The sequence below is a fragment of the Molossus molossus genome, unplaced genomic scaffold, assembly GCF_014108415.1.
Source record: "Molossus molossus isolate mMolMol1 unplaced genomic scaffold, mMolMol1.p scaffold_m16_p_15, whole genome shotgun sequence".
Lineage (NCBI taxonomy): Eukaryota > Metazoa > Chordata > Mammalia > Chiroptera > Molossidae > Molossus > Molossus molossus.
Genome location: NW_023425350.1, coordinates 16,197,562 through 16,248,377, shown reverse-complemented (window position 1 = coordinate 16,248,377; position 50,816 = coordinate 16,197,562). Strand labels below are relative to the sequence as shown.

At 48.5% G+C, this 50,816-nt stretch overlaps 2 protein-coding genes across 3 annotated transcripts; both read right to left on the bottom strand.

Moving 5' to 3' along the window:
* Positions 1-15,373: 15,373 nt before the first annotated feature.
* CENPA (centromere protein A) lies at positions 15,374-25,675 on the bottom strand. The gene is made up of 6 exons (XM_036263099.1): positions 25,507-25,675; positions 18,428-18,537; positions 17,322-17,399; positions 16,863-17,012; positions 16,296-16,516; positions 15,374-16,138 (listed from the first exon to the last, which is right to left on the bottom strand). Exons 1-4 carry the CDS (start codon positions 25,673-25,675, stop codon positions 16,878-16,880), a joined length of 492 nt encoding a protein of 163 aa, XP_036118992.1. The 3' UTR covers positions 15,374-16,138; positions 16,296-16,516; positions 16,863-16,877.
* A 1,256-nt stretch (positions 25,676-26,931) lies between these two features.
* SLC35F6 (solute carrier family 35 member F6) lies at positions 26,932-42,777 on the bottom strand. 2 transcript variants are annotated; one of them, XM_036263376.1, is made up of 6 exons: positions 37,281-37,363; positions 32,794-32,866; positions 31,918-32,089; positions 31,450-31,662; positions 30,605-30,715; positions 26,932-29,348 (listed from the first exon to the last, which is right to left on the bottom strand). In XM_036263376.1, the coding sequence occupies exons 3-6, from the start codon at positions 32,078-32,080 to the stop codon at positions 28,879-28,881; spliced, it is 957 nt and encodes a 318-aa protein (XP_036119269.1). In that variant the 5' UTR covers positions 32,081-32,089; positions 32,794-32,866; positions 37,281-37,363; the 3' UTR covers positions 26,932-28,878. The 2 variants fall into 2 exon arrangements, with proteins under 2 accessions (XP_036119269.1, XP_036119268.1); XM_036263375.1 differs by lacking the exon at positions 37,281-37,363 and adding an exon at positions 42,597-42,777 and having other exon boundaries at positions 28,526-29,348.
* Between the last annotated feature and the right edge of the window lie 8,039 nt (positions 42,778-50,816).

Genomic DNA, 50,816 nt, shown 5'->3' with positions numbered 1-50,816 from the left:
TTTCCTCATCTCCTGGAAGGAAGATTTACTTTTCTGCCCTCCCCCACCCCTCACGCAATCATGAGTTTATACAGGGGCCCCCAATTGAGTCTAGCGCCCACCCCATAGCACCCCCAACCCAGGGGAGCCTGGGATGTGGCTGTGAAAATTGGAGAGGAGTGGCTCATCCTTTCCCCACTGCTCCAGGTTGGGGCACTTTGCTATGGATTCCTCCAGGAGCTGGCCAAACTCTGCGCTGATCCAGGGATTTAAGCAAAATGGATTAAAGCTCGGGAAGGCGAAGTGGAGCCCAGGTCCGCCTCACCGCCAGCAGCTGCGTCCCTGCCATGCTGCACTTTTTGCCTTAGGGGAAGGAGCCCTCTAGTGGCAATAAACGTGTTCTGCAACATTTAGTGGACCTCATTTGGACTCTTTCTCTTATGCTTTCTTGGGCTGATCTCTGGTCAGAAAAGAACTGCCTTGACTCACCTGTCGACCTAGGACATTGATGAAAGTCGCACCCAAATCTGAGGTTGAAAATGTCCCCAGTAGATAATTTTAGCTATGTATGTATGTATAATCTAGGCTCTCTGTCCTGGAAAATAGAACACAGAGCTTGGTGTCATTCATTCCCTAGATTGGAATTCTTGTGCTACTTTCTGGACACTTGACCTTGGAGAGTTAGTTCATCCATCTGAACTTGAGCTCCTTCACAGGTCGTGGTGATTATAATACATTCTTTTAACCTTGCTATAATAATTACATGAGGAAATGCATATAAAGGGCATAGCATACTACTTGGCATATTAGCATGCACTCAACAAGTGTAGCTATTATTATTCATGTATTCAATAACAAATGGTTATTAAACAGAGTGAGGGATATAAGAATATGACACTCCTGTTATAACAAACACAAAAGACAATATGTTGTGACTTTTATTATAAAGCTCCTATGAACAGTTTACATAAGGTGGAATAGGAATTCAGATGCGAGAGATCAGTTCTGAGCAGATCATCAGGGAGTGGAAGAGCTGAATTTGGATTTCACCTGGATATTGATTTTCTGGTTGGTTCTGAGATTTCAGGATAAAGGAGTAAAAACTTGTGGATGGGTAAGCTGATGAGTGTTTGGAAGACAGCTGAAGAACCACCATGGCTTGAAAGTCAAGTCCATATGGGGGTGTGGGAAGAAAAAGAGGACGGTAAGGTAGGCTGGTGTTGGGACAAGACTTCGTGAAGTTCAGGGCTACTGGCTTTTATGAGTAAATGTGTTTGGGGTTCCACATTGCCATAACAACAAGCTTCTGAATAATGGGCAAGTTCTGAAGGGTTACCATTAAAGGGGGAGGGAGGAAAGACTAGTAGGTATTTTTAGACCATGCCATTTAATCCTTACCACTCCACATAGCAGGTAGCATTACTCATTTTTTGTTTTGTTTTGTTTTGGTTTGGTTTTGGTATGTGACCCTAGCAGGAACTGAACCTGGGACTCTCTAGTCCGCAGGCCAATGTTTTTGTTTTTTGTTGTTGTTGTTGTATGTTCATTTCTTACAGATGAGGAGATCAAACTTAGAGAAGCTGAGTGACTTGACCAAAAAAGTCACACAGCTATAAGTAACAGAACCAGAATTCCAAAGCCCATCTGTCCGATGCAAAGCTGAGCCCTCCCTGCACCAGCATGCCTTCCCCCACACGTCCTCCAGAAGGCTGACAGACTGTGGGGACCATGAATGACTCCCAAGGAGAGCCTATGCCAAGTCGTGGCACCCAGATGGTCCTTCCTCTGCAGTTCCAACCTGTTCCTCCTCGAGGTGCCCTCTGAAAAAGAGTTCAACATCCCGAGGAACTTGAAGTCTACTTAGCCATATAAAAAAACTGTGAGCCAGCAGTCAAATCCCAATATTCAGGTTATTGCCACATGGTAGGAGTCAAAAAGGAGTCTGGAAAACCTGAGCGAGGGTGACAGTGGCAGAGCAGGGAAGGCACTGACTTCAGAATCAGACTGTTGTGAGCTTAAACCAGACATGTACCGTGAGCCTCTGTTGCCTCATCTATTACCTGGGATTACAGTATCTGTCCCTTAAGGTCGTTGTAAGGGTAGATGGCACAATGCCTGCAGCAGTGGGCTCTTCAATGCGTGGTAGTTATTATTATTTGGGCGATTGAGAAGGATGCTTGGTGAGCAGTTGCAGTAAAGGGTGAAGGTAAAAGTGTGTAGGCTCAGCAACCACAGTGGGTAATCCAGGGCAAGCTTGTCAGGGAGAGGACAGGTTGGGGGACAGGGGTATTTTGTTGTAACGTGTCAGCTGTCAGCGAGGTAACCAGAGATGCATAACCGAATTGTAAAGGAGCATTTTATTACACCTATTACACTCATCTGCTTTAAAGACGGAAGCCCCATTCCCTTTTGCTCCCCTCAGGGGACTGGTACAATAGTGGGAGTGACAGGCAATTTCAGAAGTCAAAATTAGCATTCATCACTGGGTTTATGATTTTCAGTTTCCAACACTTGGAAACTGCAAGATACCTTCCAACACTTAGGGCAACCATAACCTTAGGCATAATTCCTTTACTTCTAGGTGTAATTAACTTATTACTGAAGAAGGTCCATTGATGATAAATATGGAGTCATTTAGTCGCCTTAGCCTCGGGGCTCAGGTCAAGCTAAGAGGAGGGGCTGCAGGGTTGGGGGAAGGTTTTTCTAGCTTTGAGGACAAGGCCATGTTTATTTACGAGGAGAAATGTCCCATGAAGAGCAAGAGGCTGAATGCAAAGGGGACATAGATGTGTAGGTGGATCCAAAAAGGCGAGTCCTGGGGAAAGAAGAGGGGAGGAGGTTGGGAACACAGGAGGAACTTAGGGGCACCCTGGGAAGGAGACAATAGCAAACATGGCAATTCACAGAGGACCCCTCCCAGCCTGAAACTTGCTGGAGTCCCAGAGCCTGCAGCCGGTGAGCCCTGGCCCTGCTCAGCACTGCCGCAGGCTGCTTCCACTGTTCCCATTGTATTAAGGCACCCCTTCTTTGAGATTCAGAGAAGGGGCATTGGGGGCATTGTCATGAGCTGCTTGATTCAAAGGCTCCCCAGGGACCTGGTTCTGCTGTGGGGTCTGTGTGGAATTTGACACCTGGTGGGAAATACCAATGTGCAGTGTGATGGGGAAGTCCTCACTTGGGAAAGGCACTAAGCTCCCTGGGTTCCCATTTACTCATCTGTAAAATGGGGTCAATCCCACCTGTCTTCTTCCCAGAGTGCCACTGAGGCTATGTGCAAAATAGTGAGAAAATGTCAAAGATGGTGTCTGATGTTAAGCGTAGCTCATAGATGAAATGGGTTTTTCCCCACTGGCTTCTTAGAAAAATTTAGGGGGAATTATATTGAAGTGCTTTGATCTTCTTAGCAGAAAAGCACCAAATAAATTTGAGATGTCATGGTATATTAGTTCCTCTGCTTTGGGACTAGGGTGACCAATTTTGTTCAAAGCTGGTGGCAACCTTTGAGGATCTCTTAAAACCCCTGAGCCCCACCAAGTCCTCACCCTCTGAGCCATCCTCATGCAATCACCCTGAAATAGGGCCTGGGGCTCCTTGTGAAGGTGATTGGGAGGCCAATACCCTGTCTGTGTGGCTGTGCTCCTTGCTTGGTACCAGGGTGTCCATTCCTGGCAGTCATTCCTGTGACTTGTCCGGTGTTCAAGCCCTGCCTCTGCCACATGGCCACTCAGCCTCCCTGAAGGCATTGCCGCAGGACCGTAACTGTAATTGTGGCTACCATTTGTAGGGTGCCAGGAACTTTCTCAGCATCACCAAGTTCAATCCTCCCAATATCTCATTGGGGAGGTTCTCCCATCCCATCTGCCAGACCCCAGGGTCTATGCTGGACTCTGTAGCTGGGGCTTCGAGGGAATGAGCAACTTGCCCAGGTCACCGAGCTACAGTCAGAACTGGGGTTCAAACTTGGAGCTGTGACATGGAAGGAAGACCCAGGCTTCTTTCTATTATTATTCTGTCACCTCCCGTGGAAGGTGGGAGCCCAGCCAGAAAGCAAGAGTGGCTGAGTGGACTCTGGGAGGAAGGTCATGAGTGAGATGGTAAGATATTGACCGTTTCCTGAAGGGCGGGTACTAATCCCATGAAGGAGATGAGACATAGCTCTCAAACTACTTGAACAACAGTATTCAAAGTAGATCTACAAGTATGAGCAAACTCACAGGACTCCACAGGTTGCACATGGGGGTGGTGTGGAGGTGGGGGAGGTTAGGAAAACTTCATTGAGGCAGTAAGTGGGGCAGTGAGGAACAGTGACTATGAGCATGCCTTTGGATGTCCAGGAACACTCAACAGTATTTCTCTCTTCCACACGTCTGGGACCCTCTGCAATTTTTTTTTTTTTTTGTCAGATGTCTTGCTTGGCATTAGAATCAAGAAGTAAGCATTGTCACCCGGCCAGTGTGGCTCAGTGGTTCAGTGTTGACCCATACACCAAGAGGTCGCTGGTTCAATTCCTGGTCAGGGCACATGCCCAGGTTGTGGACCCAATCCCCAGTGGGGGGCATGCAGGAGGCGGCCAATCGATGTTCTCTCTCATTGATATTTCTATCTCTCTCTCCCTCTGATTTCCTTGCTCTCTAAAATCAATAAATATAAAAACAATTTTTTTTTAAAAAGTAAGCATTGTCTACACTCATCTCTGTAGTTCCCTCTTGGTTGCTTTGAGTTCTAGATATAATTTAGACACAAGTTTGTCTAGTTCTAACCTCTTGGACTTTGCAGGTTTCCAGAGGCTGACAAATGCAAAAACTAGTGGTACCTCAAAATCTCTGATGTCTGTAGTATAATATGGGTTCCGGCCACAGCTCATTCATTTGTTCATTGAATAAGTAGTTATTCTAAGCTGAGAATTGGGCTGGGAATTGGAAACAATTCAAAGTGCTCAGTCCAGCAAGGTTGCTCACAAACCAACTCTGTGACTGAAGGGAACCTCTTTTATTCCTCTCTGGGGCTCAGTTTCTTCATTTTTAATACAGAGTCTGCATAGGATGGTCTCTAAGTTCCAATTGTTAAGATTCTAAAATTCTGCATTTAGTGAATTTAGACTCCAGGGTACAGTTGCTATCTAGCTCTCTTGGTGAATAAGGAGCAAAGGCGGTCCTTTTGTCATGTAACTGTGACTGTCTCCATCTTAGGACCATGAAATGGGGTGGTGCTTGGTGGGCATACCTGAACGCTTACTCCACAACTGCAGACAACTGACAATTGGTGTTTGCTCAGTGGAACCAGACACACCTCATCTGTCTGCAGCAGCCAGGCTCCCTTCCCAGCTCCTCAGATGCATTGCGCCCTCTGCTGGGTGGAGACTCAGGATTCATGTTTACCATAAAGGCAAGCTCCTGGATGATATTTGAAGTGTTTTTAAAAAAATTTTTTTATTATGGCAAAATACACATAACATGGTGGGAATGCAGACTGATGCAGCCACTATGGAAAACAATATGGTGTTACCTCAAAAAATTAAAAATTGAACTTCCATTTGACCCAGTGATCCCACTTCTAGGAATATATTCTAAGAACCCTGAAACACCAATCAGAAAAAATATATGTACTCCCATGTTCATAGCAGCACTATTTACAATAGCTAAGATCTGGAAACAGCCCAAATGTCCATCAGTAAATAAATGGATAAAAAAGCAGTGGTACATATACACAATGGAGTACTATGCAGCTGTAAAAAAGAAAGAGCTCTTATCCTTTGAGACGACATGGAGGTACCTGGAAAGTATTATCCTAAGCGAAACAAGCCAAGCAGAGAAAGACAAGTATCATATGATCTCACTTATTTGTGGAATATAATGAACATAACAGTCTGAGGAATGGGGTAGTCCCAGAGATGTGGAAGTGGGGTACAGACTGACAATCCCCAGAAGAGGGGGAGGTGGGGGAGAGATAAACCACAGAACTTATATGCATGTATGCATGAACAATGGACATGGACATCAAAGCTGGGGAAAGGGCAGGGAGGAAGGGGGAGGGGGAATCAGTAGGGGAAAAAGGAGAAATATCTGTCACAAAAATAAATAAATTAATTAAAAAATACACATAACATTTACTCTCTTAACCATTTTAAGTGTACAGTTCAGTGTATTTAGTACATTCATATTGTTGGTCAACTATCACCATCATCCATCTCCAGAACTCTTGATCTTGCAAAATTTTAACACTGTACCTATTAAATAATAACTTCCCTTCCCTCCCCTCCCCTCCCCTCCCCTTCCCACCCCCAGCCCCTGCCAATCACCATTCTACTGTCTCTATGACCTTGACTGCTCTAGGTATCTCATACTGACTTATTTTATTTAGCACAGCATCCTCAAGGTTCATGTTGTAGCATATGTAAGAATTTCCTTCCTTTTTTAAAAAAATCCTCACCTGAGGATATATTTTACTGATTTTTTTTTTTTATCCTCACCCGAGGACATTTTTTGTTCAGATAGAGTGGGAGGGAGAGAAAGGAAGAGAGAGAGAGAGAGAGAAACATCGACGTGAAAGGGACACATTGAGTGGCTGCCACCTGCACGACCAACCAGGGCCAGGGACAAACTGCAACCGAGGCACATGCCCTTAGCGGGAACTGAACCCGGGTCTCTTGGGACCGCAGGCCGACACTCTAACCGCTGAGCCAAACCGGCCAGGGCTGATTTTTTTTTTTTAAAGAGGGTGAAGGGAGAGAGAGAGAGAGAGAAAGAGAAAGAGAGAAAGAAAGAGAGAGAGAGAGAAAGAGAAAGAGAGAGAAAGAAAGAGAAAGAGAAAGAGAAAGAGAAAGAGAAAGAGAAAGAGAAAGAGAAAGAGAAAGAGAAAGAGAAAGAGAAAGAGAAAGAAAGAAAAAGAGAAAACAACCTAGGTATGTGCCTTGACCAGGAATGGAACCGGCAACCTTTCAGTGCATGGGACAAAACTCTGACCAACTGAGCCACACTGACCAGGGCATTCTTTCCTTTTTAAGGCTGAATAATATTCCATTGAATGTATGTATCACATTTTGCTTATCCATTCATCTATCAATGGACACAGTTGCTTCCACATTTTAGCCATTGTGAATAATGCTGCAACAAACATGAGTGTACAAATGTGTCTTTGAGATCTTTCAATTCTTTTGGCTATGTACCCAGAAGTGGAATTGCTGGACCATGTGGTAAATCTATTTTTAATTTTTTAGGAACTGCCATTTGGTTTTTCATAATGACTGCATGATTTTACATTCCCATCAACAGTGCACAAGGGGTTCTGATTTCTCCACATCCTGCCAGCACTTTTTAGTCATTTTAATGGGTATGACGTGGTTTTAATGTGCATTTCCCTAATGATTAGGGATGTTGAGCATCTTTTCATGGGCTTATTGGCCATTTGTTTATCTTCACTGGAGAAATGTTTATTCAAGTCCTTTGCCCATTTTTGAATCAAGTTATTTTGTTGTTGAGTTTTAGTTTTAGTTGATATTAATCCCTTATCAGATATGATTTGCAAATATTTTCTTTCTATGGTTTGCCTTTTCCCTATTGATATTTTCCTTTGATACACAAAAGTTAATTTTCATTAAGTCCAATCCATTTTTTTCTTTTGTTACCTGTGCCTTTGGTGTCATATCCAAATTATTGCCTAATCCAATGTTGTGAAACTTTTGCCCTGTTTTCTTCTAAGAGTTTTATAATTGTCATTCTTATCTTTAGGTGTTTGGTCCATTTTGTGGTGTTAGAGAATTCATTCTTTTGCATGGGGATATTCAATTTTTCCAGCAACATTTGTTGAAAAGACTGCCTTTTCCCCACTAAATGGTCTTGGCGTCCTTGTTGAAAATCATTTGACTCCATTTATAAGGATTTTTTTCTGGGCTCTCTACTCTATTCTATTCCATTGGTTAGTCTGTCTTTATACCAGTGGTCATTCAAACCACTCTCCTACTGAAGACAACTAAAAAAGTTGACAAAATTTTTTTTCTTAAAGGCATGAAACTACTAACAAGATAGTGATTACTTGTTAGTACTTAGTGATCAAAGATCAAAGAGAGGATGGAAGTCTACAGATGAGCAGATTAGGCCTAACACTTTCTCATAGGGATGTTTGCCAGAACTAAAAAAAGAATGAACTTTGCTTTTGTCAGCCTTAAGGGGTTCGGGAGACGAAGGCTGAAGAACGGACCTCCCAAGGGAAGCATAAACTGACCTTGGAGGACTGGTTGTATCTTAGCAATAAGGTGAATGAGAAGAAACTCAGACCTGACACAGACTTGACCGTACCTTGGGTTTGTCTCAATCATCTGGGCGGCTCATAAAATATCAAGTATTAAAGTTAAATTATGGTGGTTCTGGATTTTTTTTCCTCCAGGCACCTGGTAGAAAAAAAAAATCATCTCTAGGGGAAGATATCATCCCAGGCCTCAAATTATTTCCTCATATAGTTGTGTCAGGTATACTATGAAGCACCAAACAGAAAAAGCATGAGCAAGAATCAACAGAAATCACAAACAGAAAGATATCCTTAGATATTAGAGTTATCAGACACAGTCTATGCTAAAGGAAATAAATCAACTTGGAGAAAAGAGGACTATGCAGCAAAAAGAAAATAAAAACCAGTAACAAAAAATTATAAGAAATATCCTTAAAATGGTATGAAACAAGACTGGGATGTGTGCAGATTATTTCTACAGGCTCTCAGCTCCATTCTCACCCTTTCAAATTCTCTGTAACATAGAGGGGTCAGAAGGCAGTCAGTTATATTCCCAGACTCCCTTGCAGCTGCTTCTGATTAGGTTCTGCCACTGGAAAATGTTGGTGGGGTCTCAAAGGTGGGAGAAGAAAGGAGACATTTTTCCTGTATGGTTTGGTAGTGCCTTTGGCCGCTCAAGCAGTGGTGGATGAAAGGGCTTCCTCCGCATCCTGGTTGGTCAGCAGCATGGAGTGGAGTGGAGGCTCCTCTCCCGAGTTCCTGCGCAGTAGAACGAGTGGGATTCTCACAGCGCTGGCAGGGGCCGAGTTTCCAGAACAGCGACGAATTGGGTTCAAGCACCGGCAGCTTCCTGATCTTTGAGTAGCATACTCTTCCCTTTTGCTCTTCCAGCCCTCCTGACATTATTGTAACCAAATCCTTTCCAGTAAATTTCTTTGCTTGAAATATCTAGATTGATCCCTGTTTTTTGAGTAAACACTGACTGACTGGGATGCTATAAAAAAGAAATGTAAAAAAAGGAAGTACTGCCCTGACCGGTTTTGCTCAATGGTTCGAGTGTTGGCCCATGGACCAAAGAGTTCTGAGTTTGATTCCGGTCAAGGGCAGGTACCTTGGTTGCGATTTGGTCCTCAACCCTGGTCGGGGTAGTGTGGGAGGCAACCAATCAATGTGTCTCTCTCACATGGATGTTTCTCTCTCTTTCTCTGTCTCTCTCTTTCCCCCTCTCCCAGCTCTTTCTGAAAATAGATGGAAAAATATCCTTGGGTGAGGATTAAAAAAAAGAAAAAAGGGAGTTCTTAGATACTAAAAATGTGAAAGCAGAAACAAAAAATTGAATGGAAAGGTTAGAAGGTAATGTTGGTGGAATCACCCAGAAAGTAGGGATTAAACAAAAACAATAATGTAAGTGCTCAAACTTGACAGTGAGTTGTAACAATATTCTACAACATTGTCATGAGGTAAATGACTTATTCTCATGTTACTGGACAAATATCACATGGTGCTGAGAACACACATTTCCTGCCTGGCATTTGAATGTGACATGTGGACATGAGTTGGTTGTAGTAGTGTCCTGAATAGGACAATTTGAAGAAAACTAAAGGAAGACGATAATCTTCTTTTAAAAAATTATTATTTTTTTAATTTTTTATTTAATTAATGTATTTTTGTTACAGATGTTTCTCCTTTCCCCCCATTGACACCCTCCTCCTGTTTCCGCCCCCCTCGGCATTGTTGTCTATGTCCATTGGTTATGCTTTTATGCGTAAGTTCTTTGGTTTATCTCATCCCTCCCCCACGCCCCCTCGTTTGAAGTTTGTCAGTCTGAACCCTACTTCTATGTCTTGGTCTATTTTGTTCATCATCTTATTTTGTTCATTATATTCTATAAATAAGTAAGATCATGTGATACCTGTCTTTCTCTGACTGGCTTATTTCGCTTAGCATAACACTCTCCAGGTCCCTCCATGTCATTTCAAAGGATAAGAGATCTTTCTTTCTTACAGCTGCATAGTATTTCATTGTGTATATGTACCACAGCTTTTTTTTTTTTTATCCTCACCTGAGGACATTTTCCCATTTTTTGTTCAGATAGAGTGGGAGGAAGAGAGAGAAAGAGAGAAACATTGACGTGAAAGGGACACATCGAGTGGTTGCCACCCATGCGACCCAACCAGGGCCGGGGACAAACTGCAACTGAGGTACATGCTCTTAGCGGGAACCAAACCCGGGTCTGTCTGGACTGCAGGGCAACACTCTAACTGCTGAGGCAAACCGGCCAGGGCACCAGAGCTTTTTTTATCCACTCATCTATTGATGGACACTTGGGCTGTTTCCAGATCTTAGCAATTGTAAATAGTGCTGCTATGAATATAGGGGTACATGTATTCTTTCTAATTGGAGTTTCAGGCTTCTTTGGATATATTCCTAGAAGTGGGATCACTGGGTCAAATGGTAGTTCAATTTTTAATTTTTTGAGGAAACACTATATTGTTTTCCATAGTGGCTGCACTAGTCTGCATTCCCACCAGCAGTGTACTGGAGTCCCCTTTTCTCTACACCCTCGCCAACACTTGTTTGATGATTTGTTGATGGCAGCCATTCTGACAGGTGTGAGGTGATACCTCATAGTCATTTTAATTTGCATCTCTCTGATGATTAGTGATGTTGAACATTTTTTCATGTATCTCTTAGCCATTTGTATGTTCTGTTTGGAGAGGTATCTATTTAGGTCCTCTGCCCCCCACCCCCTTTTTAAAACCTATTTTTTAAAAAACATTTTTTCTTTTTATTGATTTTAGAGAGAGAGGAAGGGAGGAGAGAGAGAGAGACATCGATGAGAGAGAACATCAATTGGCCGCCTTCTGCATGCCCCCCACTGGGGATTTGGTCCACAACTTGGGCATGTGCCCTGACCAGGAATCAAACTGGTGACCCCTTGGTGCTTGGGTTGATGCTCAACTACTGAGCCACACCAGCCAGGCCTCTGCCCCCTTTTTTTTAAATTTCTCACCTGAGGAATTTTTCCATTTATCATCAGACAGAGTGGGAGGGAAGGAGAGAGAGAGAAACATCCATGTGATAGAGCCACCTTGACTGGTTGCCTCCCTCACGACCCGACCAGGGCCAGGGATGAACTGCAACTAAGGTATGTGCCCTTGACTGGAATCGAACCTGTGACTCATTGATCCACAGACTGATGCTCTAACCGCTGAGCCAAGCCAGCCAGGGCTCTGCCCATTTTAAAATTGAATTCTTTGTCTTCCTTTTGTTGAGTTGTATGAGTACTCTATATATTTTGGAAATTAACCCCTTATCTGATGTATCATTGGCAATTATGCTCTTCCATATAGTGGGTTCCCTTTCCACTTTGATGCTTGTTTCTTTTGTTGGCATATATTTGTTCATAGTATTTTGTTACAATCCTTTGTATTTCTGTGGTGTCTGTTGTTACTTCACCTCTTTCATTTCTGATTTTATTAATTTGGGTTTCTCTCTTTGTTTCTTGATGAGTCTGGCTAAAGGTTGATCAACTTTGTTTATCTTTTCAAAGAACCAGCTCTTGGTTTCATTGATCTTTTGTATTTTTTTTTTTTTTAATGGTATGTGGCCATAGTGGGAACCAAAACCGGGACTCTGGTCTGCAGGCCAACACTCAACTGCTGAGCCAAACTGGCCAGGGCTGTATTGTTGTTGTTGTTTTTTTAGGCTCTATGTCATTTATTTCTGCTCTGATTTTTATTGTTTCCTTCCTTCCACTAACTCTGGGTTTTTCTTTTTGTTCTCTTTCTAAAATTTTAAATTGTTGGGTTAGATAGTTTATTAGAAATTTGTCTTCTTTCTTGAGGTAGGCTTGTATTGCTATGAACTTCCCTCTCAAGCCTGCTTTGGCTGTGTCCCATAAATTTTGTATTGTTTGTGCTCAATTGGTAACCCATTTGTTGTTTAATAATATGCTATTTAGCCCCCATGTGTTTGAAAGTTTTTGAGTGTTTTTATTGTAATTGATTTCTAGTTTCATGCCGTTGTGATCTGAGAAGATGCTTGACATGATTTCAATCTTCTTGATTTGTAGAGACTTACTTTGTGTCCTAACATGTGGTCTATCTTTGAGAATGTCCCATGTGCACTTGAGAAGAATGTATATTCTGCAGTTTTTGGGTAAAATGTTCTGTAAATATCAATTAAGTCCAATTGACCTAGGACTTTGTTTCCTTGGTAATTTTTTGTCTAGAAGATCTATCCAGTGGTGTCAGTGGGGTGTTAAAGTCACCGACTATGAATGTATTGCTACTGATCTCTCCCTTGAAGTCCTCCAGAAGTTTTGTAATATATTTTAGTGCTCCTGTATTTGGTGCATATATGTTTACAAGGGTTATATCTTCTTGTTGGATTGATCCCTTTAATATTATGTAGTGATCTTCTTAGTCTCTTATTATGGCCCTTGTTTTGAAGTCTCTTATCAAATATAAGTATTGCTACACCAATTTTTTTTTTCATTTCCATTTGCCTGAAATTTTTTTTTCCATCCTGTCACTTTCATTTTGTGTGAGTCTTTTGCTCTGAGGTGAGTCTCTTGTAGACATGTTTTAAGACAAATTTTTTTTTTCTTTATTGATTTTTAGAGAGAGGAAGGGAGAAGGAGAGATAGAAACATCAATAAGAGAGCACATCGATTGGCTGCCTCCTGCATGCCCCCCACTGGGGATTGGGTCCACAACCTGGGCATGTGCTCTGACTGGGAATCGAACCAGTGACCTCTTGGTGCATGGGTTGACGCTTAGTAGCCACACTGGTTGGGCTGGGTCGTGTTTTCTTATCCAATCAGCTACTCCATGTATTTAAAAAAAGATTTTTTTTTTTTTTGGTATGTGCCCCTAGCGGGAACTGAACCTGGGACTCTCTGGTCTGCTGGCCAACGCTCCAATCACTGAGCCAAACTGGCCAGGGCTACCCCATGTATTTTGATTGCAGCATTTAAGCCACTTACATTCAAGGTTATTACTGATAGATACTTACTAGTAGCCATTTTTATTTTATGCCAGTGTTCCTCCCTCTCTATTTCTTCCTCTTCTTACAACAGATCCTTTAGCATTTCTTGCAGTGCTGGTTTGGTGGTGGTACATTCCTTTAGCTTTTTATTGTCTCTGAAGCTCTTTATTTCACCTTCAATTTTGAATGATAGCCTTGTTGGATAGAGTAGTCTTGGATTCAGACTCTTGCCTTTCATTACTTTGTGTATGTCATGCCACTCCTTTCTGGCCTGCAGTGTTTCTATTGAGAAATCAGTTGAAAGTCTAATGGGAGCTCCCTTGTAGGTAACTTTCTGTCTCTCTCCTGCTTCCTTTAAGATTCTTTCTTTGTCTTTAATATTTGCCATTTTAATAATGATGTGTCTAGTTGTGGGTCTTTTTGGGTTCATCTTGCTTGGGACTCTGTGTTTCCTGGACTTGTGTGACTTTTTCCTTCACCAAATTAGGTAAGTTTTCTGTCATTATTTCTTCAAATAGGTTCTCTATTCCTTTCTCCAATTCTTCTTCTGGTACCCCTATGATGCGAATGTTGTTTCGTTCTGATTATCCCAAAGCTCCCTTACATTCTCCTTCTGTTTTTAAAATATTTCCCCCATTTATTGCTCTATTTAGGTGTTTCTTTCTACCTTGTCTTTTAACTCATTGGTTTGGTCGTCAGCTTCTTCTAATCTAGTATTGAGACCTTCTAAGGTATTTTTCATATCAGCTATGTCATTCTTTATTGCCACTTGATTTTTATTCATAGCTTCTACTTCCTTTTTTAGGCTGATATAGTTCCCACTGAGCTCTTTATAATTCTCATTAAGTTGCTTGTAGTTCTCACTAAATTGTTTGAGCACCTTTAAAATCATTGCTTTGAATTCTTTACCTGACAAGTTGCTTGCTTCCATTTCATGTAGTTCCTTTTCTGGGGATTCCTCCTTTTATTTCATTTGGGTGTTGTATCTTTGTCTCACCATTTTAGTAGTCTGGTAGTTCTAGGGTCAGTGAGGGATGTTTGGATGTGTAGGCAGGTCAGTGTGTATCAAATAAGGCTGCTGTGCCTCCCAGACTGTTTTGATGTTTGGCACTTCTTGCCTGCTGTGGGTCCTGGAAGATTGACAACTGGTGGCTGGTATTGGTCTGTCATAGTAGGTGCTGCTGGGGTGTGTAGGTCCTGCTGGTGTGCTGCTGAGGTGCATGGGTCCAGCAGGATGTCCTGCTGCCTGGTGGGGCTCAGCTCCTGATCAGTCTCTGCTGATGCTGCTTAGGGCGACTGTCAACTCCTGGTTTGCACTGCTGCTTCTGTTGCCAGGGGGTGCCTTCAGCTCTCAATCCTCTGCTTATGTTTGGGGCTGAGGATGCTCAGCTCCCAGAACTTTGTTGCTGCTGGGGGTGTGTCTTGGCTCCCTGAGCCTCAGCTGCTGTTGGGGGTGGGACTTCACTCCTACCCAGTCACTGCTGCTGTGGGGGAAGGTGCTGGGCTCCCAAGCTGGTGCTACTGCTGCTGGGGGTGGTGCTTGGCTCCCAAACTGCCACTACTGCTGCTACTGTGGGGAATGGTGCTTGGCTCCCGGCTGGGTGCTGCTTCCCGAGCAGATACCTCGACAACCCTCTACTGTATGCTGGTTTGTGTTGACACAGCAGGGTCCATTGGTCCCACGGTGAAGGTGCACTGGTGGACTCAGGTCGCTCGGCCCTATCTGCTCCCTGCTGCCTCCTCCCAGAGACCAGTGATCTTCCAAGATGGCAGGACCTTCTGGCTGCGCAGGGAGAAGCATGCCCTGACAAGCCACTTACTGCAGTAGCCAGCTGCTTCCCGTCCACAGGAACCCTCTGCCCCATGTTTCTGCACTGCTCGAGGTTGCTCACCCACACTCACGTCCACACACACTCGCTTACACTCACACACTCACCCTCACTCTGGTCCTGTCTGTTGCCATTTTTTTCGGTGTTCCATTTTAAAAGATCAATAATCTTCTAATAACACTCTGGCCCTGGCCGGTTTGGCTCAGCAGATAGAGCATCGGCCTGCAGACCAGAGAGTCCTGGGTTCCGTTCCCGAAAAGGGCACATACACTTAAAAAAAAATTAATAACACTCTGACAAGAACTTTAGTTATATTCACATAGATAGATAAGCTTTATTTGGATGTCTGCATAAATATGAGTTGAAGTCAACACGGTTTTAACAAAGGGTTAAAATGTATTAAACAATAGAACTTGGTCCTTCCCTTCGGTTTGTCTCTGAATCCAGCTAACTAATCTGCCCTCATGTTTATCAGACACAAAATCTAAAACTCTTTGGGTGGCATTTCCTATTTGTCTGGAAATCTCTTAAAGTGCTTCAGTTACAGGAGAAGGGCCAGGTTTTCATCTGCCTGTATACTACTCCACTGGGGGCAAAAACACAGCCCTGGATTCTCATTTAAATTTTAGCTGTTTGCAAGCAGTGTACAAACGAAGAACTTAATGATAACACACAAAATATACATGTATACTGTCAATAGTAACTTTTCTTTAAACTTTTTTCATTAAAGAATTATATTTATTTTTATTATCTCTCCACAGAAAAGTTATAAAAATACCTGTCAATACATTGAAAAGACACTTTAAAATCCTGGGATAAAAAATTCTGAAGTATAAACTATGTTACCTGTGATTTACAAATAATGAAATTCTACAAGTTAGAATTTCTGAATGATTTTGACAGAAATTTACTAAGAACCAGAATATTAAACCTTAAAAGATTTTCAACTTACACCCCAACCGAATTTTTGAGAAGCTGCAATTGTTGACAGGCACCGTCCACACCGGCATTTGCTGCTGCCACCAGTGAAGTCAATCCGAAGGCAGAGATTTGTGTGCTGCACGTGCCAGGCTCTCCCATGCAACTGACTGAAGGGCTCCTCTCTTACTTTTTCCCTTATGTGTTAAACAGAAGTAAATATACATGTGGTAAAAAATTTAAATGTGGGGAGAGGGGAAATTTTAAATGGTTCAGTAAGATCCAAAATAAGCAAATCTGATATCTTCAAAGTCATTAAGCAATCATATGAATAATTTACCAACTGAAGTCAACCTTAGAGTCTCTTTATCTGAAAATGATTCTCAGGCCTCTGGAACCATGTTGATTTTCTTATGTATTACTTCTGTTGTGGAGAAAAGCCATGCAGTCTGCTTCGTCTTAAAAAACCATTACAAAAGCGACATGCATATTCGACTCAGAGGTAGAAAGTCCAGGCAGTATCTCGGACTCCATGGATCTGGTCCCAGCTCCAGACAGAGTCCCTGGTATCATTCCTGAAATTAAGGCATTTTCAAAATTAAGAACACCTTCTCTTCATTAAAATGAGGTCATCTGGTCCTTATAAGAGGAAGAGGCTTAACTCTCACAGAAATTCAGGTCGTCTGGTCATTACTTAATAGAAAAGTATCTTTATTTAACATTGTACAAAAGGGCATGCGCCACAGAGTCCCAAGTATTCAAGGTAAAACCAGGTCAAACTTTTTCTCAAGAACAAAGGGAAGGGAAGGCAAGATGACAGGGGACTAAGGCTGGAGAAGTTCTGTCAGAACAACTCCCACCCCACCACTGATGAGAAGCTGGATGCTCCTCATGCCCCTCTGGTGAGCAGCAAAGACTTACAGGGCGGGCGGCAGCTCAGCCGAGCCCTTCCTGGATGCCTCGGATCCTCCTGGCCAGTTGCACATCCTTTGGGAAGAGAGTAACCCGGCCGGCGTGCAGGGAGAGGAGGTAAGCGTCCTCAAAGAGATGTATCAGAAATGCTTCTGCTGCCTGGGGACAGAAACAGAAGCAGACTGACCTAGGCAAGGGGGCATGGGCTGCTTTTCCTTGGGGACCTGCTAAGCTTCATCTCTGAGGGCTCAAAGGACTACAGGAAAGACTGTTCACAGAATGAGACTGATCTGCCTGGGAATTCTGCTACCACCAAGCGAGATCCAGCCTCCAAACCCTGCGTGTTCTTGTGACTCTTTCCGAGGAGGAATGATCAGGCTGACCCTCCACAGCCAGCCCTGTGGAATTCCAGAATACCTTTCTCCCACACTCACCCCTCACCCAACTGTACCATGGCCCCCTACTTACCTCTTGTAGGGCCAACAGGGCCTGGGCTTGCCAATTGAAGTCCACCCCACGAGTGAATTTAACACATATTTCTCTTACCTATAAAGGAGTGGAGAAGGGAGGCAAAGGAGAAGGGGTGTGGGGAGGAGGAGAGAGTATAAGAAGAGTATAAGACACTATGTTGAGTTTCTGTCAATATTCACTCCATTATACCTTCCTGGCCCTCAATCTTAGGACCTAACTAGTAGCAGGTATCAATTCCTGGGAGCTTAGGAATTGGCATGTCTCTTACTGGTGGTGGGAAGAGGAGGAGGCAATCTCCCAGGGGAGGGTAGAGATGAAAGGACAGATGGATGAGAGGGTTTCTTTTCTTTTTCTTTTTTTTTTTTATCCTCACCCGAGGACATTTCTGCATTCATTTTTTCAGTTAGAGCAGGAGGGAGAGAGAGAGAGAGAAACATCAACGTGAGAGAGACACATCGAGTGGCTACCACCCACACAACCCCAACCAGGGCTGGGGACAAACTGCAACCAAGGCACGCGCCCTTAGCGGGAACCAAACCCGGGACTCTCTGGTCCGCAGGCTGATGCTCCAACTGCTGAGCCTAAACAGCCAGGGCAAGAGGGTTTCTATTTACATAATCAAAGAACACAGTTTCAAAGGTGATGGGGGTACTGGCCAGTTTGGCTCAGTGGTTAGAGCATAAGCCTGTGGTCCAGAGAGACCTGGGTTCAGTTCCCACTAAGGGCATGTACCTTGGTTGCAGTTTGTCCCTGGCCCTGGTTGGGTCATGTGAGAGGCAGCCACACGATGTGTCCCTTTCACTTCGATGTTTCTCTCTCTCTCTCCCTCCCACTCTATCTGAACAAAAAATGGAAAAATGTTCTCGGATAAGAATAAAAAGAAAGTGAAAGATTCAAAGGTGATGGGGGCAGAAAATTAATTCCATAAAGAACTGAAAGGTACCCTTGACAGGCTCATGGTTTTAGAAGATGAAGAGTCCCCTACCAAGTTAAAGAAGAGATCCCTTAGCCATTTGGGCAAGAGACGATAGGGTCCCCAATACAGGGAGAATTTAAAGAAAAGAGGCAGCACAGTGGTTGGGGGGAAGCCCCCTGGAGCTCACCAGGCGGCAGAAGGGCATCTTCCTTAATAACAGGTTTGTGCTCTTCTGAAGGATTCGGATCTCCCTCAGAACCCGATGTCTCCGGCGACTAGATGGACGGGAAGGAGTGCCTGAGCAAAAGAGTAGTCACACGGGTGAGTTGCAGTGGAAAACAGGTGGCACTTTGCAGCTTGGATGTCAAACCATCAAATTGCTAGACCATAATATAATCTACAAAAGCAAGGAATACAGTAATACCTCGGTTCTCGAACGCCTTGACTTTCGACCAAATCGGTATTCGACCAGGAGATTCGAGAAACTTTTGTCTCGGAATCCGAACAAATATTTGGAACTCGAACTTCCGAGATGAGCCGAGTTGAGCCGAATGGCGTTCATTCGGCCCAGCGCGCCTTGCTCGCGTCATCAGTGTGAGTGCAGAGAGAGAGTCACGCTTTGTGGAGAGAGTCACGCTACACTGAATTTAACCCTTAGACATACTGTACACTTTTATTTCTTGTTGAGACTTATGTTTTTCTACATATTATATACAAATTAGGCCAGTAAATAGGCATTTTCTGGGGCTTGGAACGAATTAATCCAGTTTCCATTATTTCCTATTGGGTTTCATTGCTTCGGTTCTCGAACAATTTGGTTCTCGACCGTCCTCCTGGAACGAATTATGTTCGAGAACCGAGGTATCACTGTATTGTCTATTTTACTCACCCTAGCTATCTTCAGCAACTGGAAAACAGGAGAGAGGTGCTAAATAAATATTTGTTAAATGAATGAATGATCCTTTGAGGGTATTATCTTTTTTATTTTTTTAGAATTTATTTATTGATTTTAGAGACAGAGGAAAGGAGAGGGAGAGAGAGATAGAAACATGTATTGGCTGCCTCCTGCATGCCCCCCACTGGGGATTTGGCCCACAACCTGGGCACGTGCCCTGACCGGGAACCAAACTGGTGACATCTTGTTTCATGGGTCGACGCTCAACCACTGAGCCACACCAGCCGGGCTGAGGGTATTATCTTAAATGCTAACTCTCACATGCAGCCTTTTCTGACTCCCGGTCCCTTTTTTAAAAACAACTTATCTTCATTGTTGAATGTATTACAGATGTCCCTCTTTTTTACCCCCCTTGACCCCCTCCTTCCTGTTTCATCCACACTGTTGTCTGTGTCTATTGGTTATGCATATATGTATATAAGTTCTTTAGTTTATCTCTTCTTGCCCTTCCTCCCCACTTCCCTTTGAGGTTCATCAGTCTAACAACCAATTTGTACTTCTTAATTTCTTCATCTTCTTCACCCGTCCCCCTAGCCCCCTCCCATTTGGCGAGCAATAAAAAGTTCTCTGTATCTATGAATCTGTTTCTGTTCTGCTTGCTCATTATGTTTGTAGATTTGATTTTCATAGATATATATTTATTGCCATTTTACTGTTCATATTTTTGTTCTTCAAGAAGACCCTTCAACGTTTCATATACTGGTTTGGTGATGAACTCCTTTAGCTTTTTCTTGTCTGGGAAACTCTTTATTTGTGTATCGATTCTAAATGATAGCTTTGCAGGATAGAATAATCTTGGCTGTAGGTCGTTGCTTTTCATCACTTTCACTATCTCTTGCCACTCCTTTCTGGCATGCGAAATATCTTTTGAGAAATTGGCTGACAGCCTTATGGGAACTCCCTTGTAGGTAACTCACTGCTTTTCTCTTACTGCTTTTAAGATTCTCTGTCTTTAACCTTTTGCATTTTGATGATGATGTGTCTTGGTGTGGACCTCTTTGGGTTCATCTTGTTTGGGACTCTGTGCCACCTGGACTTGTATGTCTGTTTCCTTCACCAAGTTAGGGACCTTTTCTGTCATTATTTTTTCAAATAGGATTTCAATCTCTTGCCCTTGCTCTTCTCCTGGCACTCCCATGATGTGAATGTTGGTATGCTTGAAGTTGTCCCATAGGCTTCTTATACTATCCTCATTTTTTGGGATTCTTTTTTCCTTTTGCTGTTCTGATTGGGTGTTTTTTGCTTCCTTGTATTCTAGATCAATGGTTTGCTTCTCGGCTTCACCTACTCTACTATTGATTCCCTGTAAATTATTCTTTATTTCAGTTAGTGCATCCCCAATTTCTGTCCTTTATTATGCTCTTGAGGCCCTCACTAAGTTCACTGAGCATCCTTTTAAATAGTGTTTTGAACTTTGCATTTGTTAGATTGCTCATCTCCATTTTGTTTAGTTCTTTTCCTGGAGTTGTGTTCTGTTCTTTCCTTTAGGACATGTTTCTTTGTCTCCTCATTTTGGTTGCCTCCCTGTGTTTGTTTCTATGTATTAGGTAGAGTTGCTATGTATCCTAGACTTCCTAGGGTGGCCTGTTGTAGTAGGTGTCCTGTAGGGTCCAGTGGCACAGCCTCCTTGATCACCCAGCTTGTGTGCACCCCCTCGTGTGGACTTAACACCTTTCTGTTGTAATTGAGTCTTGATTGCTGTTGGCATGTCAATGGGAGGTTTTTACTCAGGCTGATCAGCTGCAAGGACTGGATGATCAGCTGTGCAGGGGCCCACCACACAGAGCAAGACTTACTTCAGCAGGGCTCTGGTACCCTGAGTCCATTCCTTGAGTGTGTCACTTGTGGAGGTGGTTGGGTGGTGGTGCTTCTATGTGGTCTGAAGCTGTCCACTGTGTGTGCTGGCTCTGGGGCAAGGTTAGCCACTACCTGTGTTCTACCAAGGGCCACCAGGTATATGCTACAAAATGATCTCCTGATGGCTGCTTCTTGTGCTGGGCTTAGAGGTGCCCAGGCGAATCCAAGCTGTGAATCAAGGCTGGCTGCTTCTAGTGCCAGGCCTGGGGCCACTCAGCAAGAGGTATGGGGCTCGCTGTGGCCAGATGCTGCTTGTTTGAGAGAATTTAGAAAAATCTGAAGCAGGAGCCAAAGCAGGCCAATCCTATGGTAAAGCCACTGGAAACAGCTTGGGTGGGCCTGAAAGTTGGGTGGGGCGGGGCCTCAGGGACTCACCAGGGCAGGGCAAACAGTATGAGCCGGTTGCAGGAGTCCCACATATGGCAGCCTCTGCCTGCCCTGTGGGGGAAGGGCTCATCAAAGGAACAACGGCCTCCATCAGCAGGTCTGTCCAGGAGAAAGCTGCCTCTCCAGCCCTTGCCCTGATGCCAAACAACTCAGTTCTTCCCCATATGTCTCTGGTGCCTTTCAAGCTGCCTCCCCTCCACGCTGGAGCTCAGAGGGAGCAGGTCTAAGTAAGTCTGTGTGCGGGCCCTTTAAAAGGAGCTGCCTGGGGCTCCAGCAGCCTCAGCCTCCCTCGGCCTCAGTTCCTGCTGGTTTTACAGCCATAAGTTATGGGCACTTCTCTTCCTGGCACTGGAACCCTGATCTGGGCGCCTGGTGTGGAACAGGGGCCCCTCACACTCCAGGGAGGACTTTCACAGCCAAGGTACCCTCCTGATTTTTATCATTACAAAGGATTAGAAAAGCTGCAAGAGCAAATCAGGTTGGTGAGGCAATCCAGAGATGCCCTGTGCCACACAACTGGCAGTGGAGACTTTATCCCTGGGTGGGAGAATGTGGGCCAAAATATCAGGGCAATGTCTAGCAGATTGGTGACATTTAGGAGAAAGAGGGAGACACATAACCAGAGGCAAGCTACTGGCACCTGTCTCCTTCTTCACCACCAGTCAGCAACCCCGTCACTGGAGGCAGCCTTTAATAAGCAAACAGCAGTTACAGAACACAACTAAAGGTCACCAAATGATTTAAGAAGACCAACCCATGAAAAGAGGGAACAAAACTGAACAAACAAAATAATTAATACCAGAGGAATCTGAGTTCATAGAGCAAAGAGATAAAGACTGAGAGAAATATACAGCATAACCTCAGAGGGGTAAGGGAAGAAACCATGACCCAAGAACAAGTGGTTATGAAAAGGAGCCGATTATAGAAATCATGGGAAAGGACTGGGGTTAAACATTCAGTAGGTGAGTCTTGAAATGCCAACATAAGGAACTGGGATTCAATCCAAAGGTAATAGAAAATCATGGAAATTTTAAGCAAGACAGAGAGGTGATCCACTTCCATTGTGAAGATCATTCCAGCTGTTGTGTAAAGTAAAACAAAAAAGGGACATGCGTGGAAGCGGAATAGTGGCTGGTTAGGATGCTGGTGGCTTGGACTAGGCTGGTGGGAGTAGAGGTGGCAACAAGTGGAGTGATTAAGGATGCAATATGGAGGTAGAATTGCCTGAACTTGCATTTGGATTGAACATGGGGGTGATAGAAAAGTATTTCTTCCAGGTTTCAGGCTTGAACACCTGGGTCGGTGATTGTGCCATTTACTTAAATGGGGAGAAGTGAGGATGAAGAGGTATGAGGGGAGTAATGAAAAGTTTCGTTTTCAGTATGTTCAATTTGATATACCCACAAGCACTTAGGAGGAAAGGCAGTTAGATATAAGTATCTGTGCTCAGAGAGAAATCTGGGCTAAAGATATAAATGTGAGAGCTATCGATGCATGAGTGGTATTAGTCATGGAAAGAGATGAGACCCCCTGGGGCAGGGAAAGAAAGGACAAGGACACCACGGAAGTCCAACATCAAGTTACTGGAGAGAGGTGGCCCAGGCAGTAAGAAACACTAAGCAGAACTGCAGAGTGTGTGGTATTGTGGAAGCCAAGGGGACAGTGTTTCAAGAAGTAAGTGATCCACTGTCTCAAATGCTTCTGAGAGACAGAGTAAGAAAAAAGCACAGACATGTCTATTGGGTTTAGCAACACAAAAGTAGCTGGTGACCTTGATAAGAGTAGTTCAAGTACACTAGAGGGAGGGGTAGTGGTGTGGATAGTCAGACTGAAATGAACTGAAGGATGACTGAGAAGACTGGCAACAGACATGTGTATAGACTTAAGTCTGGCTATTTTATTTTATTTTATTTTTTTTAATCCTCATCCGAGGACATTTTTCCATTTTTTGTACAGACAGAGTGGGAGGGAGAGCGAGGAAGAGAGAGAGAGGGAAAGATCGATGTGAAGGGACACATCGAGTGGCTGCCACCCGCACGACCAACCAGGGCCGGGGACAAACTGCAACCGAGGTACATGCCCTTAGCGGGAACCGAACCCGGGTCTCTCCGGACCGCAGGCGGGCGCTCTAACCGCTGAGCCAAACTGACCAGGGCAAGTCTGGCTATTTTAAAAGAGTAGCTATGAAGGGCAGTAGAGAGAAATGGGGAGTATGAGGGAGACGGGTCTGTGGGGACATGGAACCACCCTTGCCCTTCATTGTTATATCAAAGTTGCAGAGCACATTTATAGAATGCCAATGTAAGGAGTCTGAATTAATTCTAAGTGTAGGTGGAGAGAATAACAGAAAGCTTCTGGGAAAGTAGGAGAAGAATATGACCAAGAGCCCGGCAGGAAGAGGAGTGGCTTTTGATAGAAGGGGTACAACTACATTCTCTGTTGTAAGAAGGGGAATCCATCTGGTGACTTCTATTTCCTCAGTGAAGCTTGAGTTAAGGTCATCATCAGCTGAGATGAGATGGGGGTCTAGAATTGTAGGAATTGGAAGAAGGTATAGAATAGTCATAGGGAAAAGGAAAAACAAGACTTCCAGACCAGTGCAGTAAGACTGCCAGGAAATGTTGAGTGTCCATTTATGATAAAACATTTAATTTAACCAGAGTAGAGAAACGCTTCTACATAGGAAAGCAACAGCAAACATCATACTTAACAATATTCCTGTTAAAATTACGAATGAGACAAAGATGGCCAAAATACTGCTCTTATTTCAATACTAGTCTCAGGGACTCACTAATACAATACAATAAGAAATAAAATGGCTCTGGCCTGTTTGGCTCAGCGGTTGGAGCGTCAGCCTGTGGTCCAGAGAGACCGGGGTTTGGTTCCCGCTAAGGGGACGTACCTCGGTTGCAGTTTGTCCCTGGCCCTGGTTGGTCGTGCGGGAGGCAGCCACTCGATGTGTCCCTTTCACGTCGATGTTTCTCTCTCTCTCTCTTCCTCTCCCACTCTATCTGAACAACAACAACAAAATAATAAAATGGCCCTGCCCCGATGGCTCAGTGGATTGAGCATTGACCCATGCACCAGGAGGTCCCTGATTCAATTCTGGGTCAGGGCACATGCCCAGGTTTCCGGCTCAATCCCCAGTAAGGGGCATGCAGGATGCATCCGACGGATGTTTCTCATTGATATTTCGATCTCTCCTTCTCTCTCAAATCAATAAAAACATATTTTTTAAAAATTCAGTTAATTAACTAAAAGACTATTAGGATTAACTAAAGAATTCAGCAAGTTGGCAGGATGTAAAGGTTCTTTATATTTAGGAGAAAACAAACACAGCAACATCTATAAATAGTCTATAATATCCTTTCCCCCACCCTGCTCTTAGCTATGCAGAAGTCAAGTAAAGCAGTTCTCGCATCTCTCCCCCGCCAGACTCCAGCACGGATTCTGAGGACCACAGGCCAGTCTTTCTGGGCACACGTCTCCCAAATGGAACAATTTGAGAGCTCTGCTTGAGTAAATACACAAGCTAAGCCCCAAAGCAGCCACTGGCAGAAGGAAAAACAAACAAACCCAGAAGGGCACCTTCTAATAGAATCGTTGTTTGAAATAATCACAAAAAGCAGCCAATAATTCTGCAATTTAAAAAAGTACAAACACCGACTTGTAGAAAACCTGTGTCCACCAGAACAAACTGTGTGGCCTTCTTCAATTTACCTGGCTTTTCTGCATCTCATCTGTAAAGTGGTCACAATATGAAGTCGAGATAATTTACATCGATTTGAACACAACGCCTAGTTAGGGGTGAGCACTCAGCACATGCCAGTAATACCGAGAAGAATCCGCCTTAGGAGCCAGGTTGTCTGGGTCAGTCCTCTGCCCTACTCGGAACTGCCTTGCCCAGCCCCTCGCCCGGCTCGGAACTTGGGACCTTCCCGAGCAGATGCTGGAAGGCCTGCGGGACAGGAGCCAAGAGGTCGGGCTCGATTCCACGCAGCGAGCGAGCCTCAGTTTTCCCGTCTGTGAAATGGGCACGCGGATCCGGCCGTACCCAGCTTGCAGACAGGTTGCAGGGGGACCGGCTCCGAGGGAAGGGGACCGCGGCTGGTTACCTGAGGGGGCGCCCCGCCGGGGGGTGCGGGGCGGCGGGGGCGTCGGGGGCGCCGGGGGCGGCGGGCTCCCCGGGCGCCTCCTTGGGGTTTCGGCCTTGCGTCTCCGGCGGCGCGGGCCCATGGCTGACGCAGAGGGTCTCGGCCCCGCGGCTCCTTCTCCGCCTTCTGGGTTCGGGGGTTAAGGCTGGCGTCGGGGAAGGTCTAGGAGCGCCCCGGTCACGTGCGCCGGAGGGGGGGGTGAGCCCCTCGCCGACCGCCCCTGCCCGGGGTTCAGACGGCCCGCTCCGCGGATTACTGCCGGCGTTTTTTAAAACCCGAGTCCTGCGACTCTCAGTGGTTGCCTCTGGAGCCGAGCGACTACAGGAGGAGCCAATGAGAACACAGGCCGGAGGCTAACGGCGGCGGTGATAGGGAGAGGAAGCGGGGTTATGGCGGATCGACGGGGAAACCATCCAATGGGCCTTGGGAACGTAAAAGGAGGAGGCACTTTCTCCCGCCCTCCACTTGTTTGTGGCGGAGCTGTCAGATTGTTGTCTTCGGGTGCCCTCTGGTGGAGAAAGGAAAGCTCGATTCTGGAGACGTAGATGTGTCTGAAGAAAGCGTTTCTCTAGTCTAGACAAATCACTTGCTCAAACATTTTATGTTTTGCTCTATCAACCCAGAGATGGCGTTAAAGATGAGGAGACAGACCGCTCCCTACCCAGGATCGAGCTGGCCACCAGGGCATGTGCCCTGACCGGGAATTGAATCTGCAACCCTTTTGGCACATTTGATGATGCGCACTCGAGCCACACTGGCCAGGGCTGTCATTTTTTATTTGACAATCTAAGGGAAAAGACCAAAAAGCCAGGTGTTGCATGTTTTAAAAATTCTTGTGGTGTACTCGTTGAAAATTGCTGCCTTACGCAATAGATCTTACAACCAGGGCTCTAAAAGGTAAGTCTGCTTCTTGAATGGCTCTTGTATTCATCCTCAGCACCATTTCCACAGTCTAGACTCTAGACCCTTCTTAACCAAAGGTGGTCTTACCGGCCTTTCGTACTTCCTAATGCTAATCAAATCTGTTTCCATATAACAACCAGGTGATCGTCCCAAACAGGAATTTGGATCATGCCCCCCCCCCCCCCTTGCCTAAAACTCTCCAGGGTACCCTAGTCTAGAGTCCTAACGCCTCAGCAAAGCCTGAAAGGCACAACACTATCTGGGCACCTGCCCCACTCTGGTCTTGTCTCTGGCTACTTCCTGTGAGGGATGCTTATTGCCAGGCGTACCAGTCTACTTACCTGCAGTTCTCAAACACATCACCTTGTTACACACGTACATGTTTCCGTACTTCTTTTTTTTAAAGATATTTTTAATTAATTTTTAGAGAGAGGAAGAGAGAAACATCGATGCGATAGTGTTTGTACAGTTGAGTGCACAGATGGGCAGCCCACTGCAGGAGCAGTCCTGTTTCGGATACACTCTCGCTGCTCCCTGTGGCAGGAGGGGATGGGCCAGGGCTGAAGCAGACACTCAGGCTTTGTGTCTCTGGCTGTGTGACCCTGGGAAGCCCATTCCTCTGGGCTTTAGTTCCTTCATGTGAACAATGTGTGATAGACTGGGTGATCTCTACGGGTTGGCACATTAGAGCTTTTCCATCCAACATTGTAGATGCTACCCCTCGGAACATCCCTTCCCTCACTAAATAGAAAGTCCATACTGCCAATTTCCCTTTTCTTTTTTACATAAAGCCTAAGACAACACCTTAAGGCAGGTATCTTGACAAGGCAGCTGTCGTCCCCACCACCCTTCCTCTCCACTTCCTGCTTTCTGTGACACATGCTGTGTCCCACAGGTGCTCAGGGGCCCCTGGGACTTGAGCTGGTGGGATGGAAAGACCCTCTCTTCTCCCAACAAACTTTACTAATAACCTGCTGGATTCCCATAGAGCCTGAGAGTTTTGCTTGTTAAAGATCCCTTCCCCCAGAATCTATTTTAAGGAAGGCATGTGGTGTTCCACGCTCAAGCTGCCCTGGAAAATGGTCTGAGGCTCCGAAGCTGCCACGTAGTGAGGAACGCTGGGAGGGAGGGCTGCTCAGCTCCCTGGGGTCCCCCATGCCAGTTCCCTCTCTTGTTGGGGGGAGTTGCTGGGAGGACACCAGTTCATGATGTTTCTGTCCCAGCCACAGGAAATTCCCCCAAAGACCCCAGAGAGAGACAGTACAGCTTTGGAATCAGGCAAACCTTGCTTAAGTACCTGCTCCACGAGGAAGTCAGTTAATCTTCTCTGGGCCACAGTTTCCTCATCTGCACCCACCTGTGCAGGTTGTTATGTGAGACAATGAAAGTTAAGCACTTCATTTAATGCCTGGGATACCAGAATTATTCTGAATGGGTAGAATCCTGGTCGATCTATCACCCTGGAGGGGGCGCTATGGGGTCAGGTTGCTGGGGCTGGGGCTGAGGGCCAGCTGTGTTCTAGATCCCCACCTGTGGCAGGGTCATGTGGCTATGTGGCCAGAGCCCATGGCAGGACACCGATCTTGCCAAACAATTTATAATTTTAGGCTTCATTTTCCTCACCTTAAAATGGAAGGTGTAGAGTCCATAAAAGCTGTTATCAAGGCTGCCTGGAATCCCCCTGCAATCTCTCCCAGGAAGGGAAGCCCTGAAGGTGTGTGAGGGAGGACACTGGACACCAAAAACAGGCCTGGGGAGGAGGCACTGTGGGCAGAGGGAATTTCCAATGAAGGGGCTGTTACTCCTTTCCCAGGTTGGTTAAAATCACAGGCCCACGAATGGGCCCCGCTGGAGTTGGAAGGCGCTGAAGCCACAGTGCTGACCCCATCTGCTTTGTAGAGCAGGCTACCGAGGCCCAGAGCCACCAGGGAATGGGCTGGGGGCGCACACACGGAGTGAGCGAAACCCAAGGCTCCAGAGAGGGTTAGGGAGTATTACAAGTTTAAATTTTCTCACTGACCTCTCTTTGGAGAATCCATTTTCACTTGATTTAGAAAATCCTAGGGTTGTTAGTTCCTGCAATTCCACTTCCTGATTTTGCTCTAGTGCTGCTGCAGAGGTTTGGGGGTCTGGCGAGCTTGGCGGGGTCTGGCACTACATTCAGGCCTGTGAGGGCTGGGTAACACCTTTCTGCAGGAGGTGGTGACAAAGGAGGACCTGGGTGTCTGTCATCTTCTGTGGTAGCAGCTGTCCTGGGGGGTCTTTGGGGAGGGGCAGGGCGAGGCCTTGGGGACAGGAAACTTGAGGCTCACTAGCCTGTGTGGCCTCAGCCTCAGGGTGAACAAGGTGCATCCAGGTGGCAGCAGGGGCCCCACAGGAGACTCAGCTGGCATCATTGATGGCAGTCCGAGAGGCATCCAGCAGTCTCTCTCGCTCGCCCTCCTCTGCTGGGGACTGGCCCCGGGACAGGCAGGTCAGCAGCGGCCGGTGCAGCCCATTGTAGAGGGCAGTGCCCATCAGCAGGATGAGGAAGCCGAGGATCTGCAGTGGGTGGAAGGTCTCCCAGCCCAGCGCTAGGCTCAGTGCCCAGATGACAATGGTCCGCAGGCTGTCCAGCACCATGCGGGTGGTGGCACTCAGCTCCTTGGTGACGCTGATACCCGCAAAGTTGAAGAAGGCGATGCTACCGATGTTGCCCAGCAGTGCCAGGGCGATGAGTGGCTGCCGGCCCACCTGGCAGAAAGCGTCCAGCGCATCCTCCAGTGCCCCCCGAGGGTTTCCACTGAAGGAGCCGGCAGGGATGTAGTACATGGGCACCAGCAGCAGGGACAGGATCACGAAGCCAAAGAGGCCTGCGGAGAGAAGGACGCACATTACACTCTGCACTTGGCCGGGACTCCCAGCACATCGGGACCAGCAAGGCCTCCCTTGCTCCAGCCACCCCTTCCTAGTGGCCCTGACACTAGCATCTTCCTTTCAGGTCCTAGAGCCATCCCCTCATCAGGATCCACAGTGGCCTACTGAATGGGCTCGAGCTGCCCCTTCTCCACATTAATCCACATTTTCTGGCTGGACCAAAAGAGATACATTTTACACTGTGACCAGTGTACATACATACAGGCACGAACACACACGCTTTCACAAAACAACAGCTACCCTTACAATGTACAGAGCTCTCTGACACTTAAATTCCAGTCTGTTCATTTAAAAGAACTGCTGGCTATGGCCACCGCAGTGCTCACAAGTGTGGAAAAACAGCTCCCCATTCAGTGCCACTGGTCTGTGATGAGGAGCTGAACCCGAATAAAAATCAATGCACCGCTTCATTCAGAAAGTCTTGCTAGAATAAAAAGAGCAGAAACAAACAGTATGCTTGATGATGTCGTGGATTTAGTTGATTCACGTTCTGCCATAAGCCCTCGGCTCACTGTGGACCAGGCACAAACAGCTCCCTGGTGGCCCGCGGGCCACACTTACAGTACTGCTCTGATCCTCCCTGCTAGTTCCATTTTTTAAAAGCTAAATTAGTTATTTCCCTGCTCAAAAACCTTTGATCGCTCTTCTCTGCCTGTCACTTAAAGTCTAAATGCACCTGCCTAATGTTCAAGGTTCTCCATGATATGATCTGGACCCGATCATTTCCCCAACATCAAACCTGCACCTGACCCAAACTATTCCTCACTGTTTTCCAAACTCACGTCCAGCTCCCCTTGTCTTTGCTGTCTGGAGTTCCCTCCTTGCCACTCTGCCTGTTGAAACTGCAGCTCAAATGCCACCTTCCCTGACCCAAGACACTCAGATACTGGCAGGTGAAACATCACTTGAGCACAAGTGGTTTGAGCACAGACGCACTGCTGGTCAGCTCCTCTAGACTGAGGCTTACAACTAATTCATCTTCAGCCCCGTCCTCCCTGAGCTCCTGGCCTTGGGCACAACAGGTGCCAAAGTATTTGTCAACACGTATGTGGTAAAGGGAGGAAGGAAGGGGGCAGGATGCTCACGCCCTCCCAGTGGTCCCTATGTGCTCTTATGTGTACATTCACTCCACGTGCTACCCTCCAGTGTGCCCCCTGCCCAGTGCCCTCCCCCGGCCCCTGTGCTCACGCACCCTCAGTGCCAACTGCCCGCAGAGGGTGCACATTGTGCTTGTAGACGAACTTCTCCTCTAGCACCATCTGGATGGAGACGATGATCTGGGCCATGATGATCAGCAGGTCCCCTGTGGGAAAAGATCAACGGGGCCCAGGGTGAGGGAGGCAGGGAGACAGCAAGGCCGCGGGGCTGCTGGCAGGGCAGTGGGCCCAAAGTCGAGGGAAGACAGCACCCGTGGGGACATAACAGCCTCTGATTTTTGCAGGGACCATACAGTTCATGAGGCATAGTCATGGCTGGCCCCTAGAGGTGGGGCAAGTTGACAAGGCAGGCACTGTCACCCCTCTGGGCTGAGGTCCCAGAAGGCCCAGAGGCCTGCACAGTGGGGAGCAGGCTTGGAGATAGGCATTTCTGGCTTAACCCTATCTGAGTGACCAGGTGGTCACTTCACTATAGAATAAGTGGCACTGCTTTCTTTCTGGGATTGTGGGGATCACTGTGATGACAAACAGTGCTCAGCACCAAGCTGGTCACTTAATACATGCTCCGTAAACGTTCGTTTCTCCTCTTCCAAATCCAGCGGTGTGTGTATATGGGCACATCATAGCACAAACCCTCTGCCTCCTCTGACCGCTGGCTCCTCGTCTACCCATTTCTCATGCTGCCGGGACCCCTGGCCTTCCCTACACTCCATCTGTCAACTTGAGAGCAGGCGCATGTCCACACAGCCAGTCCCCACATGCTCCCACCCTGGGCTTGGCACGCAGCAGAGCTTGGAAGTTTGTTGAATGACTCTGTGCTGGGCTCCCAGAGAGGACAGGGCAGGACAGGAAGGGCAGCTCCTGGATCCCCTGGCCACACCTGTGATCACTTCGCTGAGCTTGTGCTGACCGTCATGCTTGCTCAGGAGGTCGGCCAGGCCCACGACCACCAGCCCTGCGATGGTTGCGAGGATGCCCAGCCACTGGCTCAGCACCAGCCTCCGCCCCAGGAAGGCCACTGAGAACAGGCCTGTGAATATGATCACTGCTCCACGCAGCATCTGGAAACTGGAGGCGCTGGTCATGTTCAGGGCTAGGAGAGACAGATGCACGACATTAGCTCCTGAGGGTCAAGGCTGTCTGCTCACTGAGGTGTTCTCAGGGCTGAAGACATACCTCCCACATGGTACATGCTCAGTAAACCCTGGGTGAGTGTGAGTTTGTGAGTCTGTGGGAGAGGGGCAGGGGTGAGGTGAAGATGAGTTGGGGTGGGGGTGGCTGTTTCATCAATGGCCCCCTTGGATGATGGGCTTTGCTAAGACCTAACCAGCCTGGCCTGGCTACTCACCCACATACATGATGCTGGTCCCGGTCATGTCACATAGGGCTGGGGGCAGGAAAAGAAGGGGGTTGAAGGGCTGCTGGGGATCCACGCTGGCATCTGGGTGCCTTGCAGCTCGGCACTGGAGCAGGTAGAAGGCGACCAGGCAGGAGAACTCCCCCAGGAACATGCCCACCGCCTGCAGGGACAGAACCCCAGTAGCTTAGAGCTGGAAGGAGGATCACCTTTAACAAAAATTTTTTTTAACATAACCTTTCTTCAAACAAGAGCTTACCTCTAACCCCAACACATAGAACAGGCAAAAGCAAAGCTACTGTGTGGGGAAGGCCAGAGACTGCCTCTTGGGCCACCCCTAAGCCCCTTAAACATCTTGATACAAACCTAAAGGCTGTGTAGAGCCCCGTCTGAAAGCCACCGACCTAGGCCAACACTGGTCAAGTTCCAGCTGGAGCAACTGGGGTCCAGAGAGGCCCAGGAACTTATTTAAGGTCACAGAGCAAGTTACTGCCTGAGCTGGGCTGAAACTTGGGTCTCCCACTTCCCAATTGAGCAGTAAGGTGCCTATTTATGGTGTCCGCCCTGTCGCAGTGGGGTCTAGGCTCCCAGTGGATGGAGAGCAAGTTTTGCTACGATAGTTTATGTTTTCCAAATGTGCCCTGACAGCGTGGTGGGGGCCGGGCTCACCATGCCCAGGGCAGACTATGCCCTCTGCTCCCTTCCAGGGGCACACACTCTGACCTCTGCTCTGGGAGGGAGACAGCAAAGTGGGCAGCTCTTCTGGGAGCAGGGGAGGACTCCACCTTTAGGTCAGGAAACAGCAGGGCCCCAGGGGCCCCTGATCGAGGCTTGGGAGACGGGAGATGGGGAGGGCAGGGCAGATACCTGGAGGAAGGGATGCTGGAAGCTGTGCTCCTGGCTTCCTCCGCAGCCGGGGGCCACGAAGTTGTCCGCCCACCTGCAGCAGAGAGAGAGAAGCTCACGCCCTGTAGTGCAGCGGCCGCCTCTGGACAAGCTCGCTCCTCTCAACGCCAACAGGCCATGCTCAGGGGCCTCGGCCCAGAGCGGGGCCCCCTCTCAGAGGCCAGTCTCCACGGCAAGGAGTCTTCATCTGGGATCACGGACAGAACGGAGGGGCCTGGGAAGCTTTAGCTGAAATGTCACGAACCTCTAACTGAAATTAAGCATTTCTTCAAATTATGAACGTGGTATTGCAGTACCTGCAACTTGGTCACAGAAATCACAGCTGTTCTCATTACCACATTAGAGCCGTAGCAGATATTGTGAAGTATCATTTACACTCATCACGGCTCCAACAGTTTAGTAGTTACACCCACTGCTTATTCGTTTATGCATTAAGAAGCACATACAGCCCTGGCCGGTTTGGCTCAGCGGTTAGAGTGTTGGCCTGTGGTCTGGAGAGACCTGGGTTTGGTTCCCACTAGGGGCATGTGCCTCGGTTGCAGTTTGTCCCTGGCCCTGGTTGGGTCGTGTGGGTGGCAACCACTCAATGTGTCCCTTTCACGTCAATGTTTCTCTCTCTCTCTCTCTCTCCCTCCCTCCCACTCTATCTGAACAAAAATATCGAAAAATGTCCTCGGGTGAGGATAAAAAAAACCCAACCATATACACACCTATTACCATATCACAGATTTGCCTTTTTAATGTTTTGATAACTTTATTTCAGCAAAATTGGCTTTTTCTGAAATGCCCAATCTTTTATTTGCATATTCTAAAACATTACTTTAGGATTCACCATAGTATCAAAGGGACCAAAAGGGACCCATGGCACAAAAATATCAAGAGCCGCTGGTCTCCAGGGCACTTGGCTGGAAAATGACGGCCTGACACAGACCACCTGGTCACCTTCATATACCGTGAAGGGTTTGGAGGGTCTTTCTAGTGCAGACTCTAAAGCAGGTGGCAAGTATCTGGCACCAGTGGAGTGGCCTCCCTGCCAGCACCCTGGCAGACGGCAACACTGAGTATGAGTCGCTTCCCCAAAGAGCCCACACACAGGCCCAGACTCTGCAGCACGGAGCCGGAGCCGCCAGTCCCACCCACATTCTGCGTTGTCTGCCGTCTGGAATTTCATTTTTGCTGGGTTTAGTGGTGTCCTTCTGGTCCAGTCTGCTCTCTCATTTGAAAGCCCTTCAGATATCTGGAGACTCTTCCACCTTCAGAATCTTCCCATCTGTTGGCTAAACAGCCCAGCCCCTCCTAACCTTTCACTTCCCTGGCTGCTGCCTGGAAGCGATCTGGGGGGCTGGGCCCAGCGCCAAGGGCATGTGATCTGGCCCAGACTGAGCCTGGCAAGATAGTGCCCCCGCCCTCATGTGGGACGTCCTGGCTAGTTGACACGACTTTGACTGTGTCACACTGCTGACTCGAGTCAACGAGGAGCCAGGGCTGCTCCCTGGGGGCCGCTGACCTGCTCCTCTGCAGCACCCCACAGAGGCAGCGGCTGTTTCTAAGCGGAAGTATTCAGGGCCTCTTCTTAAATCTCTCCTTGCAATGCGTGTCAAGAGCAGCCACACCGCAGTGTCCAACCCTACTCCAGTCACTGCAGAAGCCCGAGCTCCTAAAGGGCTGGGGAGCCTTCTGCTCCCTGCCCCCCCCCCCCCCCCCCAGAGCCACAGCATGAGCCACCGGTGTGCCAAGCAGTTAGGGTCTGGGTTTGACAAACACCCTGTCCAGCCCTGACTTCTCTGTGCCCCGAGTTTGGGGAGGGGGACAGGAAGCTCTTTCCCACAGCCCAGGGCAAGGGCATGATGCCCGGGTGCTGGCAGTGGGAAGGTAGGCTGAGTGGTGGTGGAGCTCCTGGTTGACCGCGAGGGAGCACGGACCTGTGAGGGAGAGACCACGTCTCTCAGATACCTGAACACATCCCAGGACGAGTGAACAAACAGGGCTTATCTTAAGAGGGAGACCGCCATCCACTCTGAGACTGGAGTAAGAGGGCAGTTAGGAGGGCTTGTGGCTCTTGGGAGTGACAAGGCCTACAGGAGAGGTGCTGGGTGGGGAGATGCTCTGATACGACTGGCTGGGAAGGCAGAGAGAAATCGGAGTCAGGGGACCAGGCTATAATCAGTCCTAGTACCAATGGAGAAAGGAAGCCCTCACTGTAGAACAAATCCACCTGCTCTCTGGGGTCTCATTTCTGCCTGATCTGCTACAGGTTCTGGCTCTTGGATCCCCAGGGAGGGCAGGGCATGGGATGTGGGTGGGGGCCGCAGGCAAACGGTGGCTCAGGGCGGGCCTGCTTTACAACCAGGCTTGCTTTTGCAGAAAGAGCACCCTGGGAGGGTCTGGGGGAGGCAACTGAGGAAAGAGGTCGAACTTTACCAAGGGCACAAAGCCAACTTCCCTGGAGAAAATTAGTAGGTTGGAGAGATGGGAATTCCTGGGGCTGGAGCCAGGACTCCCCCAGGTAAGGGAGGTCCTGCCAAATCCATAAAGTCAACCAGAAGCCTAGGACACAGGCAGGTATGGAAGCCCCTTCCTCATCCTGGGGTCACATCAGAGCACAGATAGGCAGGCTCAAAGGGACCCCCAGATCTAGTGGTTGAGCCACTTGCCGCCCCCCCCCCCCCCCAACTACTGTCTACACAGCTTACATTAATGACAACCCACATCTGTCTCACTTTCTGGTTCCATACCCACTGTCATTTGAGAGTGTAAGTTCAGCATCCAGCAACTTCCACATCCCTCAGTCCCCTGCTCCTGGCACATCACTATACAGAAGCTCAAACATATTTTGGTTGAATGAATGAGACTTCCAGACCCCTCTAAGCAAATACGCATGTATTACATACAGTCCAGAGGCAAGATCTCATGGGTCCTAATTTCCCACCCAGTCTGAGGTGCCCCCTGCGATGGGACAAGCTGGGCCTGTCTTTTCCCAGGGTGGGGCACTGTGTGGGGAGCTGGATGCAGGGTTGATGCTGAGTCCCCCCCCCCTCCCCCCCCAAAGAGCTGTCTTTGCTGTCTCCAAGAGGCGGGACTGCCTGAACAGGTTGGGGCTGGCAGAATTCCCAGCTGGGGAAAAGGAGTCTTTTTGTATCTGAGGGCCGGGGATGGCTTACAGCCCCAGGGATTAGGTATCATCAGGACAGGCTGCCCTGCACTGCCACTCTTCAGGCCAGGGAGCAGATCAGACCGGGGAGGAGATCGGGCCAGGGAGGAGATCGGGCTGAGGAGGAGATCAGGCCGGGGAGGAGATCAGGCCGGGGAGGAGATCAGACCAGGGAGGAGATCAGGCCGGGGAGGAGATCAGGCCGGGGAGGAGATCAGACCAGGGAGGAGATCAGGCCGGGGAGGAGATCAGGCCGGGGAGGAGATCAGGCCGGGGAGGAGATCAGACCAGGGAGGAGATCAGGCCGGGGCGGAGATCAGGCCGGGGCGGAGATCAGACCAGGGAGGAGATCAGGCCGGGGAGGAGATCGGGCCAGGGAGGAGATCGGGCCGAGGAGGAGATCAGGCCGGGGGAGGAGATCAGGCCGGGGAGGAGATCAGACCGGGGAGGAGATCAGGCCGGGGAGGAGATCAGGCCGGGGAGGAGATCAGACCGGGGAGGAGATCAGGCCGGGGAGGAGATCAGACCGGGGAGGAGATCAGGCCGGGGAGGAGATCAGGCCGGGGAGGAGATCAGGCCGGGGAGGAGATCAGGCCGGGGAGGAGATCAGGCCGGGGCGGAGATCAGGCCGGGGAGGAGATCAGGCCGGGGCGGAGATCAGGCCGGGGAGGAGATCAGGCCGGGGAGGAGATCAGGCCGGGGAGGAGATCAGGCCGGGGAGGAGATCAGGCCGGGGAGGAGATCAGACCGGGGAGGAGATCAGGCCGGGGAGGAGATCAGGCCGGGGAGGAGATCAGACCTGGGAGGAGATCAGGCCAGGGAGGAGATCAGGCCGGGGAGGAGATCAGGCCAGGGAGGAGATCAGGCCAGGGAGGAGATCGGGCCGGGGAGGAGATCAGGCTGGGGAGGAGATCAGGCCAGGGAGGAGATCAGGCCAGGGAGGAGATCGGGCCAGCAGGCATTTTGGGAGGATTTATGCCCTGAGAAAGACTTCAGTCCATTGTGAAGGCACAGAGGATCTCAGGTAGCACAGAATAAGAGCCCAAATCCAGTCCCAGTTTATCTGGGATGACAGCAATGATCCCTAAGATGGGACAGCACTTGGCTATTTGCATAACATGTCACTAAAATGTTTTCATAAATATAGGGTTCACTGAGCACTGACTTTGTGCCAGGCCTGTGCTGAGTACTTCCCGTGGGTTGTCTGGTTTAAGCCTCACATCAAGGACCCCCATTTCACAGATGGGGACTTCAAGGAGGGGGTGGATGGGGTGGAGAGGCGTGTTCAGTCTCATACCATTAACAGCAGGCAGATCTAGGCCCAACCCATGTGCTTGAATTCACATTCAGAAAAGGCAGCAGGCTACAAGGAAAGCTGGTTTTGAATCTCACAGGCCAGACAAGTTATGGTGTTCTTATCTATAAAATGGGGATAATATGGATAAATTGTCAAAAGTAATAAATAAGATATATAAGACTTGGCACATGGCAAGTAGTCAATCAAAGTTCTCTTTTGCCCCTTCCCCCTTCTACTGTGCAGGGGCCCCTGGCACTCATGTTCCGTCAAGCTCTGCTCTGGCCTGAACGGTTCTGGAACATTCTCTGGGACCTACCCTGCCGGCTGAGGTAGAGGCAGCCAGAAGGGCCTCGGGCTGCTGCCCCGGCAGTTCCACAAAGCCTCAAAGAGCTGCAAGAGGAGAAACGGCCATCTTCTCACCAAGCTCCTCATTCCACACAAGGGGCCCAGGGCCCAGACAGGCCCATGAGGTGCCCAGAGGCTGGTGCCCAGGAGTCTCCGTCACCAGTTCTGAGCCCTTTCCTCACACTTAGGGTTCTCCTACCACCTTCTTCCTCCAGTTTCTTCCCACTCCCCCGGCTGAGGTGGGGAGGGGGTCTACTCTGCAGACGGGCCCTCCGTACTCTGTAGGTACTGTCTCCGGGGGAAAGCCAGGTCTCCAGCGCAGGAGGCTGGTGGGGACCCACCAGGGTCAGGCTGAGGCCACATGAGGAGGTGCCTCTGCTGGCGAAGGCTGGTTCTCAGAATTCCCTAGGCCTCAGCAGGCTGGGGGGGCTCCCTCATGGGGGTGAGTCACCCTACATGGCCTTGCCCAGTGAAACTCAAAGCTCAGCATTCTGAGAGGTGAGGTATCTGCGTGCGGGCCGGGGTGTCGGACTGAGATGGAGGAAGTGGCTGTTGTGGCTGCCTCCGACCGACTGGCTGGGTCCATTTCCCGCAGAATCTCTGCCATTTCCCCCTGATTCCCAGCTTGTCAAGCCCAGCTCCTTTGTCGAGCAGTGGGATCTACAGAAGGGCCCCAGGGTTTCTTCACTCTCTAGGGTGGTGGTTCTCAACCTTCCTAATGCCATGCATGGCCCTTTGATACAGTTCCTCATGTTGTGGTGACCCCCAACCATAACATTATTTTCGTTGCTACTTCATAACTATAATCTTGCTACTGTTATGAATCGCCATCAGAAATATGTGTTTTCCGATGGTCTTAGGCGACCCCTGTGAAAGGGTCGTTTGACCCCCAAAGGGGCCGCGACCCTAGAGTCTAGGATCACCCTGGCTTATGTGGTGATAAATGAGGATGCGCCCTCTCATCTCCAGGTACAATTAGAAAACCTTCCTCAGTAGATCTTACCTGTGTCTGGGAAGAAGATGCGAAGTCACGCCCAGTTTACAGATGAAACTGAGGCCTGGAGAGGCCCAGTGACTCATCTCATCCCCCAGCTTCCAGGTCTCAAGCTCTTCCCACTTTCTTACACTGCCTTCCTGATGCCAGGCTCTCTCTGGTTGGCCCAGGAACCTTTCCCCTGCCAGCTCATGGAACCCAAGGGGGGGGCAGCAGCCAAGGCGAAAGTTAGAGCTGGCACAGGAAGAATAATGAAAGTCCTTTCTTAATAGAGGCCCAGGGTCTCAGGCCTCCTGCCACTTTCCTGGCAAGGTCCCTGGACCCAGGGGGCCTGACTGGTGGAGGGGAAGTCACCCCCATGGCCCCTCCTTGGCTGGGTGGGCTTCGCTACCCGCAGACACTCAGGAGGGCATCTAGGCCTTACTTGGTGAGTGTCCCCTTGACCCTGCTCTTTACATGCAGAACCCCAGCTGGATTCAGGAGAACGGGGCTTCGAAATGGGCATCACCCCGTGGCTAGGCACTGGTTCAGGCAGACAGCCCTAAGCAGAGCAGAGGAAGGCAGAATGTGTGGTCCAAGGAGACACAGCAGCAGAAGGTCCTGGTGAGGAGGTAAAAGCAGCCACAGAAAGGAGAAGGAGCCGACCCAGGGACTGGGCTCAAGGGACAGCCTGGCTGGTGGCTTTCCCTCCCGTGGGTATGATGCCCACCCCCACCCAGCTAGGGCGGCCCACCTCCCTGCATCGGACCAGGCCGGCTGAGTGGGCGGAGTGCCTCTCCAGTGGAGAGCTGACCTGCGCCAGCACAGCAGGCAGCGTGTGCCCATGCTCACTTCCTCAGCCACTCCCTGCAGTCCTTCCTCCCCAAACCCGGGAGGGAAACATGCTCACTCCGCAGGCCAGGAAACCGCAGGAGGCCACTAGAGCCTCTAACCTGAACCTCGTGTGGCCTCTGGCTCCAGGGAGAAAAGCAAGGTGACAGCAAGATCCCCTGGGCTGGGACAGAGGCTTGTTGCCCAGCCCCAGAGGGAGGTGCTCCACCACTTAGAGGATCACACCTTCCATGGGCACTCGTTTGTCTATTCTTGTCTGGGGAGATGAGAGGAAATCCCAAGGAAGAGGGACTAAGGAAGAGGGACTTCTGGGTACCACATTTGTAAAGTAACAGGACCGCACTACAATGCTGAGGCCTAGGTTCTGTCCCTGCTCTGACACCAGCCAGCTGAGCCACAAAAAAAACTTCTCTTGGAGGCTCGACTGTAAATTGTGGGGATTAAAATGGATGGTTTCTATGTTTCTAACAACTCCACATGTCCTGTAAAATGACTAGAGAAGTCTCCAGCCTCATCCCATGTTGGTGATTAAGAGCATGGATTCGAGCTGACTACTTTAGCTCAAATATAAACTCTATAATGGCTGAGTTGAACTTGGGCAAGCAAGTCCATCTGTCCATACCAGTTTATTGATCCAGGGACAATGAGTTTATCTACCTCAGAGGGTGGCTATAAGAATTCATTAAATTAACACATGAAAGGTGGCCAGAGAAGGACCCGGCCCGAGGCACTCTCTGTGTATTAGCTGATTAGCACTGGCATTCTTGTCTGTCTGTCCCTGTCAAAAATCGGCAGGTCAGAGAATTAACTCCCATCAGGATGTACACATCCGCTTTCCCAAGTTCTTTCCCTCTGTGAGCATCCTTCCCACAGTCTGCCCTTAGAGCATTGGTTAGGGTCCAATTCTGGGGTCCGTCTCAGGTAGGGAGGCTCCTGAGAGGCCCCGTCTCAGTATACAGGGCAGGAGACAGGACCAAAGGCTGGTCCCCACCTGGGAGCCTCTTTCCTATCTTTCAAGGCAAGGCCTCAGGAAGCTGAGGATCTTTTGACTCCTACCTGACCGGTTTGGAGCTTTTAAAGGAAGAAGCTGAATCAGCACCATTTACCCCAGTAGTAACCGGCAATCTCAGCTCTCCTTGGGGACCCAGCCCTGGCAGACCTACCGCCACTCTCTGTACACTTGACGGAGAACTTGGTTGGTTACAGATGGATGGACGGCAGCTAGTTCTGCTGCTTTCAGACCCTAACTTGAGATGGGGGCCCTCAGGTTGGGTCTCCTTTACAGCTAAAAGCTCACAAAAAGAGTGACCTTCAGGAGGCCTCAGGAGACCAGCACAAGACAGACACACACAGCTGACAGAAGGTGGACCCCACCCACAGCTCCACTTCCTTTGGAGAAGGGAGCACGTTGTGATTGAGAAGCATCTCAAAGGCAGAGACCTCTTAGTCACTTCTGTCTACTTCTGAGTCCAGACAGTGCCTCATACACTGTAGATACCTTATACATGTCTGATGAATAGAATAGGATACTTCTCTCCCAGACCTCTCTTCTGGGGCACCTCTCACATCACTTATGGAGTGTGCTAGGAACAAAAGCCTCAAACACGAGTAAGATACGACCAGCTCCCTCCTCCCAGGGCCCAGGTGGAAGTGAGGTATGACTGGGAGACTCTCCACTGTTCTCCATGTGCACCTTGGAATCAGTTCAGAGAAAGGCCGGGCTCTGGGTCCCGAGGCTCCTAGATGGTGAACAGAGGGAAGGAAGGCCTTGCTCTGAGGTGGGGCAGAGAAAGAGGCAAAGAGCTGTCAAGAGAAGGGGCTGCCTCCTGGGTCCCTATCCTCCTTGCACATTACAGAGAGGAGCCCTGGCCGGTTTGGCTCAGAGGTTAGAGTATTGGCCTGTGGTCCGGAGAGACACGGGTTGGGTTCCTGCTAAGGGCGCATACCTCGGTTGCAGTTTGTCCCTGGCCCTGGTTGGGTTGTGCGGGTAGCAACCACTCGATGTGTCCCTTTCACGTTGATGTCCCCCCCCCCCCCCCCAACTCTATCTGAACAAAAAATGAAAAAAAAAAAATGTCCTCAGGTGAGGATAAAAAATATTAAAAAAAAAAAACCCCAAACAAAAAAACAATGAAACATTACAGAGAGGAGGCAATGTTTGGTCCCTCAGCCTCATGACAGCCGTGAGTCCTCAATATCCAACCTCTAGGGGCTGTTGTCACTGTCCCCCCAGCACCACAACCTCACACATCACAGCTGAACTGCCCACCTGCCCTCCCTGTCTGGGTTCATCGCACTTCTGTTCTCCCAGGCAGGAATCCTGGAGTGATCATTGATCCTGTGGGTCAGGACTTGTAGCTTCATTCTGTACCTGGTCTCACCCAACTGCGCCCTCCTTCCCCACCTCACTGTTCCCTCCTAGTTCCCCTCATCTGCTATGCAGCAGCCTTGGTGTGGTTTTCCCTGCACCAAACACTCTTCCCCTTGACCACCAGGTTCATCTCACCACTTTTAGCATGTCACTCCTCTGCTCAAAAGCCCTCTTTGATTAGGGGATAAAATCCAGCTCGGACATTTGGTGATAGTTACAATCAACTTTCGTCTGGCCTTGCTGTTCCGTGCCTCGACGTCCCCGCCACATGTAAAATGCCAGCTGTACCCTTTCCTTCAGGAGGGGTGGTGGGGCAGCCCCTTCGCTGCCGCTTCGGCCCTCTCGGCTCCCTGACCGCTGGACCTGCGCGGCCTCCACGGCAGCTCACGTGCACAGGTCTCAGGGCCCCTCCGACCCCGCCGCCACCCCCAGCTCCTGCGGGAGGGCCTTCCACCCGGCATTAGAAGGGGCCAGGAGAGGAACTGGCCCCATCCGCCCACTTGGAGAGGAAACCGAGGCGCGGAGACGGACGGTGACTCGCCAGGATCAAGCACACGGCGAATCAAAGCCGGGGCTCCGCGCCGCGTTTCCCGGGGCCTCCCTCCCTTGGGTGGTCCGTGAACCCGGCGACCCGACCGGAGGCCCGGGCGAGCGGGGGACGCCCGCAGAGCACAGCGGCGAGGGGAGGGCGGGTAAGGTGCGCGGGTCGCCAGCACCACGCGGGCGGCGCCGGGCCCGGCAGAGCCCAGTCCCCTCCCGCCCGGCCCGGACTCACTTTGCCGAGAGCGTGTTGATGGAGCCGGTGACGAGCATGAGCCCGGCCAGGAACAGCTGGTACTTGGTCCAGGCCATGGCGGCGGAGGAGGGGAGCGCGACTCTGCGGGGACCCCCGCGACCTCCACGGTCACTCGAAACTACAGCCCCTGACCCGGTCACCCTGGGGTCTCGGGTGCTAACGCTTCCGGGCCCGGCGTCACCTGACTCGCGCCGGCCCCGCCCCCGGCCCGCTCGCTCCGCCCCCGGAGCTGGGAGCGCTGGTTCCCACAGGGTGACAATGACAAGTCCCGGGCCCAGGGCTCCCCGTTTTTGAGAGGAACTGGTGGGACGAGGATGCGTCTTGGATGTTAGGGCGTTTTGTAAACTGTTTAGAGAGGTTGAGCTGAATGATGTGAGAGGGAAACGACAAAGTGTTCATGTCCAGTGTGGGAATCTCCTCTCCACACGGAACCCAGGGAACTCCCAGGAGGCCTGGGACGTGTCCCTAGGGATCCCGGCCTGGAGTATTGCTCACATCTTCCAGAAAAGTGTAGGAACTATTTCCTGCTCCCTGGGAGACCATTTTATAGCTAAGAAAACGAAATCGAGAGCAGCTAAGTGATTTGCTTATGATCATGCTAGTGAATGATGAATGTGGGTGTGGGGTGGGGGTATTTGCCTGAAGATTCTAAAGTCTCCTCCAAATCCATGCCTTCAGCCTCCCCTCACCCCCATGAAAATCACTCTACTGTTTCTGGTGGATTCCTCCACGCTGCTGGGAGTTAATCATGGCAGAAAGGCCTAGGCTTGTTTGCAGAGGGTTTCTTGCTTTTACAACCCTACTCCTGGTTTTCAGCCCCCAGTTGCACTCCGTCCGCACCTCCAGGTTTCTGTGTGCACCCCGTGCCTTGTCACACTGCAGTTGGAGCTCAAGGCCTTTCAGGAACTGCTTCAGGCCCAGTGGGCACATCCCCTCCCTCCTCACTACAGATTCTGCTACTAAAATTGTAGAGATAGGGCCTACCTGCCATCTCGTCCTGCTTACCCTAAGACTGCCTTGAACTTGTGAAAATGACCAACATTGAATCAGAAAAACTCAAGGGACTGCACCAGACCCTTTTATTGCAGAAAGACCTGATTTAGGAGGTCCCCTGATAGTCAGGGGAAGGGGTTTCCCAGGGAGGGAATGGCACAGAGGTACGAGTGGGCACCGAGTGTGTCTGACCCACACACCATCTGGGAATTTCCTTCTCTGGAGCCTGTTCTCACAAGTCAGTGTGGGAGATGGGAGACTCAGAAGGTTTCTTGTGAGCTTCTTGTCCTCCACAATATCACTAGTTTCATGTGAGTTAAAAGGAATCAATTCGGTTATCCAAAAATATTTACTGAGATTCTGGGACCAGTAGGGGTAAATGAAGCACAGCTTCTGTCCCAAGGGGCAGGCTGGTGTAGTCTGCAGCAGCTGGACAGCCCCATCACTTTAGAGGCAGTTCCTACAGGCCACAGTGACATACTCAGTGGGATTCTGGACCATTTTTCCCATGTGTCTAAGCCAAGGGCACTGTCCTGAAATAAACATTACTAATGATCAATGGTGTCACTAGCCCGACATGATGTCACTAGTAGCACAGTCTTTGTCTGTCTCTATAGCCACATCATAAAATGAATTTTAACTTACTACTGTGTTCATCAAACTGCTCTTCCCGGAGTCTATGAGACAACAGGGTTTATTTGGAAATATACATGGAGCCCACTAAGTGCCAGGCCCAGAGCCAGACATGAGACCCCAAAGACAAATGAGACAATGTCCCTAACCTCAAGGAGTTAAGGATTTTACTGAGAAGAGGGGTGAGCACACGGATAACCATGTAGCAAAACATAAGAGGGAGCAGGGAAAAGCATGGGTTCCTCAAGAGGGGAGGGGCCGAGAGCATGACGGTGACAATCAGAGCTGTCCTGGATCAGGCTCCCCATCTATGTCCACTTGTGTTGGGAGCTTGACCACTGTGGCCTCAGTTCAGGGGAGATTTGAGCAGGGGCTTGACAAAGGAGCAGAACTGCTCTGGGTGGAGAAAGGGGTCATCTGAGGCAAAGGCTACCACGTGGACATCATGGAGTAGCCAGCCAGCCCTCACGATGGGGAATGACCTACAGTGAGCTTCAGGTCTCTGCCAGCCTGGCTAGACTGGGCTTTACAGGTGAAAACCAGCCTTGACTTTAGTATCTGCAGATAGCAGGGAGCCTGGGGTTAAAGCATCGCAACCTCAGGATACAGGAACTCTGAGAAAAGTAGAGAAGAATCAGGGTGGGTGTGTTCATACACAGACTTTGCAAAATCCTTTGGATTATTATTGAATTAAATTCAGGGATAGAGCTTAATGTATATGTTGGCTACAAATTTGCCTCATTATTTTAAAAGCTGTGATTTCCTGGATGAAATAACATGTCCGCAAACCAAACCCAAAATCTTTCTGAGCCTTTTTAGAAGGTCAAAGGTGGGCCAGCTCCTATGCGTGGTATTCTTGGCTCTCAGAAGAACAGTTGTTTCCTAACTGCTCGGATACGATCCCCCTAATTAAGGACTACGGCTTGCCTGAAGGTCATGAAGATTGGACTTCCATGAAAGGGTATACCTTTTCAGCAAAGGGAGGAAATTTACTGAGCATTAGGGGTGCCCCTTCCACAGAATCCACTTGTGTGGGTGGGGTTGTGGACGGAGATGGACATTTCTTCATGTACCCCTAAGAGTGCAGAATCTTCACAAGTGGAAATGACATCTGTGCAAGTTGTCCAGACTAGGGAAGAGAGAGAGAGGGCTGCTTCAGGCTGGAAGGGATCTGTCACTTACAGCAAAGTGACCATGGTTCAATCCCTTAATCACTCAGAGACCTACCTTCCTATCTGTAAAATGGGACCAATAATATTCACAGCTAGTTTTGCAGAAGAAAGGAGGACGGAAGTAGAAATGCTATGGGCGGCCTATGGGAGAATTAGTGCAGCTGCGGGGAGATGCCCAGCTAGCACACAGGTGCAGGAACGACCTCAGGCGGAGCTTTACAGAGCACTTCTCGTGATTTGCATAAGTGCATGATCCAGTCTTTGGGCCTTTTCTCTCAAAGTCAGGGATACTTTGAACAAATTTGCATGCTACCTTGAAAGAGCCTCTAATTTCCAGAGTCAAGTAAAAACGCTGTCTGTGTAAAGCCCAGCATTTGTATTCAAAGCTTACTGCCAGCCTGTGGCTTGTCTGAAAGATTGAACATTTTCCCAATCAATTTAATCACAGTCTGGATTAGGAGAGAGTTATTTTATCCTGGGAAGGACAGAGACAGACCACATCAGACCTGTTTTGTTTAAAACAAGTTTTTGCTGCATGTCCTTGGGCTGTTTCCCTCATGTGTAGCCTGTTTGTCCGGTAGACTATGACCTTCTGATGGGCAGGTGTCAAAGATTCTTTCATTGGCCAAACTTTAGTCAAGCTCACGAACATTCTCCTGGGCCCATCTGTGTACTTTCTTATAAAATCCTCTTTTAACAAGAACTCTGCAAAGTCAGTTTAACCAGAACCCCCCACCCTCCACATCTGATCACCTCGGCTATCTCGTCCTCCACCACCAGGGGATGTCTGGTCACCCCTGCCTGCCTTCAGCATGAATGCCGTTAGGTCAGTTTAGCCAGAATCCCCCTTACATCTGATGCTTCCTCTTCGTAATTTTCCATCCATTGACCCCCACCCTCCTATTTGGTTACAAACGACCACTTGCCCAGGCTGTATTTGGACTTGAGCTCCGTATAGCCCTGCATAGACTGAGATCTGTTTTCCCATATTGCAATATTGTTTTTATCACTTTAAAAAAATTTATTTTCTTTATTTATTTGAGAGAGAGAGGAAAGGAGAGGGAGATAGAAACATCAATGAGAGAGAACATCGATTGGTCGCCTCCTGCACGCCCCCCACTGGGGATTGGGCCCACAACCTGGGCATGTGCCCTGACTGGGAGTTGAACCAGTGACCTCTTGGTGCGTGGGTCAGTGCTCAAGCAGTGAGCCACACCACCGGCCGGGCTTTATCGCTTTAATTACTGTCTGGGTAAGTCCAAGTAAGAGCCGTTTATTAGCCGGCCCGTGTCTGATTCCGAACACCCCTGTGACAGAGTCTTCGGAATCAGCCCGATATGCTTTATTCCATGCCTTTCATACCTTTCAGAAAACAGGGTCTTCTTGATATAATGCCCAGGGCCGCAGCAATGCTGTACAGAATTAGTTTGCCTTACGGATAACAGGAACACCAGGCACACCCAGGCATTTCAGGTATTTCAAGGTACATTGGGTCACACTTAGCCCTGAGCTGCACAAACACAATGCAAGCCCAATTCCTTGAGACTGTGGGGGAGGTCGGGTCTCTGACTCAAGACCTCCAGGCTCTGTGGACTCTTTCAGACACATAGCCAGCTCCCAACAATTTCTTGGTTCAGGAAGTATTCTAATTTACTGAGGTTATTTTATTTATTTATTTATTTATTTATTTATTTATCCTCACCCGAGGACATTTTTTCATTTTTTGTTCAGATAGGGTGGGAGGGAGAGAGGGAAACACTGATGTAAAAGGGACACATCGAGTGGCTGCCACCCACACAACCCAACCAGGGCCAGGGACAAACTGGATCTGAGGTACATGCCCTTAGCGGGAACCGAACCCAGGTCTCTCGGGACCGCAGGCCAACTCTCTAATGGCTGGGCCAGACTGGCCAGGGCTACTGAGGTTATTTTGACTAAACAGGTTCAGCTAGAGGGCACACAGTGACTTTCCCAATCATCAATTATAGAGCTATAAACAAGTCAGCACAATAATTTACCAATCATCAATTATGGGGTTATAAACATGCCGGCAAGGTGGAAATTGCAGGGCAACCATCCAAGGCTGTGGCTGGGAGGAGGAGCAAGGGCCTTGGGAGGAGGAGGGCAGGGTAGGTCCTGGCTGTCTCCTGGGGGAGACACTGAGATAATAGAACCAGGACTGACAGGTCCTAACCTGGGAAGGGAATGTGGATGGTCTGTATCGGTGGTGAGGTGGTAGACATTGTTTACTAGCTCTTTCTGGTGGAATTTATGGCCCGTTTCTATGGTAACTGAAGATGATTAGATCAGGAGTCACCTGCTCCTTCTAACTTCAGGCCCTCATAAGGTCATCTCAAAACTTCCCTCTTTGCCTTTCTTAACACCCCTAACACCCCTCCCATCAGTGCTGATTAGCCTTGGGGTGGGTCACCGGATCCTGAAAGCTGGTGTTGGTTTTGGTCCTCTGGGAGCAGGATCAAGTCAGATACAGATAAAGCATGGACTCCTGCTTAATTTTGATTTCCCACAGCAGTGAATAATTATTTTAGTATAGCCTCAACATCTTTGGGAATATACTCATACTAAAAAATGATTTATCATTTATCTGAGACTTAAATTTAATTGGGCATCCTATATTTCATTTGCTCAGGCTGACAACCCTGCTGGCCTGGCACCCCGCTCAGTGCCCTCGCTCAGAGAAGGTGAACCATGACTGTCAGCTGCATTGAATTGTGTGTCAGGCAAATATCTTCCTTTCAATATGCTGCCCAGTAAGCTCATGGTATCGTCTTCCTCTGACTCTGTTAAGTCTCTAAATTGACACCAGTTTCCTGGGAGGTGGGTCTGACACTGGGAAACCCCCAGGCTCCAGTGTTTAACACCTTTCTGATTAGAGGTGAGAGACAGGGACATCTGTAGGAGGTTCTGAGGCAGGCAGGGTTGAAAACCCTCCTCTCTTGCACAGTTTCAGGGTATTTTCAGCTCCCATGCAGCCCAGACATGGATCCCCTGGAGGGAACATGATCTAATCCAACTCTCTCACTTTTCAGATTACAAAGCCTGTCCCAGAAAGGAGGCAGCTTGCCCAGGTCAGTAGTGGTTGACTTGTAAATGGCTTTACTTATTTATTTGGATTCAATTTTTATTAATTTAGCTTAATCTAGATAGTAATAAAAATTGGCTGGCACTATAAATCTTAATTACATTAAAAATAATGCAACCTGCCTGGCCAGTGTGGCTCAGTTGGTCCCTCATGCAACAAGAGGTCACGGGTTCAATTCCTGGTCAAGGCACATGCCTGGGTTTTGGGCTCAATCCCCAGTAGGGGGCGTGCAGGAGGCAGCTGATTGATGTTTCTCTTTCACTGATGTTTCTATCTCTCTCCCTCTTTTTTTCTCTCTTTCTCTAAAATCAATACAAACATATTTAAAAAGTAATGCAGCCTGCAAACTACTGAAAAAAAGCATTTTTGAAATACTTGGGAGACACTGAACATGGTCTGGAAAGTGAGTTATTGCTAATTTTGTTGGTTGTATTCGTTTTCTATTGCTGCTGTGACAAACTACCACCAGCAAAGTGGTTTAAAAGAACATCAGCTTATTATCTTACTGCTCTGGAGGACAGAAGTGAAATGTAGTCATGAGACTAAAAACAAGAACTGCGTTTCTTCTGGAGGCTGTAGGGGGATGTTTCCTCTAGTCACGTCTTCTCCGACTCTGACCCTCTTGCCTCCATTTTATAAAGACAAAATCCTTGTGATTACAGTGGCCCCATCTGTATAACCCAGGATAATCTCCCATCACAAGAGCGTTGGTTTAATCACATCTGCAAAGCCCCTTTTGTCACATAAAGTAACATATTTACATGTTTTGGGAATTAGGACATGGACATATTTTTTTTTGGGGGGGGCCATTATTCTGTCTACCATGTTGTGATAGAGGTTTCTTTATTACATCAAATAAGTTCTTAGCTGTAGAGAGTGAAGTAATTACAAGTGAACTTATTTGCTTTATTTTTATTTTTAATTAATTTATTTTTGTTAATCCTCACCTGAGGATATTTTTCCATTAGATAGATTGGAAGGGAGGGAGAGAGAAAAACATCTATGTAAGAGAGACACATCAGTTGGTCACCTCCCTTGAGATCTGAAGTGGGGCCGGGGCTGGGGATCAAACCTGCAACCTAGGAAGGTGCCCTTGACTGGGAATCGAATTCGTGACCCTTCGGTCCGAGGTCCGATGCTCTAACTGCTCAGTCAAACTGAAAAGGGCTAATTTGCTTTAAAATGCTTATTGTGAGCCCTGGCCAGTTTGGCTCAGTGGTTGGAGCATCGGCCTGCAGACCAGAGAGTCCTGGGTTCGGTTCCCACTATGGGCACGTACCAAAAAACAAAAAAAAGCTTCTTGAATGTTTATGTCTCCTCAAAATTCATTTATTGAAGCTCTGATCCCCTATGTGATGGTATTTGGAAGTGGGGCCTTTGGGAGGTAGTTGGGATACTAGTTCAGAGGGCTGAGCCCTCATCATGGGATTAGTGGCCTAATAAGCAGAGAAAGAGAGTGCATGTTCATGTGCACATACCAAGAAAGACCATGAGGGCAGAGCGAGAAGACGTGTCTGCCACGCAGGGTGAGGGCTCGTCAGGAAACCGTAGGCCAGCTCCCTGATCTCGGACTTCCCAGCCTCCTGAACTGCTTTTTTTTAATCCTCACCTGAGGACATTTTTTTTTTTTTTCATTTATCTTCAGACAGAGCGGGTGGGAGAGAGGGAAGAAAAGAGCGAGAGAAACATTGGAGGAAAAGAGAGAGAGAGACACACATCCAGTGGCCGCCATCTGCACAACCCCAACTGGGGCCGGGGACAAACTGCAACCGAGGCACGTGCCCTCAGTGAACCGAACCCGGGCCTCTGGACCGCAGGCCGACGCTCTAACCGCTGAGCCAAACCAGCCAGGGCCAGAACTGACCTTAAATTCCTCTGTCTATAGCAGTTTGTCATGGCAGCCTAAGGAGACTAAGACAACTCTAGACAAATAATAAAGGGAAACAACAAAAGCAAAAACAGGAGACGAGAATGGCGAAAAGATGGCAGCTGTTGAAGCTGAGTGGTGGGTACAGGGAGGCTCATTGTACTATTTTCTCTCATTTTTGGCACGATTGAAATTTTCCAGAATAAAAAGTTAAATGTGCAATCTTTATGATTCTGGTACATGGATAGATAGGTAAGTAAATGGAAAAGAATAGGATATCCACAAATACCCCCAAATACAGGTGGGGATTTAGTAAATAAAAGAATGGCGTTTCAAATGAGTGGGGATTATTGAAACAGCATTGGGACAATAGGGTGGATATCTGAAAAAAAGAAATTCGGATTCCTACCTCTCACTTTACACCAAAATAA

Bases quoted from the DNA above. Each gene is read 5' to 3' on its own strand.
- SLC35F6 (XM_036263375.1), bottom strand. From the start codon at position 42,673: ATGGCCTGGACCAAGTACCAGCTGTTCCTGGCCGGGCTCATGCTCGTC. The intron at 32,867-42,596 runs GTGAGTCCGGGC...TCTCTGCTGCAG, and splicing joins ATCAACACGCTCTCGGCAAA to GTGGGCGGACAACTTCGTGG. The intron at 30,716-31,449 runs GTGTGGCCAGGG...CTTTTCCCACAG, and splicing joins GCTCAGCGAAGTGATCACAG to GGGACCTGCTGATCATCATG.
- CENPA (XM_036263099.1), bottom strand. From the start codon at position 25,675: ATGGGCCCGCGCCGCCGGAGACGCAAGGCCGAAACCCCAAGGAGGCGC. The intron at 18,538-25,506 runs GTCTGCAAGCTG...TCTTTTGCTCAG, and splicing joins AGCCGGTCCCCCTGCAACCT to GCACTCCTTCCCGTCCATCT. The intron at 17,400-18,427 runs GTGAGCTCCAGG...ACTCCTTTATAG, and splicing joins AGATGCCCTTCTGCCGCCTG to GTAAGAGAAATATGTGTTAA.